Source organism: Trichosurus vulpecula, chromosome 6 (assembly GCF_011100635.1).
Source record: "Trichosurus vulpecula isolate mTriVul1 chromosome 6, mTriVul1.pri, whole genome shotgun sequence".
In the NCBI taxonomy this organism is placed as follows: Eukaryota; Metazoa; Chordata; class Mammalia; order Diprotodontia; family Phalangeridae; genus Trichosurus; species Trichosurus vulpecula.
The window spans coordinates 77,244,125-77,316,213 of NC_050578.1; positions in this window are offsets into that span (position 1 = coordinate 77,244,125).

Genomic DNA, 72,089 nt, shown 5'->3' on the forward strand with positions numbered 1-72,089 from the left:
TGAAAACAATAGACTCCTTGAGAAAGGAGAATGAATGATCTGGGGACCAGTAGAAGACAGCGAGGGTCTGTATGGGGAAAAACAGATGGAGTGGACCTCAAAGGAGAATAGGTTGCTGAGAGATGGCAACAAACATTCTAGGTGTGTTGATAATGACAGGAGCTAGAATTTAGGTGCAAATGCTTTGCAAATATCTCATTTTATCTTCACAACGACCCTGGGAGATAGGTTCTATTATTTTCCTCATTTTACAAATAAGAAAACTTAGGCAGACAAGTTAAGTGACTTGCCCAGGGTCAAACTTCTAGCATATGATACTTGTTCAGACACAATACTTGTTTTGAAAATGCAATTTGTCCCAACACTATTGATATATTAGGGAACAATTTGAGCATGAGAGAAATTTTGAATTTGCTTATGCATGATTTCTTCCATGAGAAATATTGAGGACATTGAAAATTGCACCATTTCCCAGTCTCTCACAAGCTACAATCCTCCAGATCCAACTCACCCAAGCATATTTCAGGTCTTTGTCGAGGTAGGCACCATATTAATTGCATCTCATCTGATGCGGTAAGACATATGATTGGAGACTGAACTCTTCCTCCAATCCCTTTCCAATTTGCCTATAGCCGCAAGGAATGCCATCACTATTTAGCTTAGTAGGCATGAATTTCTTTTTTTTTTTTGGAGGGGGGAAGGCAGGGTAATTGGGGTTAAGTGACTTGCCCAAGGTCACACAGCTAATAAGTGTGTCAAGTGTCTGAGGCTGGATTTGAACTCAGGTCCTCCTGATTCCAGGACTGGTGCTCTACTCATTGTGCTACCTAGCTGCCCTAGGCATGAATTTCTCAGCCACTGAACATATATAAAATTGTGCCACCATTTTTATTGGGTTCCAATATTTTATTATATGTCAGTGATCAAGTTTTTGAGTGTTGTACCCCAACCTCATTTTCCCATAAGCCCTGTGGCTTGCATGATTTTTTTTAAGGAAAAAAATCAAGTGATTTTTAGGAAATACATATGTCAAGTTATAGCAGAACCAATTATACGTGTCTGGGACCAGATCTGAACTTGGGTCTTCCTAACTGGAAGTCCGGCACTCTATCCATTGTGCCACACTTAGCTATCTGAGGATTCTGTTGATGCTTCCTCCTGGCTCTCTACAGGATAGATGGAGCAACCATCTGGAAAGAGTGGGCAGCAACTCTGGGGAAGCTTTCTTTTCTCATGTGTAAGAAGATGGAAAGAGTGTGAAAAAGAGAGATAGAAGAGAAAGAGGAATTTGTGAACAAAGATTACAGAGGGCTCCATGGAAAGGTAGGGCAGTATATATAATACAGTAGTGATATAATATAGTATAACAGTCGGGTAGGGGTGAGATTAGGGAGAGGATACAGAGATAGGACATAAGATCAGATTTTAACTCAGGTCTTCCTGACTCCAGGCTCAGCACTCTATCCACTGAGCAACCTGGCCACATAAAGATATGGATAGGGAGAGGGTTAATGATAGGGTTAGAGTGAGGGATAGAATTAAGGGTAGGATTTGGGGGAAGCAAGGTGGCACCACAATGCATAGAGCGCTGGACCCGGAGTCAGGAAGACTCGTCTTCCTGAATTCAAATCCAGCGTCAGATGCCTCCTGGCTGTGTGACCCTGAGTAAGTCACTTGAGCCTATTTGCCTTAGTTTCCTCAACTGTAAAATGAACCAGAGAAGGAAATGGCAAACAACTCAGTATCTTTGGGGGTCACCAAGAGTTGGACACAACTCAACAGCAACAACAACAACAGAGTTAACATTAAGGACAGGGATAAGGACAGGGATGAGAGCGTGCTAGGAGACGTTGCAGGACAGGTGTTTTTATCTCAGCAGATGTCAAAATGGTGAGTAGATATTGGGAGTTAGCACACCATAGCCAGTTGATGAGGGTATTCAACTGACAAGAGTCGGTACCAGGAGGCTCAATTGTAATATTAGCTGGGAACATAACATGAAGGAGATCATTAATCCAAGGTATATGGGGACAGCTATCAGCAGATGACATGTTTTGTACACATTTAAACATTCATTAACTGTGTAATGTGAGTGAGTCAGCTAACATCTGAGAGCTCTAATTCCCTCATTTGTAGAGATAGGAATAGGAGCTTCATCTGGGATTTCACTGGCATGGGAATCCTTGGACATGGAAACTTCCTGTCCCAATGGAGACCAGCACGTTCTCTGCCATTTATAAACTTGCCTCTGGAGCTGAGAGGATAAGCCTGGGGCCATGCATACAGAAGTAGGGCTTGAACCCAGGTCTCCAGCTCTCTATCCACCACTCTACACCATCTCCTCCAAAGACAGATTTATAATAGGGATAAATAGGGGTAGAACGGGGATAAGTGATATCTGGATGAAATCTCACAGGGTTGATGTGTGGATCAAATGAGATAATAAATATAAAATTCCTTTAAAGTCTTAAGATGTTACATAAATATCAGTTGTATTATCATCCTTATTAAATCTATCCATCACAGTTGTTGGGGGGCAAAGCTAAGCCCAAAGGGGCTGATGGTAATGGCAGTTGGGAAGGTCATTTGGAAAAGGTGGCCTATGGTTCTGTCTAGCCCTTGGCCATTTGTCTTCACCTTTACTCCTCACCACAAGGCTAGGATGGGGCAGAACAGTTGTATCATTGACAGTGGTGGCACTATCGCCTGTCTCCTCATCCACTTCAGGCCCATCTCGCCAGGCCTCTGGTGCTCAGTCATTTCAGTCATGTCTGACTCTCTATCACACCTTTCAGAGTTTTCTTGGCAGAGATACTGGAGTGGTTTGTCATTTCCTTCTCCAGCTCATTTTCCAGAAGAAGAACTGAGGCAAACTGAGTCAAGTGACTTGCCCAGGGTCATACAGCTAGTAAGTATCTGAGGCCAGCTTTGAACTCAGGGAGATGTGTCTTCCTGATTTCAAGCCCAGTGCTCTAGCCACTGTACCAACTATGAAGAACTAAATATATGCTAATTTAACTGATGGTAATGGAGAGGTAGGCATACTGAGGCAGCTAGGCAACTCAATGAATAGAATGCTGGGTCTTGAGTCAGGAAGACCTGAGTTCAAATTTGCCATCAGACACTTATGAGCTGTGTGACCCTAGGCAAGTCACTTAACCTGTTCGCCTTAATCCACTGGGGAAGGAAAAGGTGAACCACTCCAGTATCTGCCAAGAAAACCCCATGCTGGGTCAAAAAAGATCAAACAGTACTGAAGGGCTGAACAACAACAACAAATAAAGAGGTAGCATGATGAAGCAAATTAATAGCCAGCCCCAGAGTCAGAAAGATATGAGTTCGAGTTTTACCACTATGGCTCTATAATCTTGGACAAGACACTCTGAGGAACTCTACAAGGATTATAAGATGCAAGTACTATTGGTCTGTGAATTCTCTATATCCAAGAAATCATATTCTCAGACAAAAAAAAAATGGCAGGCCACACATGGTGGTAGAGAGTGGAGTCAGCATAGCCATCGCCCTCCCACCCCACGCAAGATAGATGGCTGAGTGGTAAGAAGACCACCAATTTTAATTACTGAGAGAACCCCTCCCCCAAAAGACAGGCCTTACAACCTAGATGGCCATGTGGTAAGAAGACCACCAATATTAATTACTGAGAGAACCCCCCCAAAAGACAGGCCTTACAACCTAGATGGCCATATGGTAAGAAGACCACCAATATTAATTACTGAGAGAACCCCCGCAAAAGATAGGCCTTACAAGCCAGATGGCCATGTGGCAAGAAGACCACCAATATTAATTACTGAGTGAACCCCCCCAAAAGACAGGCCTTACAAGCTGGATGGCCATGTGGTAAGAAGACCTCCAATATTAATCCCCAAAAGCACTAGCAGTCAATGGTGACTGGAGAGTTAGCTCAACGTCTCAGAGAATGTAACTCTCATTACTTAGCACTTTTAGAATAGCCTAACTTCTCAAAGTCTCACTCCTTGGACTTTTACATAAGGGAGTAACTCCTTTAGAGTGAAACTTGGGGATTTTTTTTTGTTGCTCTTCACAGCAAGCAGAGCAAAGAAGACATTTCATTGTCTCCCTCAGCTAGAATTCAATTTAACTTACAAGTCCTATTTTTTCCATCAGAGAGAAAATCAACCCAGTACCCTACCTAGGTAGGAGGCTACACTTTTGTGTAAAAACTTGAACAATGCAGGCAAAATGTCACCTCATATCCCAGCATCCAACTAGAAAGATGACTCTATAAAACAGCTTTGGAAACTCCTAGAAAATGCAATAAAGCTAGACACATGCTAGGACAGAGGAGCCCCCCTCCCCCCTGACTGCAGGAAGGGCAGTCCATTTTATGGTCTCCTCTGAGTCATATAAAACTATTTAGCACTGTCTGAAACCCACACAAATAGTAAAAGACAAACAATATCTGTAAAGCACATTCAGTTATTAGGTTTATTAAAAAAATTCATTGTAATTGCATGTGGAGGCCAGAGATTATAAAAATGGAAAATTACAAAGTTATAGACAATGTCAGTCTTGTTTTTCCTCCTCTGTAATGGGACCATTCCAGAGAGGTCCAAACAACCCAAAACATATAACAAAGCAAGCTTGTGTGCACCTAGATAATAGCATACTTACCATTTAGAATCTATATGTATATATTTTAGGCATATATGTGTGTACATATATAATACATTATGTATAAACCTAAACACTGTGTGATATATATATTCATAATAAATTATATCCTTTTTAGGATTCAACAATTTTTTAAGCATTAAAGTAGTTTTATTACTTTTTAGTATGTTTGTTGTTCAGTCGCTTTTTCAGTCACGTCAGACTTTTGGGGATCCTGTGTGGGTTTGTTTAGGTTTTTTTGGCAAAGATGCTGGATTCATTTGCATTTTCATTCTTTTTCTTTAATTTTATTTTTAATTTATGGAATAAAACAAGCACTTTCATAATATAGTACAATAAAACAGAAGATTGCCCATGAAACTGCAAATGTACCATGCACAACCTGCTATTCCTTTCAAATATACAACAAAATTATCATGTAAACTTTTAAAAAAAAATTTCCCTGCCCCTTCCTTGAGATGGCCACCATTAGACACAAAGAGCTGTGTGTGTGTGTGTGTGTGTGTGTGTGTGTGTATACATATATATGTGTGTGTGTGTGTGTGTGTGTGTGTATATATATATATATATATAAAATCATTCTATACATACATCTATTTATCAGTCCTTTCTCTGGATGCAGATAATGTCTTTCTTCATATGTCCTTTATAGTTAATTAGGGCATTTATAATAGATAAAATGGCTTATTCACTCAAAGCTATTTTTAAAACAATATTTCTGTAACTGTATACAATGTTCTTCAAGATTTAACATAATTTTACCAAAGGAAAGGCAATTTGTCCCTACGTAACATCTTATTTGGTAACAGCATATTTGCCCTATAGAAATACTATTTACCCTCTCTTCTGTCTGCAATACAGACTTTTTCCCATTAACACTTCAGCCAGTTTTTCTCACTTTTAACAAAACTCAGCTGAAAAATATTAAGTGTGACTTCTGGCAGAAAAGTGATAAGGGACACTGACTGGTATGAGCTGCTGAAAGAGGAAATTTTACTTTGTCCCAGCTGGGAGGAGGGGTGGAAAATGACTAGACATTTGTGAATAATGAATACTCTTTTCAAATGTATCAGAACAAAAGTATGTCCTACAAGTCATTTCTCTCATTTTACACATGAGGAAACTAAGGCCCTCAGGCACACAAATAGCACATCTGGCAACTCTATGAATGCTAATCAATATCTGTCTCCATATTTTTTCATTTAATTTTTTATTTAGTATTTTATTTTTCCCCAATTACATGTAAAAACAATTTTTAACATTCATTTTTAAAACTCAGTTCCAAATTCTCTCCTTCCCTTCCACCCTCCTTATTGAGAAGGCAAGCAATTTGATATGGGCTATACATGTGTGGTCATGTAAAACATATTTTCATATTAGTCCAGACCAAAATGAAAACCCAAGAAAAATAGAGAAAGTTAAAAAAAAGTATGCTTTGATCTGTATTCAGACTCCATCAGTTCTTTCTCTGGGGATGGATAGCATTTTTCATCATAAGCCTGTCAGAGTTGTCTTGGATCATTGTATCATTGAGAATAGCTAAGTTATTAACAGTTGATCATCATATGGTATTGCTGTTACTATGTACACTGTTCTCCCGGTTCTACTCATTTCACTTTGCATCAGTTCATGTAAGTGTTTCCAGGTTTTTCTGAGAGCATCCTGCTCACCATTTCTTGTAGCACAATAGTATTCCATCACAATCATATACCGCAACTTGTTTAGCCATTCCCCAATTGATGGACATCCCCTCAACTTCCAATTCTTTGCCACCAAAAAGAGCTGCTAAAAATATTTGTATACATCTAGGTCCTCTTTCCTTTTGTTTTTTATCTCTTTTGGGATACAGACCTAATAGTGGTAATGCAGGTCAAAGGGTGTGCACAGTTTTGCAGCTCTTTGCAGCTGTCTACATCTGAAAGTCTTTAGTGAGTTGGCACTGAAACCATGTTCTCTGACTCCATCATTAATTCTATATACCACACCTCCTCCCAGCAAACACAATAAAAACACAATGTAATCGTCCTCCATACACTTCAAAAGATTCACGATTTCATTGGTGTCATATCCTTCCCCACCCTGGTTGATTGCCTTTAGGAGTTGCTATGCCCCAAAACAATGGTAGGCAACTCTCCAATGATGAGCCTTTTTGCGCTTGCTAGACTGGCCTAGGTGGCACAGAGCACAGAGTGCCATTCCTAGAGTCAGGAAGACCCGTGTTCAAATACAATGTTGTAACAATCCGGCTAGCAGCTGCTGTGGGGGTGAAAGACCTACCAACAACCAGCACACAGAAAGCTGCCAATGCGGGTTCTTTGATCTGCTTTACTAAGGCAAGTAATGTTAAGTAATGTTAAGGGGTTAACAATCTCAATTTAATCCAACATACAAATATCATTCACTTAGTTCAGGGGGAAAAGCCAGCACCCTGAACTTCAGAGCAAATACAAACAAATTACAAACATCAACTGACAGACCTTGTCCGATTCAAATCTCAATGCATAGTTACCAGGGTTTAACAAAGTCCGGACATCTGGGTTTACAAGCTGGGAGGCTCTTGACTACAGGTGCCCAGAGTCTCCACTTTAACATGCCTCCAAGAGTGAGAGCCTTCAGCAAATAGCTCTGGCCTTGCTTTTTATACACCCTTTAGCTGTCATCAAACATCATCTGAGCTACCAGAACTTAGGCTCCTACTTAGGCTCTGGTCTTAGCAACTCCCCTAGGGACCCTGAGGGCTTCACACCCACATAGACTCAGCACCCAGTAGGTAGGCGTTTGGGCCTGGGGTTTAGCACCTAGTAAGACTCAATCAAAGACACCCAACTTAATTGATATTACATATGACCTTCAACATTTCCCAGCTGTATGTCCCTGGGTAAGACACTTAACCCTGTTTACAACAGTTTTCTCATCTGTAAAATGAACTGGAGAAAGAAATGATGAATCACTCCAGTATCTTTGCCAAGAAAACCCAAAAGTCGGACACAAGTGAACAACAACAGTTTGGCCTCATGAGGACAGGCATATATTATAGTCCATGAGCCCTGTTCTTGATCCCTTTCTGGAGTCATAGGACTCTCATTGGAGCCTGAGCCACAGAGGAGGGCCTCAGTATAAGAAGGAGGTATCAACTGGACTGAACCAGCCTCTAACCTGTGGATGATTGAAGTTGAACAGAGCAGCCTAGAGACAGAAGAGTCAAGAATCAAACAGAAGTTTAATTTCAAAGTTAGGGAAATGGCTTGCAAGCAAGGAGGCAAATTAGACACATGTGCTGGTGCCTCCAACCCTAGTGGGGGGACTGGCTTTAATCTTGGGCAGATCTTAATATTTATACCTGTGGTTACCTCACTGCCCCAGTAAGTGCTATATAAACGTTATTAATATTGTTGGTTTTATTTGATTCTGTAAAATAGTAGGGATGTGGCAGAGATTCCTAAGCAAGGCAGTGATGTAGTGTTAAAGGAAGTTCAGGGCAGTAAGGGTATATAGGATCAACCGCAATGAGAAGTCTGGAGTTGGGGAGACAAGCTAGCACACCTCTCCTTGCTCAAGCTCAGAAAAATGGAATGTTGGACTTGAAGGAACCCAACCTGGACTTCAAATCCAACCTGAGATGCCTACTAGCTGCATGATCCTGGCCAAGTCAAACAACCTCTCTCAGTCTCATTTTACAGATGAGGAAATTGGGGGTAGGCAGAAGTTCAGTGAATTGCTTAGGTGATCACTGTTACAGCTAGGTATCCCCATGCCTAGAGTACTGGGCCTAGCGTCAGGAAGACCTGAGTCCAAATGCAGCCTCAGACACATTAATTGTATGAGCCTAAACAAGTCCTTTAGCCATCTGCCTCAGATTCATCATCTATAAAACAGGCATAATAATAGTAAGTACCATCCAGGGTCACTGTGAGAATAAAATAGATTAATATTTATAAAACACTTTGCTCACCTTAAAGCTCCCTATAAATGTTAAATATTATTATACCGTCTGAAGCCAGTAAATGGCTAATAGATTGCACTTTTGACAACACGAAAAGAAATTCCTTAAAAATTTCTGAAAGGGCACTTGAATTGTTTATTTTCCAAAGAAAACTCAAAGGAAATGTAGCCACTGCTTCTGCTTCTGATTGGATTTATTCACCATACATAGTTTTTCAACTTCCCCAAATGACAAAATGACTGTTTTTAAAGTAAATAATTGGCATCTTCAAACTTCAAAGGCTAAATTACGGGGTGGAATGAAGCCTGAATAATCACAGAAGTCTTAGGTTTGCATCTGAGAGGGGAAGCCTGGCTTACTGCTCAAAATTGCCACCAGTCAGCCCTTCCCAATCAATACTAAACTCTGCCAGTGCCTTGGTGTGGGCTCTTCAGTAATCCTTTAATCTTTCTCTAATCAGTTCACCCATACCAGGCTTCAAAGGGGCTTGGGGGAAATTCATGAATATTTTGGAGAAAAAATTTTTAGAGCTTCCTTTGAAAAGTAAAATATCCAGATAGAATGTTGTGACCACACTAATGGAGATCAAGCTTGGCTACTGGGCCTAGTTGGAGTAGATGCTTTCTGAAATAAATCATAGCTACATGCTCCCTCTGTAATCCCACCATCTCCCATCCTCTTCCTCCATCACACCAAAAGAGAGAGACGGAGGAGAGCGAAAGAGAGAGGGAGAGAGAGAGAGGGAGAGAGAGAGAAGGAAGGAAGGAAGGAAGGAAGGAAGGAAGGAAGGAAGGAAGGAAGGAAGGAAAGAAGGAAGAAAGGAAGAAGGAAAGAGAGAGAGACGGAGAGAGAAGAGAGAGAAGCCAGATATCTAGCATTAAAAGACCACTTGCCTGAGCCCAAAAGAACCAGGAGTACTTATTGGTCCCTGTCCTATACCCAACTATTGTGGTTTGTGGACTGAGTTCAGTCCAACTCCTAATTAGGGAAATTTGGCTCACCATTCTCATGCTCATTGGCTTGCTAATAATCCCCTACCCCAGCATCCCAAGGATAGTAATAATTATAGTAAAAGTCTTAGTTTCCCTCCACCAAAATGGGTAGTAACAAAGATACCCAATGCATAATATGAAATGGTTAATGGAAAGGTAATTTATTCCTTCACTAAAAGAAATGCTAAACGTGGGAGAATCACATCAAGCATTAACAAGATTGACCAGATTCAGTGACTTATAACTACAATTATGATCAGTTGGGAAGTTAATATTTAAGCCTTATCAGAACATAAAGCAGTTTTGCAATGCTGCTAATCAGGCATTTTGTTCTTCCTGGTAACTGCCCTCTCCAATGCAAATGCTTCCCACATGTCAAGAAACATGCCACTTTGTTTTAGTGCTTTCAAAGGGTTAGGGATAGCCCTTATTTTATACTTATCAGGTTAATCCTTTCCCACTAAACATTGGTTACACATCATAGTCAATCAATCAATCAATAAAAATTTATTAAGTGCCTTCTATGTGCTAAGCATTGTGCTGGGAATACAAGAGAAGCAAAAGAGAGTCCCTGCCCTCAAGGAGCTTACAATCTAATGGGGGAGGCAAAATCTATACAATGCCAGCTTTATACAGGATAAAAAGGAAATAATTAACAGGAGTAAGGCACCAGAATTAGGCTTCCAGTAAACAAATCTCTTCTATAACCAAAGAAAGCACCAAACATTAACCAGAGAAGTTATACAAATGAGGAAAAGTGAGGTCATCAGCTGAGAGTGAGATAAGACCTCAGCTCAAACTAGAAGACTGATCTCACCAAGGGAGCGCCTGCTCTTAGCACTCTCGAGAGCTACAGACACAACAAATCAAGAATTGTGATGGGGGCTAGCTGTCCCTCTGTGCCTGCAGCTCCAGGGCAATAATTCACCATTCAAAACTCTGTGGTTCATCTCTCTTCCCCTCTCCCTCTCCTCTTTCCCTTCCCCCCCCCCCCCCACCTCTCTCTCTCTGCCTCTCTCTCTGTCTCTCTCTGTCTCTCTCTCTGTCTCTGTTTCTCTCTGTCTCTCTCTCTCTCTGTCTCTCTGTCTCTCTCTCTGTCTCTCCTCTCTCTGTCTCTCTCTGTCTCTCTCTCTGTCTCTCTCTCTGTCTCTCTCTCTCTCTCTCTCTGTCTCTCTCTCTGTCTCTCTCTCTTCTCTCTGTCTCTCTCTCTCTCTCTCTCTCTCTCTCTCTCTCTCTCTCTCTCTCTCTCTCTCTTTAGGATCCTCCTTCAAATTATGTGTTCAACATCTCCACTCTATATGTTCATATGGACTATTTGTGCCTAGCCTTCTGAGCTCATATTGGTCTGATCAGCCACAGCCAGACACACTGTATCTTGACCCCAACATAGTGAGGTCATCTTGGTCCTCTTCAAGCATGGACAACAACAAATCAACAATTCTCTACTTATGTAGCATGCAGCTGTTCTTGCTGACAATTGAGTTATAGCCCCTTAAACTGACACACAATCACAGCTTCAGGACATGAAGTTGTCCTTCAGAAAAGTCACCCCAGACACGGGTAGAAACAGGGTTACATCTCTATATGTAGCTGCACCCCAAAAAAGCATATTGGGAAGAAATAGTTAAAGGGCATAGACAATTTTTGAAGAAGGAAATGAAAACTACATAAAATTGTTAAAATTTCCTAATAATCAGATAAATGAATGTTGAGACAACCATAACACATCACCTTATACCTACTAAATTGTCAAAAATATTAAAAGATGAAGGCCAATTTTGATAGGACTACAGAGAAAGATAGCTGAGGTTTCAATCTTGACTCTATCATTTGCTAGGGAAAATATAAGAGATGCCCAGATGTATAAGGAGGGATGAAGGACAAAGGGTACGCCCAATCATAGTCACTAGAGAGATAATAATAAAATTGGTTCCCTCTCAACAAAGACACATTTCTGGGTCCCAAGTGTGATGATTGTAGGCAATGATGTGCTGGTAAATACTTAACAACCAGCTGGGGGCGGGGTGTAACAACAATTGGGCTAGCAGTTATGGTGGCTACATAAGACCAAAAACAATCAGCACACAGAAGGCCGCTAACACAGGTTCTTTGATCTCCTTTGCTAAGGAAAGTAACTTTAAGGGGTTAACAATCTCACTTTAATCAAACATACATATATAAACTCACTTACTTCAGGAGGAAAAGCCAGCAACCTGAGCTTCAGAGCAAATACAAACAAATTACAAACATACATTATAAACATTATAAACAGACCAAATACAAACCAACATCTGGGTTAGCAAAGCCAGGGGGAGGGGACAGTTACAACAACTTGCCCGAAGTCACATGCCACTCTTCCAGTGAGTGAGAGCCCCAAGGAAAAAATGCCACCTTAATTACTGATGTGAGGTGGGGGGGAAGAGGGGAAAAATGTACCAGGACACACTTTTCAGCTTAATCTTCATTAGTATAGCTTTCTTAAGTCTAGACAATCACCAAACCAATAAATCAAGCCTTGTTTTGTAGTCTTTTTACAATTTCCAATGCATAAATGTTAACACTGAAAATTTAACAATCAGCTGTTCAACAAAAGCTGGCTCCAGCACAGCTCTGATTGGAGGGCACAACAGGAGGAGGAAGGTGGAAAGAGGCAAAGGACCAGGCAGGAGGAAAAGTTTTAAAAGCATATTGGGAAGAAATAGTTAAAGCGCATGAACAATTTTTGAAGAAGGAAATGAAAACTACATAAAATTGTTAAAATTTCCTAATGATCAGAAAAATGAAGGTTAAGACAACCATAACATATCACCTTATACCTACTAAATTGTCGAAAATATTAAAAGATGAAGATCTTTTAGATACAAGATGCCTCATTGTGGTTTCTGCCTCGTTTTCCAGATTAGTCCAGTACTCTTAGGTCTTTGTTGGAATAGATTTAGGGGGAGCTGGGCTGTTCTGTTTTCTCCTAGTCCACCATCCTGGCAGAATTTTGGCTGATTAAATCTTCAGAGACAAAGGGGATGTTGAAGAAAGAGCAGTGATGACCATCCCTGGTCATCCACACCTTCTGCAGCAACACCTGGATCCCCCTGCAAAGCATCTGAAGGGCTCCTCCTATAGAGATAGACAAATATAGTGTTCCTTATTGAGAGGACCCCAGCAACTACGTCAGTTGGTTCAAAGTGACTGGGAGCTGACTTCAAGGTGATGGTGGACAAAGTCAGGGAACTAGCTTCATATCAGAGGAGCTACTCCCCTCTGTAATAGGAGGGCAGAGTTTATAATCTCAAAGAGGATCATAAACATGTCTGAAACGTTCGGAATCGCCGGATATAAGAAACTCTCAAAGTAGAAGGCAGAAGAATCAAAACATTTATTTAGGCTCCACAGTAACCAACCCATGAACCAGCAACCCCATTTTGATATGTTGATCAAAAGCTTCCAGGCCCAATAAGTACGCCTTGCAAGAGTAACCAGGAGGCTACAGAGAAGCATGATTGCGTAAAGCAAAATCATGCTTCCCCCTCGATGGTAATAAGATTACCCACTGGCCTGAAGTCTTTGTTCAGCTTCCTCCCGTAGGTCAGCTCTGCTACTGGCAGCTCCTGCTTCAGCTGTGTCTGTGGCTGTAACTGTAACTGTAACTGTCGCTGTAACTGTCGCTGTAACTGTCGCTGTAATGGCCTGAAGTCTTTGTTCAGCTTCCTCCCGTAGGTCAACTCCGCTACTGGCAGCTCCTGCTTCAGCTGTGGCTGTGGCTGTAACTGTAACTGTAACTGTCGCTGTAACTGTCGCTGTAACTGTCGCTGTAACTGTCGCTGTAACTGTCTCTGGCTCCAACCGGAAAAGGAAAAGAGGATCTTCAAGCTGTCCTCTCCCCTCTTATAGAGTTTTTTGACATCATCAAGCACCGCCTGAACGACCAGGGCCGATTGGTTCTTGACTTGGCCCCTCCCCCTAGCGTAGCCGTTAACACCTCCCCTCAGCCAGCCCCATGACTCATCACACAGGAAGTTGTCTGCTTCCTGGAATGCTCTTTGGGCTTCCTGCCCCGGAAGAGCAAGCCACAGTGTCCAGAGGCTCAATGAGGTAAGCTGAGTCATTCAAAGAAAACAAAGGCCATTCTGGCTACACCCTCCAACTTCATAGTCTCTAGAAACTGAACTAGGAGATAACTCAAGCAGAGAACTCAGTTTTCAGAACCTCCCTCTCTGACTTTTTCCTTGTTCTTTTTTTCTGAAATTCATCAACAGGTGAGGGAACGTCTCTTGGCTCCCTCCCCCGGCTGCCTCAAGAGGAGTTAATGACTATTTGCCGCAGAAACATGGCACAGGTGGCCATTTAGCCTAAGAGACTAGCTCATAGACCATGTGCTCCTCTGTGGAGGAAGGGGAAATTTGAGTTCCCCAGGCAGTTTTAATTCTGTAATATAGTTAACCAAAAAAGGGAGATTTCCTGGGCAACAGCAACTTTTGACAGTAGTTTCATGATTAACCCCAAGTTTGAGAGTTGCTGAATTTGAATGTTTTAAATGAAATTTAGAAGGAACGAGGAAGAAGATATAATATAATAGACTGAAGTCAGATGATTTTTAAATTTGTTATAAAGGAAGAACTGAACATGTATGTGGAAAATGAGCCAGGAGAGAGGGAGTGGGAAATTGAAGATGAAAAAGTGATTACTTAATGAAGCAAGGTCCTGGAAGAACCAGGAAGGGGTAGGATCCAGAGTATAAAGGAAGAGATTAACCTTGGGAATGATGAAGGCCATCTCTCTGAAATTTGATTTAAAAAAAAGACAGATAAGAGGTAAAGAAGAGAAAATGAGCATTCTCTTAACATATGGGTTCAAGGTCAGTAAGGTCAAAGGTAAGATTTTTTTGAAAGGGCATAAGAGTGGAGTTTATTATCATGGTTGGATGAATAAAAATTAAGAATATTGACTAGCTGGAAAGATCAGCTAAAACTAACAAAAATAAAGAGAATTATTATAAAGCCCTACACATAGGTAAATAAATATGAAATGAGGGAGACCTGCCTTAACAGCAGAATTTATCATGAGAAGTAAAAACTGAGGGGAGGAGGCTAAAAGAATACAAGCTTAATATGTGCCTGCAATGTGAAATGACTACCAAAAAGTTGATGCAACATTTAATCTTCACTAATAGAAGTATAGAGTAGAGAACAGGAGAGATCAGGCCACGTATAGAGTGCTAGGCTCATATTTGGAGGCTGTGGTTTAGGAGTAATGTTGACCAACTCTACTCCATCCAAAGTACAGTGGGTGTAATGGTGACTGTAGAATGATGATGCAGTACAAGGAACAATTGAAGAAGCTCAAGGTGGTCAGCCTGGAGAAGAGAGGTCTTCAAGAGGTCACAATCTCTGGCTTCTAACATTTCAACGGCAGCCGTGCAAAAAAAGACCTAAATTTACTCTCTAGGACTACACGGCAAAAAAAACTAAGAAAAATGGTTAGAACTTAGAGGTTTGTGCTCAATATAAAAAAGAGCATTATAACAACTAGAGTTGTTAAAAAAAATGAAGCTGGCTTGTAAAGTAGTGAGCCCTTCATAACTGGAAGTGTTCAGAAATTGGATGACCACTTGTCAGGGACATTGTAGAGAGAATTCCTAAATGGGGTAGAGGGCAAGAGTAAATGAGTTCTGAGGTCCCCTACAATTTAATAAAGGTCAAATGTGTAGGTTATCTATAGACTTTATTTAGCACATACTCTGAGGAGACAATCCAACTTTCATTCACTTAAATGAGATGGATCCCCAAAGCATGGGTATGTCCCCTCAAGGTTCTAGAGGTAACTCTGAAGAACTGGGGGGGGGTGTCTTATTCATAAGCCCCTACCATGCTTTCCACCATTATCATCAGTTAATATCATTTATTAAGCTCTTACTATATGCCAGGTGCTATAGTTGTCATCAGGGATATAAAGAAAGGCAAAAACCCAGCCTCTGACCTCAAGGAGTTCACATTCCAATGTGAAACATTAGATACCATATGATACAACTATATTCAAGCAAGACAAATGGAAAGTAATCTCAGAGGGAAGGCATTAGCAATGGGTGGAAGTTGGGAACCAAGGAAGTGAGAGAATAATTATTTCTCTCCTGTATAAATAACAAATTATTGAATTAAGACCATGGGTTTTCCCCTTTTCTACTTCCTCATTCAGAAATTAGCCCCTTTAGGTTAGTCAGGCAGCCTTTGGAGTATACGGCTGATAATGAGAGGGAAAGCTCAGATCTATTCAAAAGGTAAAGAAAGTTTAGCTTATGTGACTTGATGGATTCCAGTCCATTGTGTTTTACTCAGACAGGTCTGGGAAAATGTGGATTCTCCCTTCTGTCAGACAGGTGATATGAACACAGATAATTGTCTTTGACCAAAACTGAGTGATCAAAGTCACATCTACCAGCACCTCATTAGAATAGGTCCACCTCTCATTACAATATTCATTCGCTCTCATAACTTGATAACCAATCAGAGTTGATCACTGCCCTCAGGAACACCAACTCTTCCAAGGGCAAATAAGCATTGAGTGGGTTCCATGAGGGGTCTTTGGCATTTAAGAGTGCCACTGTCCCTTTTATTAATTGTATGCTAGCATGATTAATACAATTATTAATTATCCAGAAACTATGTCTCTTAGACTTTGTAAATGTCACAAAAGACCTCTTGAAGAAGGTGGGATTTGAGCCAAGTCTTGAAAGAAGCCAGTAGGCAGAAGTTTGGAAGGAGAGTATTCCAGGCATAGAAGACAGACAATGAAAAGGCATAGAGATGGGAGATGGAAGATTGTATGTGACAGACAGCAAGAATACCATTTTTGTGATCTTATAGAGTAAGAGGGAGTAAAGAGTAAGGAGGCTAGAAAGGTAGGAGAGAGCCAGGTTGTGAAAGTTTTGAAAGCCATACAGAGGATTTTATATTTGCTCCTGGAGGCAATAGGAAGCCACTGGAGCTTATTGAACAGGGGCAGTGACGTAATCATACCAACACCTTTTGTAGCTCAGTAGGGAGAGACTTGTGGCTTGGTGACCAACCAGCAGACCATTGCAATGGTCTAGTCATGAGGTGATGAGGACAGCAGTTGTGTAAATAGAGAGAAGTAGACATTTGGGAGAGATGTCTTGAAGGTAGAATGAGCAACAGATTGGATATGTGGAATGAATGTGAGAATGTAGTCTAGGATGACCCCAAGGTTGGGAGCCTGGGTCACTGAGAATATAGTGGGGCCCTTGACAGTAATGCAAGAGGTCAGAAGACAGGAGGGTTTAGAAGAAAAGAGGAATTCTGTTTTGGACATGTTGAGTTTCAGATGGCTAGTTGATGTCCAGTTCCAGATGTCCAAGAGCCAGTCAGTGATGTGAGATTGGAGGTCAGGAGGGAGGTTAGAGCTGGATAAATCAATCTTGGAATTATCTGCTTAGAGATGGAAATTGAATCTATGGGACATGACGATTGCCAAGTAAAAAGGGAAAAGAGAAGGTGAAGGACAAAGGACTGGTGGATACTCACAGTTAGTGAACATGATGCAATTGAAAATTCAGGAAAAGAGACTGAGGAGGAGCAGTCAGTCAGATAAGAAGAGAACCAGAAGAGCTTCATAAAAACTAAAGGTGAGTTGGTACCCACAAAGAGGTGATTGACAGTGGCAAAGACTGTGGGGAGGTCAAAAAGAAAAGAGGCTGAGTAAAGGCTATTTTATTTGTCAATTGAGAAATCATTGGTAGCTTTGGAGAGAGTAGCTTTGGTTGAGTTATGAGGTCAGAATCCAGACTCTATTGGGAATCCAGAGAAGAGGAAGTGGAGACACTCGTTATAGGTAGCCTTCTCAAGGAACTTAGCCATGAAAGAGAAGAGGGACATAGGAGGATAGCTGGTGGGGATGGTCAGATCAAGAGAGGATCTTTTTTAGGATAAGAGAGACATGAGCATGTTTGCAGGCAGCAGAGAAATAGCAATAGAAGGGGAGACACTAAAGATTGTTTAGAAAGTGGGAGTGATTGAGGTGGAAATCTGCTAGAAAGATGAAAGAGAATTGCAGTTAAGAGTGCATCTATAGTGGGGTTTTCCTTGGCAAAGAGAAGTTCTACCTCTTTATGAGTAACACAGGTGAAAGAGGAGTTAGTGGGGCAAGTATTCATGATGTGGGATGAGGAGGTAGAGAGAGGGAGCTCTTGAGAAAGGTTGAGAAAGCATTGAAAAAGCTCTTGGGGAATGATTTTAATTTTTTCAGTAAATATAAAGCAAAGTTCTTAGCCAAGAGGTTATGGGAGGTTGAGCCATGGGAAATTTGAGGAAGAATGAAAAGATTTGGAAAAGTCACTATGCTGAAGGGGGATAGAAATTAAATTAGGGAGATAGAAAAGAATTATCTTTTTGTAGTGAGGGCCCAGTTGAGATTATGTGACATAAATTTGTAGTGGACCCAATCAGAATGGTTTTATGAGTTTCTCCAGCCCTATCCAGGAGCACATGGATAGAAATGAAGGCAGAAAATTATGGGAGCAATCCAAAATTGGGGCTTGGCAAGGCATAATTTGTGATAGGATAAGAGGGCGAGGGATTGGAGTGTAGCGGATTATATAGGGAGAAACTGATTCACCAAGGGGTCTCCATGGGGAAGGAAGTGTAGTTTCTGTGGGGTTGATGGCCTAGGAAATATCTGAGAGGCAGAGGAACTGGAGGTTATGGTCAAGACAAAGAGTTAGAGGCTGTAAAGCAGAGGCAAGCACAGAATGTGATTGAATAAAGGAATTTCAGAATTCATGAACATGGAAGTGAAACACTTATGGGTGATGGCATAATCAAGGGTACAATCATGAGTATTCTGGTAAATGTTTAATAACTGTCTCTCTAAGGGGAAAAAAAAGTAAGCGTGCCACTCTTTTAACTTTAACCTGGATCATTAACATTTTCTCCATTGCTTAATTCTAAATTTAAGAAAGTGATCGAGAAAATGTCCATTTTAATTAACTTATTTATAATATAATATTATAATTAATTTAATTAAAATGTTAATTATCTGATAATTGGAAAAAACAATAAAGCAAGGCCTAATTTGTTGCTTGCCAATTTCTGAGGTATAAATGCTTACACTGAAATTTTAACAATCATTTCATGAGAACTCATTCAAACTCTAGCACACCCCTGACATATGACCATCTTTGTGTGTAGCTGAGTTGGAAGAATAGATTGGGAAATGAGTAGATGGAAGAATTAAGAAGTTAGGGTGTTTGAGGGAATATCTATATGTATATTGACGTCCCCAGACACCCAGAGTCTTTTTGCTTGTTGGAAGGTGGATATGTATGGAGGTAGTATGACAAGAGCAGTTAGTACAAACATTCCCCCCAACAAAGGTCTGTGACATACTCTCCCACCAGCATATGAAGAATCCAGGGGAAAGTGGGCTCAAGCTCAGTGGCTAGGGTGTAACTCACAGGTTCTGACTGCTAGAAGTGCTTTCTTCTGTTCTCCCCTTCATGGTTTGCACAAGTAGTTCTCCTTCAGTATGGTGTAATGTTTTTGCTAGGCTGGAGCTGGGAGTCCAACTTCCCACATCACCTCCATCCAATCTGTTCTCAACTCTGTTCTCAACTCTCTTGGCAGAAGCCCATGCATGACGCAATGGGGACATGGGAAATCCAAAATCCTCTGGACCTTTCGAAATTCTCAAGGCTCTCCTTTTGCCAAGGGTTAGGAAAGAAAGAGGGAAAGGGAGTCAAGGGGCTGGGGAAGATCTGGGCTATTGCCATGGGGCTCTCCTAAGCAGTTCCTTCTCAGGGATATTGCTGAGACTCAACCTCTTCTGGCTCTCTCTAGCTCCAATCTCTCTGGTTTGAGCTGGTCTGATATTTTATAGAAGGCCCCTAGGGGCATAACCACTTTCCCTTACCCAATCCCAGCATGCTTCCAGGTGAGTACTTATTTCACTTAGGCATTGATTGAATGATTGATTCTTTCTCACTTCATTAAGTACTAATTCCTTTAAATGGTAAGGGTGATGCTCACTGGAGCCTCAGTCTTACACTCAAATCCCTTTAAAATATAGTTCTGTCATTCTGATGATGTTTCTATTGACTAATTGGTTAAAGTCATTTTTAGTGACTTTTTCTCCTAAGATCCTGGGAAATAATTTGGCCCAATTAGACCCTTGATTTTTTTTAAACAATATTTTATTTTTCTCAATTACATGTAAAAACAATTTTTAACATTCACATAAAAGTTTTTTTAGTTCCAAATTCTCTCCTTCCTTCATTTCCCCTCCTTCCTGAGATAATAAACAACAATTTGATATAGATTATACATATGCAGCATGTGAAACATATTTCTATATTAGTCATGTTGTGAAAGAAAACACAGACCCAAAAAAAATGAAAAAGGTAAAGAAAGTGAAAGATACTATCCTTCGATCTGCATTCCGAGTTCATCTCTCTCTGGAAGTGGATAGCATTTTTCATCCTGAGTCCTTTGGAATTGTCTTGGATCATTGTATTTCTGAGAATAGCTAAGTCATTCGCAGATGATCATCATACAATATTACTGTACTGTGCACAATGTTTTCCTCGTTCTGCTCACTTCACTTTGCATCAATTCATGTTAGTTTTTCCAGGTTTTTCTAAAAACATCCTGCTCATCCTTTCTTATGGCACAATAGTATTCCACCACAATCATATTCCACAACTTATGCAACCATTCCACAATTGATGGGCATTCCCTCAATTTACAATTCTTGCCACCACAAAGAGAACCACCATAAATATTTCTGTACACATATAGACCCTTGATTTTTACCAGGATATCTCTTGGTTAACTGAGAAACCAGAAGATTCAAGTAAAGAAATAAAACACAAAACTAACACACACACACACACACACACCCCATCTGCTTCATTACTGAATGAATAAATGCTTCTATGCAGGGGTATTGTGAGACCTACTTAATGGTTAATCAAAGTTCAGCTGAGTTACTTTCTTAGCTTATTGGAAAGAATATAGGATCATGGAGTAAGGAGATCTGAATTGAAATCCTAGTTCTAAGTACTACCAGAAAGAAAGGAAGGAAGGAAACAAGCAATAATTAAACAGCTCCTATATACCAGGCCCTGTGTTAAGTGCTTTACAAATATTATCTCACTTTTTCCTCACAACCACCCTTCAAGGTGGGTGCTATTATTATCCTCATTTTACAGGTTAGAAAACTGAGGCAAGCAGAGGTTAAGTGACTTTCCCAGAGTCACACAGCTAGTAAGTGTCTGAGGCTAGATTTGAACTTGGGTCTCCCTGACTCCAGGTGCAGTTCTCTCTAATTGCCTCTGCTAAGTCCCTCTAGGCCTCAGTTTCCTCATCTGTAAAAGAAAAAAAATTAATCAAATGGTCTCTGAGTTCTCGTCCACCTCACAGCCCTGCAGGCTTCAAGTCTCTCAAATAAAATTTGTTGAAGGAAAACAAAGATCTAGTTCAGAGGTTAGGGGAACTGGCTTCATTAAATTCTTTGCAAATGGGGGTTATGCCAAAGTAAATAAATGAATGAGTCCATGGCTTTGTTACTGGACCTCCTAAAGAAAACTGGCATAGTTAAAACCACAGGTTTATGCAGTACTTGAAATACAGGTATCTTTTAGCTCACTGGTTACTCTGACTTCTGAGGAAATTCTAGATAATGAGAGGTTCTTTGATCCCGGGGGCTCCACAGTGAATGTGTGGGCACACTTGGGCTCATATTCATTGTTAAGATAAAAAAAAAGTTAAATGGGAGGTTAACAGTATAGAAAGCATTAATGGAATCCAACCAGTTCTCTTATACTCCCACTCACTTGACCAGCAACAGCAAATTAAGATCAAATATGTTTTGTTTCTTGCGTACTTTGACACTGTTTTATCTGGTGCCACCCTATGCTTACAAGGTCCATCCAGTTGCTCAAAAGATTGTTTGTGTGGCCCCATCTCATGTGCTGAACCCACCACCTACCATTTATTTGTAGATGGATTTCTTTTCCCAAGTCTATGTACTGGGATTGTTTTTGTTTTTCATAATTTTTCTGTGAAAGAAAAAAATAGGTTTATTTCCCCTAAGGAGAAGGAAGCCAGATGTCTTCAGGACTTGGCTATGTTTCCACCATTGATGGCATTTGCTCAAGATGGGGATTTCAATGAATTATCTCTAGAAAGTCTTTGTAGTCTACAGACCCAGACATGGAGACTGAGGCAGCATCAGACTACTTACTTCTTCACCTAAAAGTCCAGTTGCTTTAAAATATAAGCAATAACCCATTAAACACCGGTAGGCTTTCAAACCTAAAAAATTTGTAAATCATTGGCTAGCTTTTCTTTCAAAAAAAAATTTATGGCTATCTTTTGTTTTTATATTGCCTTCACTACAAAATAGATACATTCTTTTCCTCTCCCTAGTAAATCACTCCTTGAAACAATAAAAAAAAAGAGGGAGAAAAAGACTCAGTACAACAAAACTAACCCATGTAGCAACAATTTGACAGTATATTCAGTACTTCAACCCTTAGTTACCCACCTCTGAGGAGGTGCATCTTTATCCCTCTTCTTCAGGGCCAAGCTTAATCAGTATAATTTCCTGTCTTTTTTTCCCTATTTTTCCACTTACATTCTTGTAGTGATTATCAAGTAAACAAGCATTTATTAAGCACTTACTATATGCCATGCTAGGCACTGGGCTAAGAGCTGGGAATGCATGCAAAAAGAAAGATAATCCCCTCCCTCATGCGGCTTACATTCTAACGGGGAAAGAAGAGACTTTAAAAAAAAGAGAGGGAGAGATTTTCAAGAGGCAGCTTGGTGGAGAAGTCTGAAATGTCCAGAGTGGAATTGGGAAAGGAGTAAGCGTGGAACTTACCAATTAGAGGAGGGGACCCTGGGGCAGAGGGAACTTCCAGGGTGAGCAGATCACAGAGACAAAGGCATCTTTCAGGATGAGAAGATTATTAATATCATTTTCCTGCTTTATTCACTGTATTTATATCCTCAGTGCCTAGAAAAGGATCTGGCACATAATGCTGTTGTCATTCAGTTGTTTCAGTCATAGCCAAGTCCTCATGACCACATTTGGGGTTTTCTTGGCAAAGATACAGGAGTGGTTTGTCCTTTCCTTCTCCAACTCATTTTACAGATAAGGAAACTGAGGCAAACAGAGTTAAGTGATTTGTCCAGGGTCACACAGCTTGTAAAGTGTCTGAGGTCAGATTTGATCTCAGAAGATGAGTCTTCCTGACTCTGGGCATGGCAAGTAGTAGGTGATTAACAAATGCTCATGGAATGATTAATTCTGCCTACTTCACTCTGTACCAATGTATATGTTTGTGCTAGTCTGAATTCCTTATATTCAATTACATCCTTTTCCACAGTTTATTTAACCATTCTCTAGTCAATGAGAATCAACTCTGCTTCCAGTTTTTTGGGTAACTTTATTTTTCACAATGCTCCTATGCACTGGGTAAGTGCTATTCATATCCTGACAGTAGAGGAACTTTAAGGAGCTGGCCTGATGTTACATGACTGGCATAAAGCAGCTAAGCATGGAATGCATGAGCTCTACCTCATGGGTGTATTTTAATTTTGAAAAACACAGGCATAAATGGACATTGAAAAGAGGGGTGGGGAAGGGAGAGAAGCCTCCTAAGAGGGGACACGGTAGAGAAATTTGAAAAGGTAGGAATGGAGCCAGGAAAGTTGGACTTGGTAGTTTCTTAAAACAGAAGTTTGGAACTCTAATTGAAAATAATCTTTCTTTATTTATAAGACCAAAATTTAGTGTCTTACCCTCATGGCAAATAAGCATCTTTTGTTTTGAGGTGTCTTGTATCTCTACAAACATTTATTTATCATCAGTCTTAAGCAATGTTATAGGCAATGCTCTTCACTTCCCATCAGGCTGCACTCCTCTGGATTTCTCCATCATATCCCAGGAACCTCTTCTTCCTGGAATATCACTGAGCCCAGAAACTAAAAGACAATGCATGGGATAAGAGTGTGGGGAGTGTAGGGAAGTAAGACAGATTGAAGTATAGAATGAACAAAGGGTAACAATGTGCAATCATTCTAGAAAGATAGGCTGGAACCAAATTATAAGGAACCTTAAATGTCCAACAGATAAGTTTGTAGAGGCAATGGGGAACAATTAAAACTTCTTCTACATATGGTCAGATCTGTGCCTTAGGAATAACAATTTGGTATCTAGGTAGAAGATGGATTGGAGAGGAGAAAGATCATGTGGATACCAATTAGTAGACTATTGGAATGTTCCAGGAGAAAATTGATGAAGGTCAAAACCAGTGTAATTATAAGACTACTTGAACAGACCAGGCAAAAATTGAGGGGGTCTGAATAGTGTAGTTATGGTATGAGTGGAACGAAAAGTGGATGAATGCCATAAATGTAAAGGAAGTCCAATCAGAAAGACTTTGGTAGCTTATAGGATATAGGGGGTTGGGAATAAAAAGTCCAGAACACTTCATAGGTTATAAACCTAGGTGTCTAGAAGAGTGGTGGTATCTTTGGCAAAAAAAAAAAAATGGAAGTTGGGGAGGGGGGTGGGCGATGGAAAGATAATGCCTTTGGTTTTTAATGTGCTAAGTTTAGCTGATGATTGCATGAATGAATGAATGGATGAATGAAAAAGCATTACAATATAAAGTATTAATATGTAAAGTATCACCATATAAAGTACTTACTATATACCAGTTTTCCGCTAAACTCTGGGGATGAAAAAAAAGAAATACATTTCCTGCCTTCAAGGTACTTATATTCTAATAAGGAAAAACATCTCATAAAGGGGAGTGGTGACTAAGAAAGTATGTTTGGATCTTGGAAGTTACAGAGATGGTGAGTGGAACAATCAATTGAAAAACCTTTTAGGTAATGACAGCATTGATTGGAAACCTATGCCCCTCTTCACAGCTATAGACATAAGGATATCGGGGAGAGGAGGAGAGAACACCAATTGTCATTACTCAGAAACTCAATACTGATGCTCAAGGAGCATCTTGATGGGTCTAGGATGTACAAATGGTCCTTGTAGGTCCAGGAGGCAGTTCGAATATGGGATTAGAGCTCAGGAGAGGTGAAAACTGGATACACACACACACCCCTTCTGTTGGTCCCCTCCAAAGCTTACATATTCTGGAAGTTAAAAGTGGCAATTAAGCCACATAAAGTTTTCAGGGTATTTGGAGACTAGTATACCTTTCTCATATAAGCTGTTAATCTAGGAAGAGAACTATTCAGACCAGAGAAATCTTTTGATTTGCTGATTATACTCAAATATTAGAGAATTTTGTTCCATCAGAGTCTGTTGTGAACAGCCAATCACAGACAGAGATACCATTATTTACTAATGTTTATGTAGTGCTGTCTCCTTCAAGCCACCCTATATGAGAATGAAATGTATACACATTCCCTAACCCTGTTCAGGACAAATTTTATAGCGTTTATAGAAACTTTTCAGATTTGGAGAAAGCGAATGAGTGCATTGGGGAGAGGGGAACATTGTGGCTCACAACATCAGGGGACAGAGGCTCATGTAGGAAGCTAATGTGTATACCTAAGTAACAGGGTTAAGGAGTTGAAAAATCAGAGGTAGAAAATGATGGGTGTCTGGAATGGAAGCAGTATCCAAATTAAAATCAAAACAAGATCTGAAGGGGATAAGTAAAAGCAAGACCCAAGGTTGGGCTACAGAAGTTTGGCATGAAGATAAGTACCAAGATGTCTCACTGGGAAAAGAGTTCTTTCAATTTGCTACAATTCGTATTCTGGTAGTATTATGTCCAATTGATCGCACCTTCCAGGTATCTGAATTCAGCTAAGCTGGAATACTCTGTTCTAAGTTTCTTCATCTGTAAAATTAGGAGGTAGCTCTAGATCAGGGGTAGCGAACCTTTGGCTTCAAGGCCACATGCGGCCCTCTAGGTCCTCCAGTGTGGCCCTTTGACTGAGTCCAAACTTCACAGAACAAATCCTCTTAATACAAAGATTTGTTCTGTAGAGTAGATCTTTTGAATCTTCCCTCAGTCCTTGAAGACTGATCATAGCCTGTAGCTTCAGTTTGAATTCTTTGGTCTAAGATGCTGGCAGAGACCCAACAAATGACCAAGTTCAGTTTCTCCTTTCTCGGCTATAGCCCAGCTTTTTCTTCATTCTCCATTGCCTCGTGAACTGTGACTCTTCACCTCAGTTCATGAAGTCCCAGGCATAGCTGAGAATACTGACTTCCCCACTGCTGATGTGCTTAGTTCATGCATTTTCAGCCCTCCTGACTTCTTGGTCCTCAGTCCTGCAGATTGGGTGTCTTTTTCAAAACTTCAGGCTTGAAGGGTCAAGTATAGCTCAAAGATTTTGATAATGCAAATCACTCTCGGGGCTGAGAAGAGATGTTTATCCTTTTGAATACAAGTCCCAGAATGCCAGCGAGTTCTCAAATCCCTATTAAAATATAATACAAGAAATATAACTTTACTTTTATTTATTGACTCAGAGCCAGCTGGATAAAGAGCAATCAATTTATGCTACATCAACATTATGCTGTTCCTAGAGATTATGGAAGACCCTATACTAGGGTCTCAAACTGCTGTCCTTTTTGAGTTCCTGTATCTCCTTTTTTTAGTCTTTACATTTTCCTCATTACTCTCCCTCTTCATGTTTCTGATATGATGCTGATACCCCATTTATGATAGAAAAATCCTAACTGAATTTATTAGAATTCCATTTCAAATAAGTCTACATAGGCTTTGCATTAGGGCCTTAGAAAATCTTTTAGGTTACAAGTATAAGGTGCATGGGCCATCTTAACTGCTCAGAAGCCTTTGGGGCTTAATTCCAGGTTTTCAGCCATGTAGAGATAGGGAAGGCCAGATAAGTTAGCTCTGGATTGGTGAGGTGTGGTGGTATTAAGTATTAGGGATTATAGCCCTGACTATAGGAATAAACTACAAACTAAGAGAAAGATGGAGTTTCTGGTGTTCTGCTAAAATATTGTTGGAAGCTATATTTTAGAACTTATTAGGAGTTCACAGGATTATGGCTAGTAGTTGGGTATTGATGTTATACATAATATATATAATGTTATATTACATATTATATATGTATATATAATCTGTAAGTACATAATATATTATGCATAATATATTATCTAACAGTGTTATAAGAGCATTACAATTTTCTTTAATATCTCTTATTTCAAAATGTGTTCATTCTTAAATCTTAAACCACATCAAGCAGTCAACTTTTCCCCTAGCAAAATGCATATGTCAATAGAAAAACTAGCATTAACAGAAAATTTAGTTGACAGCAAATCTTGCTAGAATATATCTTCATTAAACATGAATGCCTGAGGTTGTATTACCCAGGTGTCAGAATATCAGATACTCTCTTTTTCTCTTTTATCTATCTCTACCTTCCTGCTCCCACCCTTTTACAAACATAATGATGCTTTTTTAAAAAGTCTATATCCTCTTTCTTGATCTCCTGCATAATCTAGGTTTCAAGGAAATTCCCCTGACAGCCTATTTGCAAGAACAGTGCCCCAAAATTTTTATTTAAACAAAACTGTACTGTGTTTATATTTTTGTGAGTAGAAAAAGGTATTGTGACTATATAGCATTTGAGACTAGCAAGAAAGGAATTATAGAACATACAGACATGGAGGGTCATATTCTGTTATTGATCTTCTTCACAGGAATCTTGGGGAGAGGGTGGAAACACAGCTTCTGTTCTGCTTACAAATGCAGAAAAATATCAAACGTAAGGAAATCTCTTTGACAGAATTCTATTTCAAATTTTTGAACCAATATTCATTACTGATACTTGGGGTATAGTTCTCTTTCTGTGCTTTATCCTTCCCTGGTTTGGGTATAGGGCTACATTTGTCTCATAAGAGGAACCTAGTAGGGTGCTTTCTTTGACAGTTTTTCAGAAGAATTTGTGTAGTATAGATAATAATTGTTCTCTAAAAGTTTAATAGAATTCTCCTATGAATCCACCAGGATCAAGAAGTTCTCCTTTGGTAGTTCCTTAAGAGCTAGTTCTATTTCTTTTTTCTGATATTGTATTACTTAAGATCTCTATTTGGTCTTTCTACACTTTGAGCATTTTATATTTTTGAAGGTATTCCTCTATTAATCTTGTATTCTCAGTTTTATTAGCATACAACTGAGCATATTAAGACCTGGGAATCCTTTTTCTTCTAGTTTTGTTGTGATTTCCTACTTTGTTGATTTGATTTTCTTTTTAGTCAGATTAGCTAAAGGTTTATCGATTTTATCAGTCTTTTCAAAGAACCAGATTTCAGTATTATTTATCATTTCTATCCTTTAGATTTGTTTATTTGTTGGCTTTCTAATTTTTTGCACGCACAATACTATCCTTTTCTATTTCTATTTATCCTTTTCCAATTGCCTTAGCATAAATGTTGGTGTAAAAAAATCTGTCCATTAGAAGTCAAATCAATGGCATTAAAATCCCAGTAATTATTGGGAAAATTTTCCTAAATATTTAAACTAGTGATTCCCTTGAGAAGAGGTAAAATTGAGACAAATTGAGAGAATATGGTCATTTGTACAGGCATGTGTGATACGAATACTGTTTATTCAGCATTTCCATTGGAAAATGTACTTAGGTTTTGAATAAATTTTTATTTTATCTATTGTCATAAACAGTATACTGTCATATACAGTAGATAGAATGACAACTTGTTGAAAACCTATGTACATACTCCATTGGAAGTGCTGAATCAACTAATTCAGAGAGGCATGGAAATAAAGAGGCTGAGCTTTTATTATTACAGCTGTGGGTTTCACTTTCTACTTCCTAGGAATAAGGGGAGCAAGCTGGCTTAAAGAAAAAAAATACTTGTCTGAACTTCAAGAGAAAGAAACAACCACAATAAAGCAATATGGGTAACATTTAGCTTGCTTTCAAGTATCTCAGCTAGTCATTTTTCTGGTTAGTCTGGAAGAAAAGATGTTTAACACATCTTCTCCCTCAAAGAGGAATAATTCCTGTGAGTGAATGCTCCTGTTCAAAAAATATGTGTCTATCTTCCAATATGCCAGTCAAAATTTCCAGCAGCTCAATTGATAAGCATTTATTAAGCACCTATTATGTACTAGACTCTGTCCTAGTAGTAGATAAATGGATAGACAGACAGACGGATGGATGGATAGATAGATATGTAAATAGATAGATAGACAGACAGATAGGCAAAAATAATGCTCACCCTCTCAAAGCACTTATAGGGAAGGCTATAAGGGTGTTTGTATGTGTGGACACATATACATGTATGTATGAATATATGTTCAGTTATCTCTTCCCCATAATGACTTTCTCCATGGTGGTTTAGATATAGTGGGTTGGCATAAGGAATTAAATGGAAATTTTAGGGGAGTTTTGCAAAAGCCACAGACAACACAGGAAGGCCAACAGATGACAGAGAAAAAGTATTTTTACTTAACATTGACCTACATATAGCCTATGACCAAATACTTAATCCAAATTTTACAATAAGGTACTTTAAACACCCCATCAAAGAAAAAGAAAAAAATTCAGACTTTCTCTGGTAGAAAGGGAAGGCCAAAGAATTTTATGTGGATTTTCCAGATTGCAGTGGCGCTGCACCCCTAATCCCTGTGATGCATCAGGAATAACTGCATATGTGTGTATACACACACATATATACATAGCAGACACATATAAAGCAGAGACAAGGTAACTTTGGAGGAGAACGTACTGAAAAGAGGAGGAACCAGGGAAAGTAGTTCAACGGACATTTAAAGGATATAAACTTGGGGGGGCGGGGTTAGTGATATTCTGGCCTGGCCACATGGATCATAAAAGAACCTAGAAGAAATGAAACCAATAGAATAGCTAGATAGAAAAGAAAGTCAAAGTGAATTGATACCCTAGAAAAGATGACAGGAAACCTTTCCCAAGAACTGAACACCCTGAAAATTATCATGGGCCAAACAGAAAATAATGACTCAAGGAAACAACAAGAACTATTCAACTAAAAGCAGATGATTAAAAAAAGAAGAAAGTGTAAGAAATATAAAAACATTGACCTGGAAAGCAAGTCAGGTAGAGATAATATAAGAACTATAGGATGATCTGAAAAATATGACCAAAATAAGCTGGGTATGCTTCAACAAATTATAGATGAAAACTGCCTAGAACTCTCTTAGAACCAGAAAGAAAGGTGAAAATAGAAAATCATATCCTGAAAAAACCCCAGAATGAAAACTCCCAGGAATATCATAGCTATAATGCAGAACTTCCGGGTCAAAGAAAAGATACTAAAGAAAATATACAAGTACCCCAAAGACATAAGAAGGATCACAGAAGACTTGGGGTAGTTGCTACTATGAAGGAGAAAAAAGATTGCACTAGGATAATCCAAAAGGCCAACGATAAAGAGCAACCAGTGCAGTAAACCTAAGACTAATCCTAACAGGGCACAGAATATCCTAAGATCTCAGACAACACCATTCATATGTGGGAAAAGTCATACTGAGTTCAAAACAACTAATTTACAATTGAGCTTTTCTAACTCAAGCTGTATGTGGGTTATCACAGTAATGGCCAGTGAGTTTATTTATATGCTGCAGGTTCTTAACATGGGTTTTATGAACTTTCTTTTTTATAGTTTGATAACTATTTCAATATAATTGATTATAACTGATTTCTGTTGTAGTCCTACGTATTTTAAAAATTCAGAATGTATATAATTTTTTTTCATTTTCAATATTTCCACCCAATTACATGTAAAAACAAATTTTAGCACTCATTGTTTTATTTTAAAGTATTGGACTTTAAATCACATCCCTCCCTCCCTTTCCCCTTCACTGAGATGGCAAGTAATCTGATACAGGTTATATATGTATAATCATGTAAAACATTCCTATAACAGTCATTTTGTGGAAGAAAACTCAAACAAAAACAAAACAGAAAGAAAAAAGGAAAGAAGGAAGGAAGGAAGGAGGGAGGGAAGGAAGGAAGGAAGAAGGGAAGGAATGAAGGGCAAAAAAGGAGAGAGGGAGTGAGAGAGGGGGATAGAGGGAGGAAGGAGGGAGGGAGGGAGAAGCAGAGAGAGAGGGAGAGAGAGAAATAGTATGCTTTGGTCTGTATTCAGATACCATCAGTTCTTTATCTGGAGGCAGATAGCATTTTTCTCATTATGAGTCCTTTGGGGTTGTTTTGGATCATTGTATTGCTGAGAACAGCTAAGTCATTCCCAGTCGTTCATCATACAATATTGCTGTTACTGTGTACAATGTTCTCTTGGTTCTGCTCACTTCACTCTGTATCAGTTCATGTAAGTCTTTCCAGGTTTTTCTGAAATCATCCCACTCGTCATTTCTTATTCCGTTACAATCATATCCTATGTACTTTATTTTATGAATTAAAAACCATTATCTTGACAAGGGATCCTAGGGCTTCACCAGACTGCCAATGGGGCCCATGGCACAAAAGGGATTGGCATCTCCTAATATAGATTACTTTCCAATAGCTAAGGAAACTTGATTTTTAATGATATGATCAATATTGAAAGTGATGTACTTGATTCCTGAATAAAAAAGTAGGAAAATCACAGGCAACCTACATTGTCACCAGCACTTCCAGTGTGGCCTTGTTCCCTTGCAGCAGAGGGACTGAAGAAAGCACTGTGGTTTTTGGATGGTAGGTAGGTGTCTTGGCTGCCCTTCAAAAGCCTGTTAAGAGGCTGCGTCCATCAAACAGCACGCTCCAGACACGCTACTGTAGAAATACACAAACGTATTCCCTGAAGATTAGAGTCCAGCCATTCATTAGACAGCTGGTGCACCGCAGGGAAGGGAGCCCAGGGCAGGGAAGCCATCAAAACACAATTTTTCCTTGCTCCTTGCAGCTGGAGAAACTGAGGCAATGTTAATTGGCCTATTTAAAATCGCAGAGGGGAGCCTACAATTTCGAGAAAATGGTCTTCATTTATGCTATCATTAGCAGCCTGCTGATTAAAACCAACTCATTTTCTGAAATGCTGAATAGTTTAGGTTAGGTCTGGTCACGTGATTGTTGTCTTGGTTAAGACGGTGATTGTTTGTTGTTCACCCTTCATTCTCCAAGAAATATATTTTCTAGGAATGCTTTGCTATCAAGATTTGGCATAAGGTAAAAATAAAGAAAAGAAAATGAAGACTCACTCAAAATCTTTCAGCAAGTTTGCTTTTAATATTATGACTAGTTTTGCAGGATAACAAGGAAAATTGATTCATTGTATTGTTTTTATCATTATAACTAAATCATTTTCCCCCTCCTTCCTGTATTATGCTTATTTATATAAAGGAATATCCATAAATTAAATTCTCATTTTTAATCCACAATTAGCATCTGAGAGAAATACGTATTCTAACAAAAAGAAAAGTATTTCTAGTCTTTATTTTATTTTTATTTTTTCAGACCAGGTTTCCTAGCCTAGCTCAGGCTAGGAGTACAGCAGCCACTCAAAGGCCTGACTTAATTGCTGATCACCGAAGAAGCTTTGACCTGTTTTCATTATGACCTGGGCCAGTTTGCTCTTCCTTAGTCAGCTTAATAGCCACCTCCTCCAAGAGACTCACCATACTGGCGCCAAATTTTGTTCACATAGCCTTAAGACAGCTCAGAACTCAAGAGATCCACCAGTCTCTGCCTTTTCAGTAGGAGGGAGTCATCATGGCCAGTCCAGTCTCCTTAGTAAATATTTATTCCATTAAAATACCAGCATAAAAATTTTTCTCTTGGGGCAGGCAGGTAGCTCAGTGAGTAGAACACCAGCCCTGGAGTCAGGAGGACCTGAGTTCAAATCCAGCCTCAGACACTTGACACATTTACAAGTCACTTAATCCCAATTACCCTGCCTTCCCCCTTCAAAATTCTTTTTTTCTCTTTTAGGTGGTGCAGTGGATAGAGCATTGGGTTTGGAATCAGGAAGACTCATCTTCCTGTGTTCAAATCTGGCCTCAGATACTTTCTAGCTGTGTGACCCTGGGTGAGTTACTCAACCTGTTTGCCTCAGTTTCCTCATCTGTAAAATGAGGTAGAGAAGGAAATGGCAAACCACTCCAGTATTTTTGCCAAGAAAACCCCAAATGGGGTCATGAAGAGTCAGACATGACTAAAACAGCTCAACACAAGAAATTTCCTTTGAAATGGTCAAGTTTTCTTACCAATAGATAATAGAAGTTTTCCTTTTGGGGGGATAAAGAGATCTAAATAATAATAGCTAGTATTTGCAATAACATTTCAAGGTGGGCAAAGTCCTTTACAAATACCTCATTTGATCTTCACAACAACCCTGGGAGGCAGGTGTTACTATCCTGCCCATTTCATAGATGAGAAAAGTGAGGCAGAGAGGTTAATTGAATTCCCCAGAGTCACACAGCTGCTAAGTGTCTGAGCTTAGATTTGAACTCAGGTTTTCCTGACTCCAGAAGCAGCTAGTAGTTCAGTGGATAGAGTGCTAGGCCTGGAGTCAGGAAGACTTAAGTTCAAATCCCAGCTCAGATGGCTTAGCATCTACTTGACCCTGGGCCTTAGCCTCTTTTTGCCTTAATCCATTAGAGAAGGAAAAGGCAAACCACTCCCCTATCTTTGTCAAGAAAAGTCCATGGAAAGCACTGATGTGCTGTGGTCCGTGCGGTCACAAAGAGTCAGGCATAGCTGAACACCAACAACATCCTGGCTCCAGACCCAGCACTACAACCACTGCACCACCTTGCTATCTCTAAATACCAAAAACTCACTGGCAAGTCAGAAGCAAGCCTTCAATATAGCTCAGGTGGCTTAGTTTCTGACAGCTCTGGACATAGCTTCACTGCTGACACAATAACAACAACAGTCGATCTTTCTACATCTCACTTGAAAGTTTGCATTTTCCATATATAATGATCATTTCCTTTGGCTCTCCCAACACCACACAAATCTAATCCATGTTCAACAGATCAAGAAACAGACGCAGAGATGTCAAATGACTAGTCCGAGGTCCCATAACTAGTAAATTGCAGAAAGAAGATTCTGTCCCTGACCTTCTGATTTCACATCCAACGATCTTTCCAACATACCACAGGCATCTTAAAAGCTAGGATAGTTATATGCAAGTCTAAATGGGGTTGTCCAGAGATTGGAGTCACCTAAAGCCTAAAGGTAGAAAAGCTCCAGACCCTAAACTTTGCAGGGGGGTGTTTCTGTGACTACAAATCCCAAAGTGATTGAGTCCGGTGTTGTTCCATTAGAGCAGGGCACTTCTTACTCCTTGACCTTGATCAAAGACTTCATGATACAAGAGACTATCTCCTAAACTTGTTCTCTCCCCACCCAGAGCCTTGCACAGTTTTCTGTGCACAGTAGGCACTATAAAAACGTTTTCTCATTTGGATTGAATTGTAGGTTTTGAGAGACAGAGTGATTTCTTTCTATTGGAAAGGGGGTGGGAAATAGAGGGAATGTGATGTCCTCAATTCCCCCAGGGAACTATCTTTCTCAATAAGGTTTTGGGCTCCCCAAAGGACCAGTATTAGCTTTCCTTGAGCCACATCTTCCAGTCCAATCTACCTCTGGCTCCTGGGCTTATAGAGTTTGAAAAAATAGAATGGGATGTCAAGCTGTGGGGATGAAACTTTGGCCAGGTGGAGGTAGGGGGATGTAGGCAGGTAATAGAGTTTTTGGTGACTGCTACTGTCGCTAAATCCTTTCCTCATTACTTATGAATGGAATTCTCCCACATGGGAAAAGGCTTCTACAGTTTCCCCTTTGACTAAAGCAAAGAATATTTTAAGAAGGATTACACACATATTTTTATAATTATGATATTAAATTTTTCTTGGATCATAAATTAGTCTTTTCCCTTTTAACCTCTCCTTTCTTCCACTTCAGAGACAGAGAGTCTACAAACATTCTGAAATAAAAGCAAATTTTAAATTGACACATTTTAGAAGTTAGGAACAGAATAAAAATAAGCATTTCCCAAAACAAGGAAAATATGGGGTAATTATACAGAACCAGCTTATTTCCCAGTGTCTCTCATTATTTGTGTAGGAATTCATCTAGTGAACTTGGTAAAAATCCTCAGAGCTTTATTTTTTCTGACTTAGCCATTCTGATCAAGATAATGACCCAAGACAATTCCAATGGATCCATGATGATAAAATGCCATTCACCTCCAGAGAAAGAAATGATGAATTCTGAATGCAGATTGAAACATACTTTTTAAGCTTTATTTTTCTTGGGTTTTTTATCTGTATTTTCTTTTGCAACATGATTAATATTGAAATAGCTTGCATGACTGCACAATGTGTATAACCTATATAAAATTGTTTGCCTTCTTAATGAGAAAAGAGAGGAGAAAATAAGAGAATTTGGAGCTCTGATTTTACATGTAACTAAAAATTAAATGTAATTTCTAAAAATTAATGTGGAAATTTTTTTCTATGTAATTAAGAAATATTTAACAAAATAAATAAAAATGTATTGAAGAGAACTTTCTTCCTTTACTGTAGAGCAAACTTCTAAAAGGCAAGGACTTTCCTTGTTCATATTTATTTCCCTAGATCCCAGCAAGGTGCATAACAAAGAGGAGGTCTGTACTTCTGCCTATCAGCAGAGAGGAGGTGGAAGACAGGTACAGAGTATTTCATTATTAGAAGGGAAGATTCTATTAGGAATTGGGAGGGGGAGTAATTGGGCAGTGACAAATATTTTTTTTAAAAAACCACTAAAACAGATACTGGGCTGAAAATTAGCCTAGCAGGCATCTTGTTGACAAGTGGGAACCTGGACCAGAACACAGAAAGCCCAATGCCTTGATGTTAACAAAGGCGACACCCTGTTTGGGTTCCTCCCCAACAAGGAGGGGTAACATTAGCCTCGGAGCTACTCAGTTGCTTCTCCTGGAAGGAGAGAACAGATCTGAGATCCCCGCAGGCTGATGGCTGCGGAGAGGAAAGAGCCTTGATCATAGCAGACTGTAAACTATGGGAAGCAGGGGAAATGACCTTTGCTGCCACCCCCACCTGCTCTCTGGAGCCCCAAGACTTCCCACTACATCTATCAGCTTCTTTCTTGGGTGCTGGTAGACTTGTGCCACAAGATGGACAGCCTGAATGAATGGGACTGGATGCAATTTGCCTCTTATGTGATGACTGACCAGACCCAGTTGAGGAAGATCAAGTCCATGGAGAGAATCCAAGGTGTCAGTATCATCTGGGAGCTGCTGTGGTGGTGGGGGATGAGGCAGGCCACAGTGCAGCAGCTCCTGGACCTCCTATACCGACTCCAGCTCTACCGAGCAGCCCAGGTCATCCTGGACTGTAAGTAACAGGTACGCCCACCCTATCCTGGCAGGCTTAGTCACGCTGTGGCTCAGTGTGACTTGGGTCTGTCTTATTTCCCTTGTCAGCAATTCCCCCTCCAGAAGGTACACAGAGCCATTTTTATCATCACCATTCACATTGATATAGTTATCCCTTCCACATTGTACGGGTTAAGGGTGCAGTGCCCCCGATATGGAAACTCTGCGTAAAGCTTTTTGGCTGTCCGTTTGTACCAGAGAAGTCTGAATTTTTTTTCTTTTACAGGGTGTTTATAGTACCTTATTGTAAAATTTGGGTTAAGTGTTCAGTCACAGGCTCTGTGTTGTCTGCTAGCCTTCGAGTATCATCTGTGGCTTCAGCAAAACTCTCAAAAATTCCCATTTAGTTTCTTATGCCAATCCGTGATATATTGAAACTATGATGGGGAAAGTTGAGATGTGAAAGGGGTAATCTTAGTACCTTACTGTTTAAGGATAGGTTTCCTCAAACCACTGTAACACATGTGAATGGGGCACAGCAGTGATTTGTTTGAAAACACAGCTGCTGTTAAACTATTTTCAATCATGTCCGACTCTTTGTGACTGTATTTGGGTTTTTCTTGGCAGAGATACTGGTTTGCTGTTTCCTTTTCTAGCTCATTTTACAGATGGATAAACTGAGGCAAACAAGGTTACGTGACTTACCCAGAGTCACACAGCTAGTGAGTGTCTGAGGCCGGATTTGAATTCATGAAGATGAGTTTTCCTGACTCCAGGACTGGCACTCTTTTCACTATGTCACCTAGCCACCTACTGGAAACCCAGCTAGCTTGTTTCCAAGATGGAGGTTCCCAAGGGACTCACCAAAGGGAGAAGGAGTCTGGTATCACAGAGGGATGTTGCAGGGTGAGAAGGCAGCTGGGGCCTGGTGGAACAGTCTGGAGAGTCAGTATATTTCACTTTCCTTCTTCATTTGGAGACTAGAGGGTTGGACAAAATGGTCTCAAAGACACCACTCACTGGTGTAGTCAGTGGATAGTAGGATGGTATAATTTTCCCTGTTTTACATATGGGGAAACAGAAGCCCAGAGAAGCAAAAGAAATCTGCTATCAGAGCCTTTTCTTCCCTTGGCTAAAGGCTAGAGACTCCAGACCTTGCCTGCTCTTTGCTCTACCATTTCCAACTAAAAAGTTAATTGAAATAATTAATAATTTCAGCAAAGTAGTAGAATATAAAGTAAACCTATACAAATCATCAGCATCCCTATATATTACCAACAGGATCCTGCAGGAAGAGATAGCTAGAGACACCCCATTTAAAATAACACTAAACATTATAAAATACCTGGGTATAATACACCTACCAAAATGAACTCAGGATCTATATAAATGAAACCATAAAAAACTTTGTACACAAATAAAAATTACATTTAAATAAATGGAGGAAGATCAATTATTCAAGGGTAGGCAGAGCCAATATAATAAAATGACAATTTTACCAAAACTAATCTATATATTTAATGCCATCCCAATTAAATTACCAAAAAATTATTTTATGGTGCTAGAAAAAAATAATAACAAAATTCATTTGGAAGAACAAAAGGTCAAGAATATCAAAGGAACTAATGGGAAAAAATGTAAAGGAAGGAGGTTTAGCAGTATCAGAACTATATTGTAAGGCAGTAATTATCAAAACTATCTGTTGCTGGCTAAGAAATAGAAAGGTAAATCAATGGAACAGAGCAGACATGATCAGCAGCAAACAAATATAGTTATCCAGTGTTTGAGAAGTGTAAAGACTTAAGTTTTGGGGACAGGAATGCATTATCTGGTAAAAAAAAATTGTTGGGAAAGCTGAAAAGCAGTCTGGCAGAAATTAGGCATAGTCCAATATCTTAAACCATTTACCAAGATAAGGTCAAAATGGATACATGACCTAGATATAAAGGGAGATATTACAAGAAAATTTGAAGAACATGGAAAATATTACTATTAGACTTATGGATAGGTGAACAATTTATGAACAAACAAAAAAGTAGAGAGTGTTGTGAGATGTAAAATGCATAATTTTGATTATATCAAATTTAAAAAGGTTTCATACAAATAAAACAAATATAGCCAAGATCAGAAGGAAAGCAGAAAACTGGGGGAAATTTTTATAGACAATTTCTCAGATAAAGGTCTCATATCTCAAATATATAAAGAACTTTGTCAAATTCATAAGAAGGAGAGTCATTTCCCAATTGATAAATGGTCAAAGGATATGAACAGGCAGTTGTTTTTTTGGCCGGGGGAGAACAACTTTTAGAATTCTTCAAATCATATTAAGCCTGCCACTAATTAAACAGTTTTATTGATATATTTTGAATGGCCATTGCATCTCCTCCCAAAAGAGTCTTTATTAGTAGCAAAGAAAAGCAGTCAAACAAAACCAGGCTATACCATGGGCTGATCCAATAGTGTATGCAACATTCTGCACCCTTAGCCCCCCCACCAGCAGGAGGTGATTCTTCCTCATTTCCTAGTGGAGGGGGTGAGTGATCATTATAATTACTCATCATTTATTTGCATTTTAGTATTCTACTCATTTACATTTTTATAGTTATGTGTTTTTAAATGTCACTCTCCTGATTCTACTAACCTCACTCTGAGTTTGCATATCTTCCCATGCTTCTCTAAATTCCAGATATTTGTTGTTTCTTTAAGCGAAATGATTAGGCAGTATTCATATGTCACAATTTGCTCTATTAATATTCCATCCACTCAGTTTATTTCCATTTATTTTTGCTGCCACATAAGTGCTAATAGGAGTACTTTGTTCTATGTAGATGGTGTCATTTTTTTTTCATCTTTAACCTCCTTGAGGGTATATGCCCACTAGTGGGATCTCCAGGGCAAAGGGAATTTACACAGTTTTGTGATTTTTGTTGCATGGTTCCAAATCTTTTTCCAAAATGGTTGGTCCAACCATAGCTCTGCCAGCGATGAGTTAATGTATTTTTTCCTACAGCTCTTCTAATACTGTTTCTGTCTTTTTGTCATCTTTTCTAATTTTATGGGCATTAGGTGAAAACTCAGTCATTTAAATTTGCTTTTATCTTATTATTAGTGACTTGGAATGATCTTTCATGTGGTTATTGATTGTATGCAATTTTTCCTTTGAAAATTGTTCACCAATTCTTCTTTGCAAATGGGGCCTTCTAGAAACTATGCCTTCTTGTTGCCTATGAAACAGAAAAAGCCCTGATCCTGGACTGAGGAGCCCCAGGTTCTCAACTCAGCTCCAGAAGTAGGAAGTTGTGTAACTTGGCCTAATCACTTAGTTTTTCTGAGCCTCAGTTTTCTCTAATAATATTAGAGGGCTATGTTTTTCCACTGTTTACCCATCAGATCAGCCCTGTTTCTGCTTCTTGCTGCCTCAGGTCCCTTAGAATTCACAGCTGACCTCAGAACCATATTCTGTGCCCTGGGCAGACAATAGTGGGATGAGAATTATGAAAACTGACATTAATGTAGTGCTACAAAGTTTGCATGTGCTCTACAATTAGTCAATAAACACTTAGTAAGGGCCTGTCTCTGTGTAGCAGGCACATGTGCTGGAGATGCAAAGAGAGGCAAAAGACAGTCCCTTCCCTCCAGGAGCTCACAGTCTAGCAGGGGAGACAACATGTAAACAGCTAGAGACTGAGCCAGGTAACAGGCTATAGACAGGCTATGTCAGAGATGGTTATGTCATCTCAACCTCAGGACAACCTTGTGATAATACTATGTTCGGTTTGCAGATGAGGATCCTGAAAGTCACAGAGATCAAAGGACTTGCTCAGTTCAGTTCATTTCAATGTTAGTTTTGTTTTGTTTTGGGGTTTTTCTGGTGTTGTTATTTGGTCACGTCCAAGTCTTCATGACCCCATGGACCATGGCACACCAGGACCTTCTATCCTCCACTATCCCCCGAAGCCTGTCCAAGCTCACATTCATTGCTGCCTCAACACTATCTATCCATCTCATCCTCCGCCCTCCTCTCTTCTTTTTGCCTTCAATCTTTCCCAACATCAGGATCTTTTCCACCAAGTCCCATTTTCTCATTATGTGGCCAAAGTATTTAAGCTTCAGGTTCATTTGACTTTGCAGTGAATAGTCTGAATTAATGTGGTTCGCCCAACAAATGTTTAGTGAGCACCAATTATAAGAAAAATGTTCTGTAAATCTTAAAAGACTATTAAACAATAAACATTTATTAGACACCTACTATATGCCAAACACTGGACTATAAACAGGAGACACAAAAATGAAATAGTCCTATCTCCCAAAGAGATTACAAAGTACTACACTGATCTTTGTATGTATCCTCAGATATTCTGTATGAAGATAAGTATAGACACAATATATAAAGTAAATATGGAGTAACTTGGGGTGGGCACAGGAGTGAGGAAGGAGAATTGGAAAGATCTCGGAGGGCCTCTTAGAGGAGGCAGCATCTGAGATGTGCTTTCAAGCAGAGATGTCAAACACACGACAGCCAGCCTCCTGGTGCCCATAACAGTCCCTATTGGAGTTGAACCAGATTAAAATGTAAGACAAAAATATTTGGCAAAATAAATGAAAAATACAACAGAACATAGATAACATTATATTTTAATATAATAACTTAATTAATAACTAAAATAATTAATATATGAATTACTATTAAAATAGTAACTAAATAATTCATTAATAACTAAATAATTTAATATGATAACTAAGTCAATATACATCCACAAGGATCCCTATGTACAGATTAGTGGCTCTGTTTCTCTTTGGATCTGACTGCACTGCTGTAAAGGAAGCTGGGAATTGTGGGAGGGGGAGATCCAGGCATGAAGAACAGCTTGAGCAAAGGCAGGAGATGGGATGACTTGTATGGGGAGAGGAAAGTAAGCAAATAGAGCACGCAGTCAGTAGCTCACCAGGGACTGGGTTCAAACCCAGGTTTCTCTTGACCAGGTCCAGCACTCTGTCTACTATGTGTTTTAGTCTGTCTCCTCATTGAATTATAGAATTTAGAATAAAAAGGTAATTTATAGAGCATTTAGTTTAACCCCTTCATTTTACAAAGTGGGGGACACTGAGAGTCAGAGGTATTAAGTGACTTATCCAGGATCTCCTGTGTCTGAATTCAGTGCATTTAATAATTATCTCATACAGCATCTCAAGCTTCACAAGACTTAGAATAAAAACAATCAACTCATCTATGCTGTGGAATGAACCTTAACTGACATGCCACTGCCGCTACTGCTGCTGCTACTAGTACTATTACCGCTGCTTCTACTATTACTGCTGCTACTGCTGGTGCTAACTATTGCTGCTGTTACTGCTGTTCCTGCTCCTGCTCCTGGGGTTGGCAGAACCTAAACAGCTCCTTTCAAATTCTGATTAGTTACTTGGTATTTGGGGCACCCAAACCACCCCTCAGTCAATCCAGTCAACTCTCTATACACGGATGGGCACTCCCCCCTCTAAATCTAGGATCCTATGTTAAAGATTTGTTGGATCATGTTACAGACAAGGCAACTGAGGCATAAGACCTAAAAGACTGTGCCCAAGGACTCCTAGTTAATCAGTGATATTAATAGCTAGCATCTTTTGTATTTCCAATGCTTAGCACAGTGCCTGTCACTTAGCAATTGATTGATATAGTGCTTTATAAATATGATCACATTGGATCCTCCCAACGACCCTGGGAGATAAGGTCCTGTTATTATCTCCATTTTACAGCTGAGGAAATTGTGGCAAACAGAGGTTAAGTGACTTGCTCAGGGTCACACAGCTAGTGTCTGAGGCTGGATTTGAACTCAATTCTTCTTAACTCCAGGGTTAATTCTCTCTGCACTGCATTGCCTAGCTGCCTAGAATTCCTGAATGCTAGTTCAGGGATTTTCTCCCTACACAACCCTGCCAGAACATTAGCTTCTCTCCTCATTGTTTTGGGTTAGCATTTCGGAGGTAACATCTTTCCTTCTCAGCACTCCTGCAGAAATACCTTGTCAGTAGATGAATCAAGTGCCTAAATGTGGTTGCCTTTAATGGTTAGATTTTTCTGTAGGTGAGGATAACTAAGAGGAGGGGTGTGTATACTGGAAAGAGAGGGGGAAGGAAGGAAAGAAGGAAGGAAGGAAGGAAGGAAGGAAGGAAGGAAGGAAGGAAGGAAGGAAGGAAGGAAGGAAGGAAGAAAGGAAGGAAGGAAAAAAAGAAGGAAGGAAGGAAAGAAGGAAGGAAGGAGGGAGGGGAGGAAAGAAGGAGGGAGAGAGGGAGAGCAGGAAGAAGGAAGGAAGGAAGGAACATGATCTAGTTTTTTTGCTTTTTTTCTCCTTTTTCTGTTAATGTATTTTTAAAAAAATTATAAACTTTGTAGCTATCCAGAAAATGAAACATTCAAATAAACACAATTTTAAAAAGAAAAATCAATAAAACATCAAAAAAGACAAGCATTAATAATTACTGGATTCCCTTTTCTTCCTTTAGCAGATCATTAAACAATTTAGCAATTTGTATCTGTGAAATATTTTCCTTAGAAAAGAGATTTCTAAGGGACCTTTGAGATCATCTAACCCAAATTCCTTGTTTTACAGATAAGAAAATTGAGATTCAGAGAGGTTAAGGAACTTACATAGATTATATACTGAGTAAGCAGAGCCAGAATCTAAACATAGCTGCTTGAACTCCAAATCCAGTGCCTTTGCCACTATATAGTGAGTAAGAAATTGGTGCCTTTGCTTAATTTTATCACATTCTCTCTAAATGTATTTAGTGAGCCTTCCTTTTTAAAAAAGTAATATTTCTTTTTCCCAATGGCAAATATTTAATTTTTTTAAATAATACCATTTAAAATTATTTTTTTAAATTATACTATTATTTTAAAATAACATTACTGAAATGTTATTTTAAAATAATATTAAGAAAATTTTTTAAAATATTAAGAGATTGTTGCTAAAATAATATTATTAAAATGTTGTTTATAAAAATATTTTATTCTTCCCAACTGTAAAAACAGAGCCTTCCCTTTTAACAATTTTTTTTAAAATTCAGCTACACATCAACTGTGTTTGACAGGATAAGCAGTATTCTACATCTCTAGCAAAGGAAGAGCTGCGTATTCATTCTTTGCTCTTCCCTGGGGCCAGGCTTGTTCATTAGAGTTAGATGGCATCCAAATTTTTGTTTTACTCTTCCTCTTCATTGTAGTCACTGTGTGCATTGTTTTCTTGTTCTGATTTATCCTGTTTGAGTTCTGTTATTTCAGTTCATACATCTTTGTATGTTTCTCTGAATTCTTTATATTCATCATTCCTTATGGTTCCATTTAATAAATAGGGTGTGTATACTGGAAAGACAGGGGGAATGAAGGAAGGAAGGAAGGGAGGGAGGGAGGGAGGAAGGGAGGGGGGGGGAGAGGGAGAGAGAGAGAGAGAGAGAAAGAGAGAGAGAGAGAGAGAGAGAGAGAGAGAGAGAGAGAGAGAGAGAGAGAGAGATTTCTAGAAGGCATATTATGAACAGGACCTTTTAGAAAGTGATATATTTGCATTCCACTATTATAGTAAGCATGGGATAGCAGATAGAGAATCAACCTTGGAGGTAGGCTGTCCTGAGTTCAAGTCTGCCTCTGACATATAGCTCTAACTATGGTTTCAGGACTTCAGGTAGCTTCTTACTCTGCTAAAGAAGAAGCCACAGGGGATGCTCAAATCCTGAGTCACCAGCAAAATAAAGCCATGTTATTAGTGACCAAAACAAAAAACAAGACCCAAGCCTCTATTGGGGACCAAATTTATTATTTCCTACTCAGTGCCGAAATAACCAAAATTTTGCATTTTGGGTTTTTGTTCATTTTAAATTTTGCTCTTCCTTTGTCTCTATATGAAGTCCTTCTTTAACTTTGACAATGACAATTTTAAGGGCCTAATATGTGCAAAGCATTTGTATTCCTGTTCACACACTGAGAATTCCTGATCATTTCAAATGACAGCTTTGCTGAAATCACCCATAATCAAGTTAATATAAAATGTTCACTTGTAAATGTCATTACTGAAAGTTATTGTTCATTTTGCCTTGTGGAAAATCCCTAAAAGATTTTTCCATAAAGCTTCATAGGGCCTAAAAGACCTCAGGCTGAAGTGTTACTGATAACATTTTTCATTTATTGATATAAGGATTTAGATGGTATCAAGATTTGAGCATACCAACAACTAGGCTTCCCTACAAAGAATTTTCTCCAGGATAATGTAAAAATCAAAGCCTTATTAGTTGCTGCGATTTCTAAAATAGGGGATTTAGGGGGGGAACCCTTCTCTCTATTTCTACCCTCTATTCCAATTTTGACAGTGCCCACTTATAATAAATTATAATACATTGCTCAGATATTTTAAGAAATTTTCCATAATGAAAGCATTTAATCTATTCAGCCGGCCCAGACAGCTGAAACTTTTGAAAAGACAAGCCTACATTTATCTTTCCCCTCTCTAAATCCAATTTGTACTTCTTGTCTGTGTCCCACAATGAGTACCTTTTTCTTACTTTAGCTAATCATTAGACAATTTAGTGATTTATATCTGTGAAACATCTCCCTTATAAAAGAGATTTCTAAGAGACCTTGGGGATGGTTTAGCCCACTTTTCTTATTTTACAGATAAGAAAACTGAGACCCAGAGAGATTAAGGAATTTAAATAGGTTATATATGTAGTAAGCAGAACCAGAATCTGAACATAGCTGTCTGAACCCCAAATCCAGTGCTTTTACCACTATACAGTGAGTTAGAAAATGGTGCCTTTGCTTAATTTTATCACATTCATCTCTAAATATACATAACATCTTTAAAGTGCCTCCTGAATCAAGGGGATAAAATTGATACTGTTTTAATTTTAAGTGTGTTTTATTATGTCCTAATTATTTGAAAAAACTGGTTGCCTACATGATCTATTTAGCAATCAGAATACTTTAACCAATCAGTATTAATTGTCTCTTTTCTGTGCCCTCCTCTGTGCTATGGAATGAACCAAAATGTATTCCCTCATCATAGAATAATAGATTTAGAGTGGGAAGAGACTTCACAAATACTATTTAATTCAACCTCCACATTTTACAGATAAGGAAAGTCAAGCCCAGAGAGTTTTGCTGTGGCACCCTAAGGACCACGGGTCCTTTTGACTTGCAACTGAAATCTTCCTCATGTGTTGTCTTCACCAATAGAATGTGAGTTCCATAAGAACAGGGGTATATTACTTTTTTTATTTTTATCCCCAGCCTTAGGATACTGCTTTACACCTAGTAAGTGGATGGATATTTCATTCATTCAGTCAGTCTTTCATTCAATAACTCCCTCAAAGCCAAACAGATAAGGTCTGAGATAAGCTTTGAATCTTGTCAACAGACCCAGTGCTCATACTATATATTCAGAGGCAGCCAGGTGGCTCAGTGGATAGAGATCACTCAGCCTGGAAACAGGAAGATCTGAGTTGACATCTAGCCTCAGATACTTTCACTAGCTGTGTGCGTATTCCCTTCCCTTCCCCCTCCCCATACTTCCTCATGCCTGAATTAACTGTATTACCCACATCCACAAAATATCTGTTGGTGTGAAAATATTCCCTTTTATTTGAATATTATTTGATAAATGGAAAAAATGCAGCTGATCCATTGAGGAGGGATGGTGGAATAGAAAGAATCATAGACCTAGCGTCAGGAGATTCAAGTTCAAGTACTGACTAGCTGATAAACTTAGGATACTGCCTGGTCCTGATAAGTGCAAATAATGAATGCTATTAAGAGGATTATTTGAATTCACACACTTATTTCCATGGGGCTAGAACCAATTATGATGTTTTACATAAATATACCTTTGAACAGTGCAGATTTGACTGCACATAACCCTTTCACTGGATTCATTATTCACACTAATCAGGACCTGACTGTAATGGAACCTCAGTTAACTCATCTGTAAAAGTGGGATGATAATGTTTGTACCATATGGCCCATAAAGATTGTTATAATGTTAGTAGACTTCAAAGTAATATGTAAATTAAATTATTATTACATAACAAATGTGTAGCTCACATTCCTATCAATTCTTATACCTCCATGATGGGGCCTCTCAGATACTAGACGTAAAGTTGGAAGGAAGCACAGACTAGATTGTCCAACTCCCATTTCACAAATAAGGAAATTGAGACCCAGGGGAATGAAGTGGTTCTTTTGGACATTCCTGCATCACAAAACTTCTTGTTTTATTTTAAGAGTATCTGTGTATATGATTTGGACCAAAATATTTTGTGTCATTAGTGTTAAACTAGAAAACAAAAAATCTCAGCCTTTTAAGAGTGACGCCTGTAACAAACTCTATCTAGCCACACTGAGTAAAAAATTAACACTTGAACTGTCATTTGGAGTTGATGGCTCTCTTTTCCTTTACTAAGAATTGCACTGTGTTGGCTTATCATTCCTGGAAGGTGGGAAAAGGTATACAATTCACTTTAATAATTGTGTTTTGCATAAGTTCTCCATTCAAATCTCTGGCCCTTTTCCAATGTGGCTGGACTGGCTGGCAACCATAATTCAACATGCCTGAATGAGTCTTTTCTAAATGGCCTTCTCTGTGTGTGTATAATGATCCCTCCCTCTTAAAGAGGAATCCTTTCTTCAGGTTGTAGATAAAGGCATCATTGATAGAAACAAAGCACAAATGAATTTCAGTAAGTACAATTAGGGTAATTCTAGGGCTTTTATACTGAAGAGTGTCAGAAACACCATCTAGGGAAACATTTGGCCTCAAAGCTGATGCTGACAATGTGTGGACTTCATGATGATCTAGAGTTGGGAAAGTGACAAGCAATGCCTGCGTTTGTCTATAGCTGAGAAATATCATCTGACTACAGCCCTCATGAAATGACAGCATGACTATAGCTTCATGTCACAAACCAGATATCAGAAATCTGAACCCTTCCAACTGTCCTCAGGACTACCAGTGAGGCTCTGGGGATTCCTGCCACTCACTGCCAGCAGTTTTCTTGCACATAAAGTGGGAATCCTTCTAATGCTGTACTAACAGTGCCCATGAGGGAGAAAAAAAGTGATGAAAGAAGATCATAGGATTGGAGAGAGACAGACAGACAGAGATAGAGATAGAGACAGAGACAGGGAGAGGAGGAAGAGGAGGAGGAGGAGAAACAGAGACAGAGAGAAAAAGAGAGACAGAGAGCAGAAAGGAGAGAGAGAGAGAGAGAGAGAGAGAGAGAGACAGAGACAGAGACAGAGACAGAGACAGACACAGACACAGAGACACAGAGAGAGAGACAGAGACAGAGAGAAATTTGGAGCTGGAAGTGACCCCAGAGGTTGAGTCCAACCTCTTCATTTTACAGAGAAAGGATCCAAGGACCTAAGAATTTAATTAATCTGCTCGAGATCATGCAGGTAATAAGTAGTAATAGAATCAAGATCTGAATCCAAATTATCTGACTCCAAATTCCACATTTTTTCTACTGTCCTAAGGATAGCTATGTTCTTTGAAAGCCTAGGCCAATGCCACTTTAGATGATTATGATGATGATGATGATGATGATGACGACAACGACAATAATGATGATACTAATTTGAATCAGACAATTAAACAAATATGCGTATCATTAATGTGACGAAAGACAAAATGGTTAAAATATGAGAGGTGATAGAAATTCTAGCCTCTGCAAAAATGGAAAGTGGTAAGGCTCGATAAGATCTCTAATTATTGGCTGGAACACTTCACAGTGGTACATGAATTACTAATAAAGCACTTCATCAGATTCGTCTCCAACACAAGCCTAATCCCATCTTTCTTCATAGAAGACATAATGTATCATTACTAATGGATGGGAACCTCAGTAACCCCATCCAATGATGTTTTTATGTCTAGTCCTTGATACAAAGCACTTATAGGCTATATTACTTGGGAAAAATCGACAAATACTTTAAAGAAAATAATATATTGACTGAAGAACAAAAATGATATGGCCTAAAGTTTCAAAGATGAAAAGAACAACCTATTATCAATTTTATAATTATTGAACAAGCTATCTTGGAGAGTTTCTGACTCAGTTCCACACCCCTGGCTCATTCACGTGATATAAATATGGTCCCTAGTTTAGTGATAATGCTAGAGTATCTGATATATACATGAAAAAAATATTTAAAATCTGCTGCCAGTCTAAGAGGCAGCTGATGTCTCAGGTAGAGCAGTGGCATTGGAGTCAGACCTGAATTCAAATCCAGCTTCACATACTTTCTACCTGTGTGACTCTGGACAAGTCACTTGACCTCTGATTGCCTGACAAAATGGATCCACTTTGACAAGAAAATTCTAAATGGGGTCACAAGGTATCAGACGTGACTGAACAACAAAAACAACCAACCCAATAAGAATAGATCATATGAAATGGGACTTTTTAAAAGAAAATATTTAAGTTTTTATGTCTCCACCAAGCCTTAAATCCAGTTTCATATTTCCTCACTAGAATTAACTATGACTTCCAAATTAAAGAAGCAGTCAGGTCGAAGGATTTTACTACTCACTTGACATATAGAAATGACACTTCTTCAAGCAACAGTAAAGACCAATACAATGTATACATCATTTGGTTTGCTGAATGAAACCAAAGGTAATCTACCTCCAGCCTATGGAATGACTAAGATCCAAGAGTGCAATCAAAAAGCCCTCTGTCAGTGACATACATAAGAAATCAAGCAGATATATGTTAACAAATAAGCTCTGAATAAATGATTAAGTCACATAGATTAATTTATTCATTTGTGGAAATAGGGGTTTTTTAAGGGCGACTCAGAATTTACAAAAATTTTACTATTAGGAGTCTGGAATTCATGATCAGTATAGATTATACAAGTAAATTATGATGGCTATGTAACCTATTACCACAGGCTTTAAAGGTTTAACACCTACTGAATATTTAACAAGGCATGACTTGGTGGCCATTGGAAGCTCTCTGTCTCTTAGGGTCTTACAGATCCCCATACTATAAATACAAATCTCCACATACCCTGGAGAATTCAACCAATAAACTATACTGGAACCAAACCATTACCGCTGACCAAACTATTGCCCACAATCACATGCATAATACTGATTCATTAAAAAACACAAAAACTTAAAACTATTTTTAATATGTGTCTCCATACCAAATACTCACAATCTCCAAGTCATATGGAATAAATAACTTTAAAGGGGCAGGTAGGTGGCACAGTGAGTAGACCACCGGTCCTGGAGTCAGGAGGACCTGAGTTCAAATCCGGTCTCAGACATTTGACACACGAACTAGCTATGTGACCTTGGGCAAGTCACTAAACCCCAATTGCCCTGCCTTCCTCCCTCAAAAAAAAGCTTTCAAAATACAGAGAGCTGGACAAGAAGATCCAAATCACTTGAGAACAAGGTAATGGCCAAATCATTGCTGTCATTCTGTCTGCTATTAAAGTGGTACTGATTACTTCAGTGAGCCTCCTAAGCCCTTTATTCAACTATAAAAAAGAAGTTAGTTTACCCACCTCAGAAAGAGCCAGAAGTATAAAACAGTAGTAAATGGATTTAGAACAAGTTCTATCTGAACTCCGTCAAAAAAAAAGATGAGAATGACATAACAACAATAATAATTCAGTCATCAAAGCCAAACCAATTTTTCCATGTCATTGAGAGGAAAGTGTGGAAATGATAACCAGGATGATATGCCGTGGGGACTCTGTCCTAAAAGTTCCATACAAATTGTGATGATCTGTCAAGAACGCTGAAGTGTTGGCCAATTTGCCTCTGGTAAAATCACTGATTGAGTCAGTACAATGGCAGTGTGGATTAGAGAAATAGACTGAATGGCATAGGGTAGCAATCTGGCCCTAGTCAAAACCATTATGATGATCGGTTTGACAGAGATTGCAATGGGAAGAGCATTGCTCCTTCATTTTCTTGCAACCCAAGAAGGTAAAATATATCGGAACAAATCCAAAACACCAATATCCCACCTGTTAGAAATGATTCATGCATAATAGAGCTGACCACCAATGCAAGCAAAGGCTAATAAGTCTGCATGAAATGGACTGGAGACATGAAAGCTTTCATAATGGGCCAGTCCCAAAGCATAACAGAGCTGGAATCAGAGAGCAGCCATTACAGGAAAGGCTATTCATTCATGCTGCTTTTTTGCCAATTGTATCATCAGCTCCAAGTCACACAACGATGTACTGCTAATCAGTGCAGGACAATCATAAAAAAGTGACTTCTTCCTCAGGTCAAGACTAGACGAAATAAGAGATAAAACTGAGGAGACGATAAAATCTAAAGAGGAAAAAATTGAAGACCTTCTACTTAATGTCAACTCTGGATATTATGCCTAACTATGAAATGGATCACAAAAATAGCACCAGTTATCGCAGATGATTTTGAAAAGGAGATGGTCAAACTTAGGCTGGAATTCTGAGAAGCTTTTTAAAAATTTCTCAACATGAATACAATTAGCATATCAATTATACCAAAACAGAGTAATTCTAAAAGTCGGTATAATAATTTTTAAAAACCAACAACAACAGCTAGGCACTTAAATATACTACTTTAAGGTCTGCGAAGCCATTTTCTATATCTTATCTCATTTAATCCTCACCAAAACCCTGGAGCAAGCACATTCTACTACAGTATGTCACAGAAGGCACAAAAATATTTCAGGACTTGCATACCATAATCTATACTGCAGCTCTTGCCATCGTAAGAACCATAGCTGGAAGGGTAGAACAATGAAGAAATATCCCTAATGATAAGCAGCAAATACTGCGATAGCAGAAACAATTTGAAAGAGTTCTATCCAGCTCTGGGTGTCCCAAACTCACCAGGCTATCTAAACACTCTCCTCTCAGATTCACCTAACATTGGGCAGCTAGGCGGCACAGGGGATAGAGCACCAGGCTTGGAATCTTCATGAGTTTGAATCTAGCCTATATAACACTGGACAAGTTACTTAACCCTATCTGCCTCAGTTCCTCATTTGTAAAATGAGCTGCAGAATGAAATGGCAAACCACTCTAGTGCCTTTGCCAAGAATACCCCAAATGAGTTAGTCAAGATCAGACCCAACTGAACAAAAACAAGTAACATCAGGAAAGAATCAAGAAGCACAGGTAACATGTGTTCATGAACACATGGGGCTGGGGGCTGGAAATGCAGCCAGCTATCACTGCCTCACTCAGAAACTCAGAGTAGTCCTACCAAGAAGAGATTGATGTAAGGGCTCCCCTTTTGTATGCCCATTCAGTTGCAATTCCCCAGTCCCTGAGTCATCCATTCTTAAGGTCCCACAGCCAAATAGAAAACTATTCGTCATTACACAATAGGAGCCAGAAACCAGTTTCCCAAAGTTTCCATATTGTTGGATTGGAATTAGGCAGAGAATATCTGTGTACCCTCTCCCCATTATACTCATATAAACATTCCTCCAGTAGATAATTAATCAAAGGATATGAACAGTTTTCTCAAGAAGAATTAGAAACTCTCAACCACCATATACAAGAATGCTCCAAAATCATTAATAATTAGAGAAACACACATCAAAGCAACCCTGAAATTTCATTTGAAATGTAGAAAATTGGCACATATGATGGGAGTAGTTAATGTTAGAGGGGTTGGGGTAAGGCAGAAACACTAATACATTGTTGGTAAAGCTAGAACAATTCTGGAAAGCCATCTGGAATCACGTAAAGAAAGCACCTAAAATGTCCATACCCATAGATTTGACTCATAGATTCCACTGCTAGTCACATGCCCCAAGGAGATCAATGACAGAAAGGAAGGTGCCATATGTGCCAAAATATTTATAGCAGCATTTTTACTGTGTAGCAAAGAAGGGATACAAAGTAGATGTCCACTGACTAAGAAATGGCTAAACAAATTGCGGTAAATGAACAGAATAGAATATCAGTGTGTTGTAAGAAATGATGAGCATGAGGAATATGGAGATGCATGGAAAGACTTCAATGAACTGATGTAGAGTGAATTAAGCAGAACCAGGAAAACAGTAGACATAATGACTATAATCATGTAAATGGATAGAATGACAACGAAACAATAGAAATTGAATGCAATAAAATTCTAATATCTAAGCTTTGCTCCCAAAAAAGAGATATTAGAAAACACCTCCCTCTACTTCTTTGTAGAAAGGAGGTCATGGGTGTGGAAACCCCCTTAACATCAGACTTTTTTGATATTGGTTAATTTTGTGGAATTTTTACATTTTTCTTTATTCCTTTTTAAAAAACATTCTTTATTAATAAGGGATGGCACTCTGGAGAGGGGTAGGAGAAGGGAGTCAGTGCATAATAGAAGATAAAATATCGATTAAATTTTTATTTAAGAAATAAGAAAATTAAAAGAAGCTTGTAGAAAATGGGCATTTATGGAAGGGGACATTGGAGGATCTACAGGAAGGTAATGGAAGATTGCATCACTAACTTGCTGATACATGAAATAGAAAACTTGAATGCCAAAAAGAGAAATATGCAAAACGGAAAACAAAAGCATGTCAGAAAGTCAAGATTCCCTTGATTTGCAATTTAAATCAGAATTTCAAAGGTTAAGGAGTCTGCACAGTGCAGAGAACAAAATAAATAATTCAACCTTGTTGTACAACTTAACTACCAAGGCTTGAGAGGTAAAGAAATCAGAATTAGAGGGAATCCTCAAAGGAGGAGGTGGACAATTTCTGTTCATCTATCTGGTCAAAAGAAGTCCAAAACGATGAAAATTCAAGTTCAAACAAGAAACCAAAAGCTTTGCACTAGGAATGTGAGCAACAGAATGGTTTCGTTGAGAGAGGTGATTGAACTCATAGCTTCTCTGCAAAACTGGAAAGTGTCACAGCCTGATCAGATTCATAATTATTGCTTCACACACTTCATAGTGGCTCATGGATGACTAGTAAAGCATTTTACCAGCTTCTTTTCAGCTTGATTCCATCATTCTTAATAGAAGGCATCACAAGTCTATTGCCAAAACAGAACACCAATAAATCCTCCAAATATGGGCCAATTGTGGGTCTACATTCTTTATACAAAGCATTCACATCTATCATTACAAAGTCTATAAACAAGAAAAAACAACATATTGCCTGTTGAGCAAAACGGATGTGCCAAAGAGTACCAGAGGTATAATTTATTATTTATTCATTAATTATTGAACACACTGTCCAAAGGCTCCACAACATTTATATTGCCTTCGTTGATTATTTTTTAAACTCTTCCTCCATTTCTTCTAGAAATTTGAATGGATTTTGTGGTCAAGCTGTGTTTTTGTTTGAGGCTTTGCTTGTAGATATTTTATTTTATTTTATTTTATAATTTATAATAGTTTCAATTCATGGAACAAAACAAGCATTTCCAAAACATAGTACAATATAAAAGATGATTGCACATGACATTGTAAATCTACCTTGTACAACTTGCCATTTCTTTGTGGATTGAATTTGTGATCTTGTGATGGGAAAATGACTGATTGTGGTTTCTTCTCAGATTTCTGCTCATTGCTTGGTCTGGTGCTTGATGAAATAAGGGTTGGGGGAGCAGGTCTGTACTCCTTTCTCCTACTCTATCATCTTCCTACTCAGTCTTTGTTGATTATGACAATGCCTTTGACTTGGTTCTAGAGTCACAGCTTCTTCATATACCGCAAATACAGAAAATGGATCCAAGTGTAATAATGAATACCTTTGCATAACAATAAATAGGGTAGGGAGAGAAGGCAGGTATAGAGAAAACCAGAAGAGCCTCTGTCCTTTCCCTTTGTCCTGGGCTTCTGGCTCACTAATAATAATGGACTAGAGGGAAATTTATGGCTTCATGTTAAAGCTTCCCTCACAGTCTGTCTCTGTCTCTGTCTCTCTGTGTCTCTGTCTGTGTGTATGTCTCTCCCTCTCCCTCCCCTTTCTCTCTCTGTCTCTGTCTCTCTCTGTGTGTCTCTCTCCCTCTCTCTCTTCCCCTCCTCTCTCTCTCCTCCCCTCCTCTCTCTCTCCACTTTCTTCTCTCTGTCTCTCTTTCTGTCTCTGTCTCTCTGTCTCCCTCCCTCCCTTTTCCTTCCTCTCTCCTTTCATTTCACCTATTTATCATAACCTACTGACTTAGTACATGTAACCCATCAGTTTAACTGGCTGATATCAACTCTGCAACCTATGATCCTGGCAAGACGGCATCAGGAAGAATCACAATTATATGTAAGGAAAGTGCCTTGGAGAGATTGTGGAACATGTGTAGACATTCTGTAACTAGTTTGGTTGGTCAATGAGAGTCATCTAGGGTAGTAAAAAGATCACTCAGTTTGGAGTCAGAGAACCTGGGTTCAAATCTTGTTATGTCCATTACTAGCTATGCCACCACAGGCAAGTCTCTTGGCCTCTCTAGTCAAAAGTTGAATGACACAATCTCTAAACTCTCAGTTCAAATCAATGATTTCTATAGAATTAACTTAATGATACCTTTAGCTCTTAAGAGCTAAAATCTTAAGAGAAAATAGTTAAATCCAGTTGTAAAGCTAGCCTTCAGTAGTCAAAAGCTATTAAGTTATAAATACCCCTGGAAAATACAATAATTTTGTGAAGACAAAGAACTTTGAAAGACTTAGGACCTCTGGTCAACACAATGACCAGCCGCACAGTTTCAGAGGATTCATCGTGAAACATAGTACCAATCTTCAGATAGAGAGGTAAACAGGTTTTCTTTTTTGTTTGTTTTTTGTTTTTTGTTTTTTTTACATGGCTACTCCAATAACGTGTTCTGCTGATTACATGTATTTGTAACGGGTCTTATTTTTCTTGCTTTCTCAAGTGGTTGTGGGGGGGAAGGGGAAAGGAGAGAAGCCAGAACCGGAAATGAAGTTGAATTAAAAAAATTTCAAAAACCTTTATCATTCTTATTGCTTTCAGAAAATTCATACTTATGCATTTTATATTTGGTATATTAAAGTTCTCAAATATATAGCTAGATACACAAATTCCCACAAATATTGTTTTAAACCTTGATGCTAGAAGAATCATCTCTTGGACAGCAGGACATAAAACGTAATGGAGGACAGGACTTTATCTCTTTCCCAGAAAGTGTGAGTCTGAATTTTAATGCTGGTATAATAAACAGAAATAAATTGTTCTCCCTGGGTTACAAATTTCCCCTATTAAAAAGACCACTGGAAACTTGTTAGAAAAATAAGGAAGTGGGTGGGGGAAGGGAAGAAAGTGTGTTTCCAACTTCTAAACCATAGCAACTAACTTTCACATCGGAAGTAATTTCTTATATATGAAACTCCAACTGAGCTAAGCACATTTTCGAGCTTGCCAACTAATGAATTTTAAAAAGAAATCCTCCTCTCATTGTCCAGTCTTTCAACAACAGTTGTTCTTTCCAATAAGAAACTGCAATGCCCACAAAGCAACTTTCAGAAATGTGGTGGAGCTCAATCACAACTGTATATTAAGATTGTATTTAAAATGAAGTGAGCAGAACCAGGAAAATGTTGTACACAGTAACAGTAACATTGTATAATGATCAGCTATGATAGATTTAGCCCTTCTCAGCAATACAATGATCCAAGACAATTCTAAAGGACTTATGATGGAACATGCAATCCACATCCTGAGAAAGAACTGATGGAGTCTGAATGCAGATCAAAGCACACTATTTTCACTTTCTTTATGTTTTTTATGGTTTTCTTCTTTTGGCCTGCTTCTTCTTTCACAACAGTGGAGGGTGGGGGGAGAGACATCTCCAGTCATCCTGATCTGTATCTGGCCACCGGACCCAGATGGCTTTGGAGGAGAATGCGAGGCTGGTGACTTTGCACAGCCCTCCCTCACTTAAATCCAATTCACTTGCAAGTCATGGCATCACCTCCCTGATGCCATGGTCCTCTTCAAGGACAGAGGACAAACAACAACAATCTTTCACAATATTAACTAATATGGAAATATATTTTACATTATTGCACATTTATAACCTATATCAAATTGCTTATCATCTTGGGGGGGGAATTTGGAATGCAAAAAAAAATGTTTAATGAATGTTTAAAATTGTCTTTCCATGTAATTAGGGGAAAATACTATTTACAAAAAGATTGCCTTTGGCGTGGGCTTCATTGATATAATCTGAGGCTTCTGCGACATTCTAGCGTAACTTTTAAAAACAACAGGAAGGCACAGAACAGTCCGCTGTGCTAGACAATAACCTAATTAAAATTAGTAGCATCTCCATGAAAAAAATAGGCTCCTGATGGTTTTTTTCTTTCAATCTTCAACTATTCTGAAACCTTGCTGTAATCCAATCTGAGGCTGGATTTGAATTCAGGTCTTCCTGACCTCAGGTCCAGTAGTTTCCAGTAGAATAGAATTCAATAAAAAGCAGGTCATTCTCGGATCCCATCTATGGAAGCTTGATAGTTCAAACATTCTAGAAAGCAATTTTGGAATTATGTGAAGAAAGTGACAAAAATGCCCGTGCCCTTTGCCCAGAGGTTTCACTGCTGGGCATATACCACAAGGAAGGAAGGGAAATAAAATAAGTATTTATTAAGCACCTACTATATGCTAGACACTGTGCTAAGCACTTTACAAATATTGTCTCATTTGATCATCATAACAATCCTGAGAAACAGATGCTATTATGAGTCCCATTTTATCATTGAGGAGATTGAGATAGTCAGATTTTAGTCACTTGCCCAAGGTCACACACCTAGTAGATGTCTGAGGCTAGATTTGAACTCAAGTCTTCCTGCCTACAGGTCCAACACTCCATCCATTGTGCCACCTAGCTGTACCAAGGGAACCAAGGAGGTCCCCTTAATAAAAAGAAAAGTCCCATATATACACCAAAATATTTTAGCAGCATTTTTTAAAGTAGTAAAGAATTGGGAGCAAAGTGGATGTCCTTTGCTTAGAGAATGTCTGAGCCAACCATGATACAGGAATGTAAAGTAATATTACTGTGCCGCAAGAAACAATGACTACAATAAATACAGAGAAGCAAATGAAGTGAGCAGAACCAGAATAAAAAACCAATATACACAGTGACTACAATAACATGAATGAAAAGGGTTACAATAATAAAAACAATTGAAAGTGAATGGATAAGAGCATCTGGTGATGTGGGCCCCAGCGTTGTATCTGAGGCTCTAGTGCATTTCCCTGATTTCATTTCTATTAGACAGTCTTGCCTCCACAACAAAAGGTCAATTTTTAAAAATGGGATGTGAGAATAGAAAAAGGCAAATTAAGATGGTAAAGGGGAATACAAAGACTTTCCTCTATTTAAGGTCATGGAAGGAACTGGAAATTTCTGAGATTTGAAATTTCTCTAGGAATTTTTGCTCTTATAAACCAGGCTCACCACTCAAATCTCCAAATTTCCAAAGAAGAAGTAAATAACCACAGAACCCTGGAAAACTCATAGGAGATGACTTTCTCAGTAACTAAAGACTGGACCAGCACTAAACTCATTGAAGAAAGGAAGGAAGTATACTGGGGATCAGTAGACAACAGCTACCAGAAGTTTGATTGGGTTATAGATGTGGACTGAGTGGACCTCCAAGGAGAAGTTACTGAATGTTAGCAATGGGGAGCAAGGAGTATTCCAACCTCCCATCCCAACCTGGATCACTGAGGGGGAGCAATGAGTGAAAGTGCAATCAGCAACCAGCGCTGGAGAGAGTAATTTTTAGGTAGCTAAAGTCAAACTGAGATTGTATCAACAAGAGCACATTTAACTTGAAAGCAGTTAAAGGGAAGCCCAGAAGCTAGGGAAGGGATACTTTTTGGCTATTTCCACAACATTGTGGCCAGAAAGTGATATTTCCCCAAAAGTTTCTGTGGCTTTGCTAGTTCCCCTGGACAGTCTCCATGATGTCAAAACCGTTCCCAAGGAAATGGTGAATCCTCCCACACAAACTTGGGTTTATTTCCCCATTCATCATAAATCTGCTATTCTGTACAGCAGTGATACATAGACCTTGACTTTCAGAACAAAGCTATCTGCTACCATCAAATCCCAAAAGTTCACTAAGAGACAAAAATCCATGAAAGGAGATAATAATGATCATAGTAATGGTGATGTTAATAAATAAAGCCTCAGCCATCCATGCACACATATCCAAAATGTGGGTAACAAGCAAATTGAACAATCCATCCATTTCAACCTCACAGCTATCAGGTTAAGTGGAAGGAAATATGCCTAGATTATGCTTATGGAAAGGTCAAATTATGGGTAAGAAATAGACTAGAAAATGGTGTGTATCAGTTCAGGGATAAGTTGCCAAGTCCCATTGTATATTAGGAAGATATGTTCATGAACAGAAATTCAGCAGGCAGAGTAAGGTTATATGAGTGAAGGAAGAAATGGGGATGATATTTTTGTCATGTAGCACCCAAATAAGCATTTCAAATTTTTTTATTAAATTTTTAATTGAATTTAATTAATACCTGAATAGAAAGAGGAAGTCACTGAGAAGTTCGTAAAACAGATTACAAGCCTAGAACAGAGGAAGATTCCATTTTAATCCTGCAAGGAGTAGTCCAAATCAGCACCTTGACCAGAGAGTTAGAGACTACATGAAAGCCAGAGCTGGGAAGAGGGGCCTGGGAGGCTGGCAACAGGAAAAGGCAGGTCTCAGTGAGATCCAAAAGATGAAAGGAGAGAGAAAGGAAAAGAGTAAAGATAAAGGAAAGTTTGCTACTATGAAACAGGCAATCCAGAAAACATGGTGGGAGGAGCAGCGAGGTGGCACAGGGGATAGAACACAGAGCTGGCACTCTGGAAGATCTGAGTTAAAATCCAGTCTCAAACACTGAATAGCTGTGTGAGCTTGGGCAAGTCACTTAACCTCTGTTTGCCTTAGTTTTAAGCACCACTTACCTTCCAGAATTTTTGTGAGGATCAAATAAGATCATCTTTGTGAAGCACTTAGCACAGTGCCTGGCATATAGTGACAACTATAAAATGTTCGTACCTATTATTATTAGGTACTTTTAGAGTGAAATATTTGGGAGATTGGGCTGAGGGGGATGGGAATGAAGAATTGGGTACTAGGGAATAAAAGTCCAGTTTTGAATGATGCTAGCTGGGGTAGTAGCATCACTGGGATGGAAGGGGGTGGGATGACCAGTGAGAGTATATTAATCATTAAGAAATTATTCTGGAAGGTTATCAACATGCCCAAAGGTTTGTTCTCAGGGTGAAATCTCAGCCTCAGCATTTATCTCCATTTATCCAAAAGGAAGACTTGAGCCCAATGAAATGGTATTTATCCTCTTACCCTGAAGGCAGGAGATGTTTTCTCTTTCTCCCCCAACACAGCTAAATGCCAAGCCAAGAGAGTGGTGGGTAGCAGGGCCTTATCCATGAGGGGAAGTGATTTACCCAAGGTCACACAGGTAGTAAGTGATAGAGCTGGAATTCAAACCTAGAGCCCCTCCCTCTAGATTCATTGCTATTTGCACATTGCCATGCTGCTACCAACATGGAGATATATGATGATTGATCAGATACTCAGTAAAAAAAAAAAAAACTGGTTGCTGGGAGAATGAGGGGGAAGGGATGAGAATGATGGGAACCTTGGGACAGGGGTGTGCTGGGAGTTGATTGTTAAATATTCATTGTGAACATTTATAGCTCAGAAATGGCAAGTGCTACAAATCAGGGCTTGATTGATCACTTAAGAAAGTGATCAAGATATTAATAATGCAGATTTAACTTAAAAGTGTGTTGTGGGTACATTTTTCCCCAGAGAACTGGTTATTAAACATTTACCAGCACAAATCTGCTTGGATGGAATATTACTTGCTTCCTATTGCTATTATATTATAGTGGGGCACCTAGGTAGTGCAGTGGATAGAGAGCTGGATCCGGAGTCAGGAAGACCTGAGTTCAAATCCATCCTCAGACATTTGCTGTATAATCCTGGGTAAGTCACTTAAACCTCTGTTTCCCTTAGCTTCTCCAGCCATAAAATGAGGGTTATTGTGAGGGTCAAATGAGATATCTGTAAAGTCTTAATATACTGCCTGGTACGTAGCAAGCACTATATAAATGTTATTATTATTGCTATCCTTCCAAACTCTCTTCCCAGTTCTTCAGTCTCCTCAGTTCCCATGACCTACTCTCCCACTTTACCTGAGATATGCACAGAAAGAGTCATACCCTTGATCTTGACATCACCTACAAGTGTTTCAGTTATAAATAAGCTCACAAACTTTGAAATTAACTTTGTCATCATATTTTATCATTCCATATTTCTCTATATCTTACAACTTCTAACTCTGATCTTCATACTCACCATGACTTCCATTTCTTTCACCCTTCAGTTCTTTCTCAGGCCACAACCGCCCTACAGAGAGAAGGGGGAGGGGGGAAGGTAGGAAGGGAGGGGGAGAGAGAGAGAGAGAGAGAGAGAGACTCTACCTGTAGCCTACTTTCCCTATCTCAATCCCTTGGTGAACCATTTCAACTCTACTCTTGAATCCATTGACTCCTTGTCCTTTTGCCAACCACATCTTTTCAAATCTCAACCTTGTTCTCTAAGTTCCCATCTTCTAAGATGTAGTGACTAGAAAGCTTCTAGACAAATGAAGACTGCCAGTTCTTTAGTCCGTAGCCTAGGCTACGAGCTAACAAATGAGGGCATCCTTTCTCAGCTAATACTTTGACATCACATGTTGATAAGAGAGTAAAAGATTAAAGGTGATAAACAGAGGTCAGACAGAAAATCTCAAGGATAGAATTAAGTCTGTTCTTTTGGATGGCTATGTCTAGTGTTGGTTTTTTAATTTAATTTTTTTTCTTATTCTGAACTTAAACACCCAGTATTGATTTAAAATCTGTGGCCCCATGAAACTGTCTGACTTAAAGTTAGAAAATTCCTTCTAACTTCCATTTAATCCAGATGGAAATTCTGCACCTTAAAAATCCCAATTAAGGTTTCTACCAAAAAGAAACCCATTGGAGCTACGTGGAGCCTGGAACAAACAAGCCCACTCCAGTCCTGAAATACTATATCATTGACATGCCAACGGTGTCAAACAAGAACAAAAGTTAAGCAAAGAAGGATATGTGATTGCTGTTTATCCACATTCTTGCCCTAATACCTACTTCACAAGGTTGTTGTGAGCATCAGAGAAGATGACATACCATACAATAAAATGGCTTGCAAACCTTAAAGCCATATGTAAATACTACCTGCTATTGCATCTGTTAGTAACAGACAACAATAACAAGAGTAAGATGAAGTCAGACTGTTGTCCTATATTTTATCTAGTAGTACAAAACTTTACTGTCTCCCTAGGATGGATATTGATAAGCTACGGAGTAGTATCCACAAGATGGCAACCAAAAGGGAAAAGAGCTTCAAGTTTGAGCTACATAAAGATTGATTGGAAGAACTAAGGACTTTTTCTTTGGAGACAAAAAGACTTGGGGGAGATGAAGGATGCCTATCTTCATATATTGGAAGAACTATCATGTCAAAGGGGAAATATCCTTGTTCTGATGGTCCCAGAGGGCAGACCATTGAGCAATGGGAGGAATTTGAAAAGAGACAATCCTAGGATCCATGTAAGAAAAAATTTCCTAATAATTAGTTATCCAAAAGTGAAGTGGGCTTTCTCAGGGAATAGTGTGCACCCAATCACTGGAAGTCTTCAAGAAAAGGCTGGAAAACCTTCTGTCAGGAATCTTGTAAAAGAAATTTTGGTTTAGGAATATGTTGGATGAAAAGAAAAAAGGAAAATGACAAATGTTGGGTGAGATGTGGAAAAACTGGGACACTAATGCATTGTTGATGGTGTTGTGGACTGATTCTACCATTCTGGAGAACAATTTGGAACTATACCCAAAGGGCAGTCAAACTGTGTATACCTTTTGATCCAGCAATACCACTACAAGGTCTGTGACCTAAAGAGATAAAAGGAAAAGACCTACATGTACAAAAAATATTTATATCATCTTTTGTGGTGGCAAAGAATTGCAAATTGAGGGGATGTCCATAAATTGAGGAATGACTGAGCAAATTATGATATATGACTATGATGGAGTACTATTGTGCTATAAAGAATGACAAGCAGGATGCTTTTGGGAAAACCTGTGTAGACTTATATGAACTGATGCAAAGCAGAACCAGGAGAACATGATACATAGCAGCAACAATATTATAACAATGATCAACTGTGGAAGACTTAGCTACTATGATCAAGACAACCAAGACAATTCTAAAAGTGTCAAACTTATATATAACTTTATATTGGAAAACTATTTGTTTTTCAGTCATGTCCAACTTTTCATGACTCCATGGAGGCAAGGCTCTTCTATCCTCCACTATGTCTCAAAGTCTGTCCAAGCTCAGGTTTGTTGCTTCTGTGACACTATCTATCCATCTCGTCCTCTGCCACCCCCTTTTCCTTTTGCCTTCAATCTTTTCCATCTTCAGGGTCTTTTCCAAGGAGTCCCATCTTATCATCATGTGGCCAAAGTTTTTAAGCTTCAGCTTCAGCATTCGACCTTCCAGTGAATTAATTTTTTTAAGAATTGACAGATTTGATCTCCTTGCTGTCCAAGGATCTCTCAAAAGTCCTCTCCAGCACCACAGTTTGAAAGCATTGATTTTGTGGCACTCAGCTTTCCTTATAGTCCAACTCTCACAGCTATACATTGTTACTGGAAAAACCCTAGCTTTGACTATACCGTCCTCTGCTTTTTAGTATGCTGTCCAGATTTGCCGTAGCTTTCCTTCCAAGAAGCAAATGTCTTTTAATTTCATGGCTGCAGTTGCCGTCTGCAAGTCAAATATCGTCTTCAAGGATCATTAATTGTATTGGCCCCTAGAGTCACACTATATAAACATGAATGTCCACAATCCTACTTAGCTTCCACTGACACTTAGTTACTGTCTTATTATTCTACACTGTACCATTGATCTTTCTATTTTCTGCTTTGACTCAATAGTGGAAGAAGAAAAAGAAAGAGTCATTAGATTCATAAGGATTGTCAGTCAATTGAGTATTTATTATGAAGTAATCCTTTCATATGGTCAAAGTAGCTTAAATTCAACATATTCAAAACAGAAACATCTATCTTTACCCCTAAAATTCTCTCTCTGAAAATTCACTATCAGCTACTATCCTACTGGTCATCTAGGTCTACAACCTCAGTGTCATCCTGAATTTATCTGTCTCTCTCTTTGTCTCTGTTTCCCTTCCCCCCCTCCTCCCAACTTCTCTCTCTCTTTCTTTGTCTCTTTCTCTCCATCTCTGCTCTCTTTGATCTACATTCAGACTCTACCAGTTCTTTCTCTGGAGATGGATAATATTTTCCACCATGAGTTTTTTTGCAATTGTCTTGGATCATTATATTGCTGAGAGTAGCTGTCATTCACAGTTGATCATCATACAATATTGCTGTTATTGTGGATAATGTTTCCCTAGTTCTGCTCATTTCACTTTGCATCAGTTTGTGTAAGTCTCGACAGGTTTTTCTGAAACCATCCCCTCCAACACTTCTAACAGCATGATAGTATTCGATTACAATTATATACCACAACTTATTCAGCCATTCCCCAATTGATGGGCATCCTCTTGATTTCTAATTCTTTCCACCACAAAAAGAGATACTTTAAATATTTTTGTACAAATAGGTCTTTTTCCTTAAAAAAATTCTCTAGGATATAGACCTAATAATGGCTAGATCAAAGGGTATGTACAGTTTGATTGTCCTTTGGACATAGTTCCAAATTGCTTTTTAGAATGGTTGAATCAGTTCACAACTCCACCAACCATGCTTTAGTATCCCAATTTTCCCACATCACCTCCAATAGTTATCATTTTTCCTTTTCTGCAATATTAACCAATCTTATAGGTGTGAGGCGTTATCTCAGAGTTGTTTTAAAATGTATTTCTCCAACCAATAGTGACTTAGAACATTTTATATGAGTATAAATCATTTTGATTTCTTCATCTGATAACTGCCTGTTCATATGCTTTGACCATTTATCAATTGGGGAAAAACCTACTTTAAACAAAGCAGATTGGACACTTTCTCTGCAATTCATAGTTTTTAGAGCTTTGTGCCCCATACAAAACTTTCAAACACCTTTCATTAAAGTCTCTAATGAAAAATGCTTGTATTTTTGTTTGTACTCAACTGATGTTGGGGTGATGGGGCACCTCCCATCAGAAAGATCTGGATCCAGAAAGATGTGGATCTGGATATAACATGTCAAGCTCATTAAATGCCCCAAGACTAATAAATATCCTTCAAAGATAGAATTTCAAGAAGCAGGGTCAGAGATGAGGTCATTATCTAAGGTCATAGAGGTCTATTTCCATAGAAGATCACTTTCCTCTTCTCTAACCTCAGTCTTGTTTAAAATCACTAATTGGAAAGAGCTCTTCAGTTGCCACACTTAGATCTTAAAACACCTGCCCCTTTCCAAGCAACAACTAAAAGATCATTTGCATTTACATGCGGCCTCACAACCTGAGGAATTCAGGCTCTGTCCCCAAGGTGACCAACAGAGATTACTCAGCAGAACCTCATTAATGCATGCTAATGGATGGGCAGCCTTTGGAGCATTACCGAGTTTTCATGATTGAGTGAGAATGAACACTCAAGTTTTAAAGGAAAAGAAGCAAATCCAAGGAAATCATTTCAGAAAGTCTATTTTAATCATTTATTTGCACAAATGGAGTTTACTTTTAAATATGCATCATTCTCAATGGGACACCAATAAATATGTTTTTTTAAAGTCTTCCTACTCCCAAAGAGAAGTAATTTAAGTAACATGAAAGCATCTTACTGCTCTGTTACCAAACATTTACTGGAAAGCAGATTGGGGCTTCTCCATTTAAATGAGAGTTACTGGGTTAGAATTAATGAAGCAAGAATTAACCATTAACTGTATCACTTAACTCCCTGCTGTGATGTATCCATCTTCACTTAAAGAAACCCAATAAATTCTTAGCAGACGGGCAACTGTCTACACCCTGTGAAGGAGGAGGTGAAGAATACCATTGTTTTCCATTGAGATGTCAGCATGAATTTGATTAGAATGCAATTATTTGAATTGAAATGTGACTAGGTCCTGTCTCTTACCAGAAATATCAACAGTGACTTCAATGACCCTGAAAAGACTTTGGTTTGAACCTCTATGAAAAGAGAGGAAAATGGAAAACTCTTTCAATGTAACACCTGTCTCAAAAGCCTCTCCTATAAATACTCTAGCTGCTTTTACTATAGCTTCAAGAGCTATTGAAGAATGTTTAGGATTTGACAGTGGGTGACGGTAGTTTTTGAGAGAGATAATGGAGAGCATTTGAGATAAAATGAAGAAGACGGAGAAAGAGCATGGAGAAAAACTTTCTTGGGAGAGCTGTCTTAACCGTTATTTTATGGAGACCAAAAAAAAAAAAAAGAGTGAGACTAGAGAGGCTATCAGCAGAGAGATAGTTTGAGAGAAAATGAAGACAGAGAGAAAGAAGATAAAGAGAACTTCTTTGTTAAAGAACTCTTAACCTTTGTCTTGCAAAATGCTCGTGAAAAGAATTCTTGAGAAGAGACATTATCTGGTATCTTGAGTGAACTAAATGGTGGGACTATGTTTTCAGAAGTTACCTGCAGTTAACAAGTAGGGGTAGGGTCTTTCTCACAGCTAAAATATTGTAAATACTAATTTATGTCTTTAAGTTATTATTGATTGAATGGTTAATGAATTTTATAGCCAGTAACTTTAGTATTGACTTAATCTTAGGAGATTAGAGATTTTGCTATATAGATGGAGAAATACATCTGCTTGCAGGAGGAAAGTTTTGCTTTCTCTCTCTCTCTCTCTCTCTCTCTCTTATTAAATAAATAATATTTAATAGAGTGGGGACTTGTAACAGAAGGAAACTTTCTAGAATTGCTTGTGGAATGTAGACTTTGTTTAAAAGCCACCAGAGAGTCCAAAAAGCAGGAAAGTAATACTTTGTTTTTATTTTATACTTAATTGTAGCAGTATTCATTCACTCTGGAATTCCTGTTCCATAGTGAAAACACTTCCCTTCATTCTGCACCCTTCTCTCACACTGCTTCCATCTATCTACTAGCCCCACTGAGATCTGACTTCCCCAGACAACAGTATGTCCCTGGCCATTCTCTTTGACGTAGGCTATACCATCACTCACCACCATGCCCACTTCCCCATTTCTCGCTCCACATACATAAACTGGCACAAAGGGGAAGTTGGAACACTCCTTATTCCCTATTGCCACTTCCTTTGTCACCATCATTCAGCAACCTCTCTTCCTTTGAAGTTCACTCAATTAAAATTTTCCACTCAATCCAAATCATCATGACTATTGTTTACTTGCTCCAAGGTCATTCTCCCACCTTAATTAATCTTCTGGCTCACATTCTTCCTCTCCTCCCCAATTCATGCCCTTACACCAGGGGAATTCAACATCCATATTGGTGTTCCATAACCTCCCAAGTCCTCAAAACTCTCATAATTCTTTCCTCATGACCTCCTCCTTCACTACACTTCATGGAGATGGTCACACCTTGGATCTTACCTTGACCAACAATCTAACCCTAACCTATAATTTCCTATCTCCCTGTGCCTCACTCCTCCTAAACCTGTTCTTCATTTTCATCATGACCTACAATTGCCTCACTCCTCCATCCTTTCTCAGGCCACTACCCCTGCTCACACCTCACTATTCTCCCTTTCTATCCTGATCTGATAGTTATCCAATTTAAATCTACACAGAGCTCTCTGCTCTTGAATCCTTTATCCCACCATCAATGTGCCACTTGTCCCTTGCAAAATCACAGCCCTATATTACTCTCACCATTCTTCTCCTTTCTTCCTACTCATTTGCTGCTGAATGGAGTTTGAGGAAATCACACAACCCATGCTAATTATTATAACATCGACTGGGCCTTCACCACATCAAAGCAATCCTTTTATTCCTCTCTAATTCCTCTTTAATTCCTCACTCCCCACAAAAACTATTCCAAATTTCTTTTCTCTCCTAAAAACTCCAATACCTCTCATTCCTCTCCCTCTCTCAGCTGAGGACCTTGCCTCTTACTTTATTTTTTTAAATATGTCAAATTTAACATTTTAATTAACAAGCATTTATTTTCTCTCCAATTTCTTCCCTCATCCCAAATGGGAAAAGAGAAAGGAAAAACAAAACCTTGTAACAAATATGGAAAGTCAAGCAAAACAGATCCCCATATTGGCCATATCCAAAAATGTATGTCTCGTCCTGTGTCTTGAATCCATCACCTCTCTGTAAGGAGATTCGTAGCATAGTTCATCATTAGCCTTCTGGAAGTGTTGTTGATTATTGCCCTGATCAGTTATTGAGTCTTTCAAAGTTGTTTGTCTTCATAATGTTGTTATTAATTGTACAAATTGTTTGCCTAATTCTTCTCACTTCATTCTGTATCAGTTTATATACATCTTCCCAGATTTCTCTGAAACCATCCCTTTCATCATTTCTTATGACACAATAGTGTTCCATTATAGTCAGAGACTATAATTGAAGGCATTCCTCAATTGATGGGCACAGTCTTGTCGTCCAGTTCTTTGCCACTACATAAAAAAGATCAGCTATAAACATTTTTGTACATATGGGTCCTTTTTCTCTTTCATTGCTCTCTTAGGAATATAAGCTTAGTAGTGGTACCACTGGGTCAAAGAGTATGAATGATTTAGTAACTTGGGGGACATAATTGTAAATTTCTTTTAAAAATGGTTGAACCAATTCATAGCTCCACCAACAGTGCATTAGTGTGCTTTTTTTTTCTCTAGTCCCTCCAAGAATTGTTACTTTCCCTTTTTGACCTCTTTATAAATCTCATGGATCTGAGGTAGAACTTCAGTTACATTAATTTAAATTCCTTCAATTATTAGTGATTTGGAACATTTTTTCCTGTGGATGTTGATATCTTTTATTTTTTCCTTTGAAAACCATATAATCATATCCTTCAACTTTGTCAATTAGAGACTGGATCTTATTCTTATAAATATTAATCAATTTCTTTTACATTTTGAAAATGTGACCTTAATCAGATAAAAATACTGCAAAAATTTTTCCCAGTTAGCTGCTCCACTTCTAATTTTAGCTGTACTGTTTTCGTTTGGGCAAAAATTTTTTTTGCAATTGAAATTTTTCTTTTTATCTTCTGTGATATTCTCTATCCATTGTTTATTTATTAACTCCTCCTACAGCTATAAATATGAAAGAAAATTCATTTCTTGTTCCTCTAATTTATTTATGATGGGACCTTTTACCCACCTTTTCCTTTACTGAGAAAATTGAGGCCATTCAATATAAGCTTCCTCTTTTCCCCTTTTCATCTCAAAACCTCTTGATGTCATCTCCATTCTTCTCTCCTATCCCCATCTGACAGTGAGGTATCTCTTTTCCCTGCCAAGATGAGCCCATCTAAATTCATCTCTTCCCATTCTCAGCAAAACTCCTAGAAATAGCTATCTATAGTCATGAATTCCATTTCTTCACCTCTCATTCTCTCTTTGATCACTTACCATCTGACTCAATCAATTTAAACTGTTCTCCCTATAGTTACCAATGATCTCTTATTGCCAAATCATCTGGTGTTATCATTCTCATCCTATTTAACCTACTTGCTGCACCTGACACTGTTAGTTACCTTCTCTTTGTGGGGACTTTTTCCTCTTGGAGTTTTTGTGACATTTCTCTCACCAGGTTCTTCCATATTTGTAACCATTCCTCAGTTTTCTTCACTGGCTCATTACCCCTATACATATCCTTAACTGTGGGTGTTCCTCAAACGTCTATTCTGAATGTTCTCTTCTCTATATATATTTTCTTGGTGACCTTATCAGCTCCCATGGGTTTAATTATCATCTCTATGCAGTGTATCAGGAGGGCAGAGTTTATAATCTCAAAGAGGATCATAAACATGTCTGAAACGTTTGGAACCGCCGGATATAAGAAACTCTCAAAGTAGAAGGCAGAAGAATCAAAACATTTATTTAGGCTCCACAGTAACCAACCCATGAACCAGAAGCCCCATTTTGATATGTTGATCAAAATCTTCCAGGCCCAATAAGTACGCCTTGCAAGAGTAACCAGGAGGCTACAGAGAAGCATGATTGCGTAAAGCAAAATCATGCTTCCCCCTCGATGGTAATAAGATTACCCACTGGCCTGAAGTCTTTGTTCAGCTTCCTCCCGTAGATCAGCTCTGCTACTGGCAGCTCCTGCCTCAGCTGTGTCTGTGTCTGTAACTGAAGCTGCAACTGAAACTGACGATGTAACGGTCGCTGTAACTGACGTAACTGTCGTAACTGTCGCTGGCTCCAACCGGAAAAGGAAAGAGAGAATCTTCAAGCTGTCCTCTCCCCTCTTATAGGGTTTTTGACATCATCAAGCTCCGCCCAAATGACCAGGGCCGATTGGTTCCTGAGTTGGCCCCTCCCCCTAGCATAGACATTAACACCTCCCCTCAGCCAGCCCCATGACTCCTCACACAGGAAGCTGTCCGCTTCCCGGCATGCTCCCCGGGCCTCCTGCCCCGGAAGAGCAAGCCACAGTGTCCAGAGGCTCAATGAGGCAAGCTGAGCCATTCAAAGAAAACAAAAGCCATTATGGCTACATGCAGATAACTCAAAGAGCTATATAACCACCCTCAGTCTTCTCCCTGAGTTTCAGTCCCAATTGCCTATTAGATACATCAAACTGGATGTCCTAGAGACATCTCAAAGCCAACATATCCAAAAGGAAACTCATTATCTTCTTCCCCAAACCCACTCCTTTTCTGAACTCTTCCTTTTCTGTTGAAGGCACCACCATTCTCCCAGTCTTGTCCTTGATTCCTGCTTCTCTTTCACTTCACATATTGAATCAGTTGCTAAATCTTGCTGTCTCTACCCCCATGACATCTCTCATACAAAATTATTATTAAGCAACCAACTATTGGGGAAATTCATGGTCTTTCCCCTTCCTGTCTCCTCATTCTCTACTGGGTCAAGTCTGGATCTGAAGGACATTGCTGATAATGAGATTGGATTAACTTTCTCCTTAATCTTGTTCAGACCCTACCCAAGTGGGGGAAGCTAATTTGTGTTCTCCTCAGGCTTGGGTGAGGGATACATCCTTTGTCTAAATTGCTGGGGGTAGTCTGGGATCGGAGTGATTAGTCATGTCCCCTAACCCCTCATTAGAATAGGTCCACCTCTTATTATAATAATCATTCTTCTCATTAATTGTTAACCAATCAGAGTTGATTGCCACCCTCAGGAACACCAAGTCTTCCAAGGGCATTTAAGCATTGAGAGGGTGCCATGAGGGGTCTTTGGCATTTGAGAGTGCCACTGACCCCTTTTATTAATTATCTGCTAGCATAATTAATAAAATGATTAATTACACATAAACTATTCTCTCAAACTTCTTATACATCACAATGCATGGCCCCTCTTCTCTGTTCACACAGACCATCACCTAGGTTCATACCCTTCTCATTACTCAGATTATTGCAAAGATCTAATAATCATTCTCTTTGTCTCAAATCTTTCCCCACCCCAGTCCACTCTCCTCACTTCTGCCAAAGTGATTTTAGTTTATTACAGATCTTATCATGCCACTCATCTACTCAATAAATTTCAGTCATTCCTTTTTTGCCTTTAAGATAAAATATAACCTATAGTGATTAGCTTTTAAATCCTTAACAACCTGCCCCTAACCTATCTTTATAGCCTCATCATACTTCCTGCATTCTGTGATTCAGACAAAGTGACCTTATCTTTTTTCCTCACACATCCAACCCTCATATCTGTGTCTTTGCGCTGGCTAAGAATCCTTCCCCATCTCTGCTTCATGTAATCCCTCTCTTTATTCAAGACTTAATTTGTAGTACAGTCCTCTCCATTAAGGCATTCCTGATCCCCTACCCCAACTGCCAGTACCCTTTCTCCCAACCTAACTGCTTTGTATTTATTCTATATACATTTATATGTATATATGTGTGTGTACATATATAAGGGCATGTGTGTGTGTTGTTCTCCTTCTCCCCCTCCTCCCTTAACAGTTACCTTCTCCTTTAGAGTAGGAATTGTTTCCTTATATCCCTGGCACCTAGAAGAGTGCCTGGTACATAGTAGGTGCTTCATAAATGCTTACTGATTCATCATCACAACACTTGCCATTATAAATTTCCAAAGCACTTTTGTTCCGGGGCACTCAGAATAACACATAAAATGTTATTTATTTTGCCACACATTCTTATGAACTTATGTAGGGAAGGCAGTATTACCTGACTCCCTTTAAAAGTAAGGAAAAAACTACCTCCAGGTACAGAATTTGTAGACTTAGATTACAGATTGAAGCATATTTTTTCCTCTTTTTCTCATTTTCTTTTTTTTCTTCAGAATATGGCTAATATGGAAATTAGTTTTGCATGATTTTGTAGACTTCCTGTCCTCTCCCTTTCCAAGGCTCTATGAAAGCAGGCATTGTTCCTTTGCCTCTGTGTTTGGTCTTTTGTTTTAGGTAAAAGAAGTTGGACATGATGACCATGCGAATTTTTTAATGTTAATTTGAGGTTTTCTTATTTTTTTATTTTTGCATATATTTTATTTATTTTTAGTTTTTAAACATTCAATTCTATAATATTTTGAGTTCCAAATTTTCTCCCCCTTTCTCACCTCCCCCCTCCCCGAGATGGCATATAATCTGATATAGGCTATACATGTTCAATCATATTAAACTTATTCCACATTAGTCATGTTGTAAAGAAGAATTAGAACCAAAGGGAAAAACCACAAGAAAGAAAAAGCAAAAAAAGAGAGAGAGAGACAAAATAGTATGCTTTGATCTGTATTCAGACTCCATAGTTCTTTCTCTGGACATGCATAGCATTTTCCATCATGAATCTTTTGGAATTGTCTTAAATCCTTCCATTGCTAAGAAGAGTTAAGTCTATCAAAGTTTGACCATGTGAATTTTGAAAGGTCAGAAGAGTGAGCCTCCTGAAGTTTTCAAGTTGTCCATTATGGGTTTTGCAGCCAGAGGACCATCCAGGCTCTGAGGATTTAGGAGTGACCTTTAGA